Here is a 72,089-nt window from a genome sequence, read left to right as displayed (position 1 = left end):
AGTAGGCTATGTTACATATTGAGAAAATCATGTGCGCTGACAAGCCACCGTTTCAGATTCTCATAACTCACTGCATATTATCTCGTCTCCCATCTTGCACTGCTGGGCAGCAGTGCCATTTGTGGAATCGGAATCATTCACGCGAGGAGTGTCTGGTGGGAGGGATTCATAATTGCCACAATCACAGATCATTCAAGGACCCCACTGTGCCGGGATCAATGGGAAGACCATTCGGTGTGACAATGAACCAGAGAAAGTATGGATTTTACTCAGTGATGCGATGTGCCCACAATGTGCCCACTTCTTCATACGCCACTGTGTTTTCATGTGCCCCCGCAAGGAAAGGACTACAGAAATGAATCTGTCCTTTCCTCAGTTTGTGAAATTTGAGAGGCTCCCCGAGCCTCTCAAAGTTGTCATGAAGTGAGAGCCTGATGCAGATTCAAACTTAAGATGCATTCACACCAAATATGACATTTTGAGTGGCACAATTCAATGGTGTCATTATGTAAAGACATATCTTTGCCACAATTCTGAGGTCCAGCGCAGTACTGAGGTCATGTTGACCAAAACCAACAGACATGGTGGGGTGTAGCCAAGGGGCCAGTGAGGCTCTTCAACGTTGAAGCACTGGGCCCTAGTGGTAAGAGGAGGGACTACAGGCGGACCCGTGGATTCATGACCGGTAAACCCCGTGCAGCTGGGCTTTAACATTGAGCGCTCGGTTGCACTTCCGCATTTGCCAACCAAAATTTGGTTGGCAAATGCGGAAGTAGACGCTTTGAGACGGTCCTTCCGGGTGCTTCAAAACGCCACTGAGCAACTTCCACTGACATGAATAGCAGAGGGGGCGGAGCTTCGCGCCAGATCAGTCTCTATCCTTTTATATACTCTATGGGTGTAGCACAGATCATAGATATATATAAACTCTAGATAGCTCACCCGCGCTGTTGGCCAATGGAGAGCGACGTCGTTACGTGGCGGCCATCTTACCTCGGGCCACATAACATTGTGTCTATGGGGCATGTACTCTTAAATTACCATAACTTGCTCAATTTTCAACCGATTTTCAAACGGTTTGGTTTGTTATAAACGTCAGAGACGTCCGCAATCCGCATACTTATATGCTTTTATACGACGTTCATATAAAAAAAAATTAAGCAGATAAGCGTCCTGAATCATAGCCACGTTGACAACGTTTGTAATAAACCAACCCGTTTGTAAATCCGTCAAGATTTGAGCGAGTTATGACTGTTTCAGTTTGAGCTGCCATTGAACATACTGTACTGTAGCCCCGAAGTAAGATGGCTGCCGGGTGAACGACGTCAGAAACTCCGCCTTGAGCCATCTAGAGTTTATATATATCTATGGCACAGATCACCACACAACACTGTGGAAGATGTAATTACAGCAGTATTAATTGACCTGACTGGCACCTGCGTGTTGCTCGGTGGCATGAGATGGTGGCGCAGCTCTCCAATGTGAGAGAGAGAGAGAGAGAGTTGTGTGTGTGTGTCAGCAGCAGCTGGCTACGGTAGCTTAGAGCTGGTTCCTCTTCCATCAGCCCTTTCTTTCACTTTTCCCTTATTTTTTTCACGTCTACTCTCAATTCCTCTTGCCTCACTCATTTGACTGACACACACACACACACACACACACACACACACACACACACACACACACACACACACACACACACACACACACACACACACACACACACACACACACACACACACACACACACACACACACACACACACACTTCCACTTGAGGGGTTAGCACTCAGACCTGATCCCAGGAGTGCTGTCCTAAAAAGAGCATATACTGTAAGTGCTAGAGTATGGCTACCACAGTATGTTGTTGGACTATGTGAAGTGGAAAAAAGCGCAGCGGCAGCGAACGGAGGCGGTAGGAGTGCATGGAAAAATGGGCACTCCAGTGTGGCCACACCAAAGTGGCTCAGCGAGAGTAGGGTTATACGAGAGAGGAAATACTGTGAAAAGGGCAACAGGTATTATTATACAAGGAGTAAGATTGTTTTAAAAAATGTGTACGGTATTTGTTAAAGGACCTATAACATAAAATTCAACTTTTTCAATTTATTTTGTGTTTTTGGGGCTCCCATATGTGTGTAGCCCAGTGGTTATTTCATGCCCTTAGCCTTATTCTTATATTTTAATACATAGTACAAGTCATTCTAAAACAGTTGACTAAGTTAAAAATGTATGCCTTTAATAAAAAGTTGTCTGTTATAAATACACACAAGAAAAAAACGGTTCTATATAGAACCAAAAGTGGTTTTTTGGCTCGTAATCATAGGGGAACCATTTTTGGTGCTATATAGCACCAAATTTTAAAGGTGCTATATAGCACCTTTGTCAAATGGTGCTATATAGTACTGATTGTTAAAGGTGCTATATAGCACCTTTGTCAAATGGTGCTATATAGTACTGATTGTTAAAGGTGCTATATAGCACCAATATTTAAAGGTGCTATATAGCACCTTTGCCAAAGGGTATAGCACCTTTAATGATAGGGGCTAAATAGCACCCTTTGCAGGGTGCTATTTAACACCTGTTAAAGGTGCTATATAGCACCAATATTTAAAGGTGCTATATAGCACCTTTGCCAAAGGGTATAGCACCTTTAATGATAGGGGCTAAATAGCACCCTTTGCAGGGTGCTATTTAACACCTGTTAAAGGTGCTATATAGCACCAATATTTAAAGGTGCTATATAGCACCTTTGCCAAAGGGTATAGCACCTTTAATGATAGGGGCTAAATAGCACCCTTTGCAGGGTGCTATTTAACACCTGTTAAAGGTGCTATATAGCACCAATATTTAAAGGTGCTATATAGCACCTTTGCCAAAGGGTATATCACCTTTAATGATAGGGGCTAAATAGCACCCTTTGCAGGGTGCTATTTAACACCTGTTAAAGGTGCTATATAGCACCAATATTTAAAGGTGCTATATAGCACCTTTGCCAAAGGGTATAGCACCTTTAATGATAGGGGCTAAATAGCACCATTTGTCTTAAAGGGTGCTATATAGCACCTTTAAGACAAATGGTGCTAAATGGAACAAAAGGTCGCTATATAGCACCAGAGGTGCCAAATAGCACTATATTGTTTACACGTTAGTCATGCCAGATACCATAGATGACTTAATATGCTTCTAAATCACACTTCTACTCAAAACATTCTAAATGGGGCTTAGAATCCTGTACTAAAAGCACATTGAGAAACACAATACATAACTTTAAAAAAAATCTAATGTATTCATTTCAGCAAATAAATTAAGTATAATACAAATGTCCTCTGTATCATTACAATAAATAGATCACAATACAATTCATTGCTGTCAGAAACCTTTTTTTCCCCAAAGGATTCAAATTAAAAAATAGCTGATCTACAAGCTCAAAATGAATTGTGATGCATTGAGCTCAGTTATTTCATCAATTATTGAATTTGAATAATAATGTATTAATAAATAAAACTATAGTACAAATATCCTCTGTATCATTACAATACATATACAGATCACAATACAGTATATACACAGTGAAGAAAGTAGTCCGCACACAGGCTTTGCTCCAGTAGTGTTTTATTTAATTTTAAAACACCATAAGTTTGAGGTTGTCCTGCTTTACAAATATATTGAACCCATAACCTTTTACTATAAAACTGAAAGCAGATCTCCTTAAAAGGGATAGTTCTGATTTTTTTTTAACTTAAGCTGTATGAAATACTTGACATATAATATATAAATAAATATAAAATACAAATAAATAAATAAATAAATAAATAAATAAATAAATAAATAAATAAATAAATAAATAAATAAATAAATAAATAAATAAATAAATAAATAAATAAAATGCACTAATATTTTAGAAATAGGTCAACAATAGAAATGACGTTAGTTTTGTGGATTAATTTACTTTTAATGCATGGCCCCCTGTGCCCCCCACAAAATGACCGGAACTACTTACTATTTCACAAAAACCAGAGCAGAACTCCCACCACGAGACTCATTCGGGCAATCAAATCTGAACTATCCCTTTAAAGTTCTTCTCTGTGAAACAACATATATAATAGTCAACAACACACTTGACTGTTTTTGACAGGATCAGGATTTCTAAAACAAAATGTACACTCCAGAATTAGAATTAGAAGAGGCCCAGTCCAGTGGCAAAGTCCTTGCTTTTTAACTGACTCTCTTCAAGTGGCCATCCAGACATAGAGAGAGAATACTGACTCCTACATACATGCTAGTCATAGATGGAGTTGTACACTCGTTTTACTGTGACAGGAAGTTTGCCTGCATCCTTCAATTTCAGAACAACACACTCCAAAAAGTGTCAGTGTCTTTTTCAGTCCTTTAGGGTACTGGATTCTGAACACAAAATATATGCACAGTAGGAGTCCCAGTGCCATTGAGATGTCCACACTCTCCTCTGTGATTACCTGGTCATCCATCGACAGCATGATGTGGTCATATTTCATGGGGTGACCCTCCCTGCAGCCTTTCAGCATCATCTTTGGTGTCGACATGTCAGTGCTGGTCTGAGCTTGGCCCTGGGGAGAGGGAATACCATTAACCATCAGACAAACACACACCCTCTGGCTAGTCTCCTGCAGAGCCACCGTGTCAAAAACAGAAACAACCATATGATAATATAAAAACTAATGCAATAATAAAATGTGCTTCAATTACATAGTGCTTCTCACACTAGTGAACGGTTCATGGCTCACCTCAACTTCAAACAGCAACTCTGGTTTCTCCTTGAATAGTGCAGGCAAGAGCAGAATTGCTGCTTCCGTTAGGAGGCCTTAATGAATAAAAATACAATAATTTATTATAATAATGTTATTTTCATAATCCTTTAAAATCACAAGAACAAATGTCAGTCAAGTAGTGAGTGAGTGAGTGAGTTAGTGATTCAGGGTGCTACTGCCATCAGTCAGTTATTGTAACTTGAAAATCTAACCAGTTCAAATTACCATAGATTCATTACCTGTTTTCAGTTTGTCTTCTGCACAGTCATCAATCATGCACATTAACTTATTCTTCAGGGGACTTCGTGAAACCCGAATGATTCGAGGTGCCATCACAGCGAGATTATTGAGGATTTGTTGGTCCACATCAACGTTGGCGATATCTCTCAGATCCCAAGCGAGCTTTAGAAGGCAAAGTAAAAGAAACGTGTATAAAATATAGTCATTACTCATGCAATTAAATAAGGAGACAATTGACACATTATTGTACTTACTATTTTGGATAGTCTGAGACATGGGAACTCAGAGAGCGTCTCTTCTGTGCTGTGGTTGGACACAAAGTTTCTGCGGTACAATTTGATTCGTGTCAACCTTTCTTTGAGGAGCTCTAGGTCTGGACGGAACTTCTCTGGAACGGAACTTCTCTGTTTCCTCTTTCATGATAATGAGAGGAAGAAAAGATAACTCAACAGAAAGATGACCAGCATAAATGGTGAACTACAATGTAGAATCACAGTGCTGTGATTTGAGACATTAAGTTTGCATTACCCGTTTGTTTCTGTGCTTTTAAGTTTCTCCAGTTGAAACATAAATATACTCTGCTTCCGAATCTGTGGAATGAGCCTCTCTGACATTCTCTCCGTGATCACACCGAGAGTGGCTCCATCTATTTCATGCTCTGGAAAAGAGAAAGCATTAAAAAAAAATCACTTAGTTCAGAACTTGAGTTGTGGTACCAGTACAGAAGTAATGTAGTGGGAGTGAGTAGCAGGAGAAAAGACAATAACAAAAGAGATAACAAGAGAGAGAACTCTGCCTAACACCGGGGCTCCACCGGGCGCGTCAGCGTCGCGTCTCCGTCAGGGAATGTTCCCTTTTTAATCAGTGAAGCATGCTCCACTGCCCGCGTTGCGTGACTGCATTAAAATTGCCCCGGTTCGTTTTTTGACGCACACGACGGAGACGCAACGCGTCCGGTGGAGCCCCGGCGTAAGAGTGCTGTACTGTATGACCGTCATTCATTCTCTTCTACCAAATAAGTTGTTGGACTATATTCTATAAATGTTACCATATTAACGAGCCACATTCCGGGCGCTTCCTACAGAGGGAACAAGGTAACAGCTACATCCAAGGGAGTGTGAAAAAAAGTGAATATACTTTTGAGTTTGCACATGTAGTCTGACTGTCTGGAACAGAAAATGGCATGCATGTGTTTGTGCAAATTAATGATAAAGTACAATTTACAATTTAGGCATTTAGCAGACGCTCTTAATCCAGAGCGACTTACATTAAACAATAACAAAAGCATGGCATACATCACATATATAAAACGTAGTTATCATGAATCATGCGTAGACTAAGAACGTAACAGTGGAGTATCTATGTAAACTATACATACTATACTATACTATATAATATATTATACATGTGTACTATAAAGTGCTATGACTACATGAAGTGCAATTCTAGAGCTGTCTACGTAACAAGCTATAAGTCTGTTTAAAATACTATCTTAGTCTACATAATGTGCTATCTAAGGGGCTAGGCTAGGGCAAGTGCTACGGGCCATGGTGGAGTCTGAACAGTGACCTACTGATGATAGGTCACTGTTTCCCAAACAGGGGGTTGGTCAAACTTATAGTTTGACACAACAGCATCAAAACACTTCTCAAAGAGGTTGTCTTCAACCAAAGTCTTCAAGTTGGAATGACCGTCAATCCCAATATTATTTTTTTCAAGGCAGAACTTTAGAAGGTCTCTAGACTGTTCATTAAAAAGTTCAATAAGAAGTTTTACTTCATGAGCAAGAGTTTGCTGAACAGTTCTGGGCAGAATATGCTTTTCTTGAAGTTTTAAACAAAACAAAGCAAAATGTCTCTCAATTAGGGATTTGAAATCAGATATTCTTTCAGAAAAAGAGATATTTGGCTCCTCAGAATCAATAGCCTCCTCCAAATCAATATTTGGAGTCCCTGGAACGTCCTGATTGTCCCCTGGAACGTCTTGAAATTCTCCTAGAACGTCTTCATTGTCCCCAGAGTCCTCTGTGTCTCTCAGGGGTTTATGGGTACGAAAAACATGGACACGTAAAGATTTCACTCTTCTGTACCTCTTTTGGCAGCCATTGTGTCCACATACAACAACAAAATCGGGCTCATGTTCATGGAAATACTGCAGGTGCTTGAGGTATTTGTTGTAAGACAATGTTCTTACATGGCAGTTAGGGCACTGATGCATGTCACAACTTGAAGCTCACCGATAAAAGTTTCGCAGAATTCGGGCAGGTCGATGTCTGTCAGCCATTTGCCAACTTGGACCGGAGTCTAGCTCCTTTCGGAACCCTACGTTAAAGTTTCTGACATTTTGATGACTTTATGTAGGGTTCCTTCTCACCGGCCTCAAGCGACATGGGATGCCATCTGATTTCCCCTGACTTAGCCCTGTGCTGCGGTGTGGGTGTCACGCTGACATATTCCAAACGAAGCATATGAACGCTATAGGAGACAACGAACCATCTGACCCCCCCCGCGAACGGCTCAGAAGCCGTTAAGTATTTTTAATGTTTGTACGACCGTTTTGCCAGCTCTGAAATTCTCTCTTCGGTCCCTCCTTGTTGACATCTCGGTTGGCTAGCTGCGCCTACGAGGCGCGTAGGGAGGCGCTGCTAGCCAACCGAGATGCCGAGAGGCGGTACAATGGGATGTCAACAAGAGAGAATTTCAGAGCTGCTAAAACGGTCGTACAAACATTAAAAATACTTAACGGCTTCTGAGCCGTTCGCGGGGGGGGTCAGATGGTTCGTTGTCTCCTATAGCGTTCATATGCTTCGTTTGGAATATGTCAGCGTGACACCCACACCGCAGCACAGGGCTAAGTCAGGGGAAATCAGATGGCATCCCATGTCGCTTGAGGCCGGTGAGACCGGACCCTACGTGGTAGGTCCAAAGGAGCTCAACCCGGGGGGTCCGGAGACGGGCTAACCGGAGTCCAACTTCTGTAGTCCGTCATAACCTAAAAGAGACAAATTGAAAACTAGGATGAATGTTAGCCTATATAACATGTTACTCTATATTCAAATGAAATAATAAAATCATCAGTAGCTAAATTATTACTATTCTGGTAATCTTTATGTAAACACATTTTTATACCAATACATCACTTTCATACCAATACAACAAGTTATACATAACATAAAATAAATAAATACCGGTAGATAAGTAGAGCAACTAACTTGTACGTTTTTAGCCCAAGGTGTGTATTGTGTGCAAACTTAATGCTTGGAATGGATTCAGCATCATGAAAACCCTTAAAGCATGATGAAATTTAGATGTTGTTTCCCTTATAGGTTGTTAATGGTATGGTCACATATTATGCCAATTATGAAAATTGCTCAACATATGCAAGTTAGCACAACTTTGTGTACTCAATATGTATGGGTTCACATTCTGGCAAGTGGACTAATTCTAATATCAAAATAGATTATCTACACAAGCCTAAGGTCACTATGCGACCGTTGTGAGCTTGTCAATATAGGGTATTTTCGCTATTTGAACTTATAATTATGCCCTATATTGAAAATAGCCGACCTACAAGCTCACATGTGTCGCGACGCCAGGGTTGACATGACAGTTGTAAATAAATAATGGGCCAGATATCGTTTGGGCAACTGCACCCGAAGATAGTCAAAGCCTGTGTTTTTCCCAAATGGAAGGCTTATATTAAAAATACTCAATATCCATAAACAGCCATTTCCACCGTCTTCAAAGCAACCATAACAAAACACGGTACAAAATAGCCCCTCCGCCGCGGCCGGTTCCATGTGTTATTATGGGACAATTAAGTAGAATAGGTACAAATTTACAAAACGTATTTATTTAGCAATTAGCAAATTACATAAATAAAGTTTCCCCAGTGACATAAAAAACCGAGTTCTTTGCCATTTAATAAACACTCACCTCAAAAAACGCTGGGTCAAACGCAGGTCAAACTGCTGAAAGCGGGAGTCCGTGTGACGCAGTTTTTATTTCCTCTTCTGGAAAGTTCAAAGCTCGCGCTAAGTACAGTCAGTGTACGCTTGTCAAAAACGAACAGATCTACAAGCTCAGTCCGCGTTGCGACGCGACGAGTTGTTAGCTTGTAGATCTTAACATGACACCGTGGCGGCTTGGAGCCATGGTTGGCGCATGGAGTCAACCAATAACAAACAAAGAAGCAGTTTACGTCTTGAATCACGACAGTTTTCTGAGAAATTCTAGAATGAGAGGGGGAAAAAAGTAAAGAAGAGACGACACACAAACGGTGTGTGCGCGCGCGCGTATCACTCCCATAAATTCCATAGTAACACCAGCGCCTGTGTGTGTGTGTGTGTGTGTGTGTGTATTTATCACTCCCATTGTAACAATAACAAACGCCAGTATATTTTATATATATATATATATATATATATATATATATATATATATATATATATATATATATACACACACACACACACACACACACACATAATATAGGCCTAGTATAGTTGAACTCGCAATTATATTATTATTATTATTATATGATTATCGAAGGTTAACTATAGAATTGTACGTCACCCAAAATCCCCATATATGGGGAAAACCCCATATTGTGCCCAGGTCTCGTGACATCACTATGACATCATCAGGGATGATAGTAAATCAGGGATTATATAGTAAATGCGACCTGCTGTCACAATTCAGCCCATATATGGAGATCCTGATGTCATCAATATTAGTATATGGATATATGTCAGAACCTGTTCTGGCCATATGTTGATCGTTCCCCATCCGTCCTTCCTCTTCGATGTCTCCCTTTTGACTGATACCTGTCCATTTAAACTCTAGACGGGCCTGCCCCAAAGTTATTAGTGCAGCCGCGCCCGGAAGCCGGCGAAAAGTATAGTTCTCAACAGGCCTGAAAATTAAGTCCCGGCCCTACCTGGGCCTACCTGGGCCCTCAAACCCTGTACACTCAAGACACTGCCCCCTCTGCCACCCTTAGATCTCCATATATGGAGCTGACCTGTTCTGACATTCCATATGTTGATCTGACCTTATCAAAACCCTGTACACTCAAGACACGGTCCATATATGGCCAGTGCACACGACCTCGCCCTCAGGCGTCTTACTGGTATAGTTGCGACCAAAGGCCACAGATTACTATGTAAACCTGAGAAACCTGTCAGTCAGTGACTCCGTCGCACCACCATATATGGCCGTCAGTCCGCCACGCATCGTGACACGTCACCCCACCATATATGGTCGTCAGTCCGTCAGTCAGTCCGTCTATATATGGCCGTGTCCATACGACACTGTCAGTGAGGGAGAAGACTGGATCATCACCTAGATCATCACGCTCCATAAATGGAGCTTACCTGTTCTGACATTCCATATGTTGATCTGACCTCATCAAAAGCCAGTACACTCAATACACGCTCCATATATGGCCAGTACAGAATTCATTCCATATGTTGATCTGAACCCCATGCCAAAGCGCCAACGCTCGCCCACGCGTCTGGCGGTCACCCAGGCGGATGCGTGCACGCGGCATCGCCCTTTAGGTCGAGGTCGCTTCTCACCACCATCAGGGCTTCTTACTGGTACATCTTTAAGCTACTCTTTTGCAGATGTCACACGTTCACACATTGTCAGATTTTCCAAGTGGCCTCATGATGTGTAAATCAATTTCCCTGCTATAAGTAAAAAAGGTATAAAAATGTCAGTAATGTATTGGTATATTTCAGTTATTTGTCATATCTGCCCTGGGGCTGCTAGCACTTCAGTAATAGTGTTGAGGTGCTATATAGCACTATCCCTAAGAACCACTGAAGAACCCTGGGTGCTATATAGGACCTCAACTATCCCTAAGAACCACTGAAGAACCCTGGGTGCTATATAGCACCTTAACTATCCCTAAGAACCACTGAAGAACCCTGGGTGCTATATAGCACCTCAACTATCCCTAAGAACCACTGAAGAACCCTGGGTGCTATATAGCACCTTAACTATCCCTAAGAACCACTGAAGAACCCTGGGTGCTATATAGCACCACAACTATCCCTAAGAACCACTGAGGAACCCTGGGTGCTATATAGCACTTCAGTATTTGAGGTGCTATATAGCACTTCAGTATTTGAGGTGCTATATAGCACCACAACTATCCCAAAGAACCACTGAAGAACCCTGGGGTGCTATATAGCACCACAAATATCCCAAAGAACCACTGAAGAACCGCTAAGGCACCAAAGCCACCCAAAGAACCACTGAAGAACCGCTCAGGTGCTATATAGCACCACAACATTCCCAAAGAACCAGTGAAGAACCAGTGAAGAACCGTTTTTTTTTTGTGTGTAGATCTCTAAATAAATAGGTTTTAGTACAAGACTTGTGTAAAACGATGCATGCCGTTCACAGCAGTTAAAGGGTAAAATGCACAGGAGAGACTGTGGAAAAACCCAATAACGAGGTGCAATGTTAAACAGGTGTGTTCCAGGGTTAATGAGTTTACTGAGCCAAGAGTAAATGAGACAGTTAACCAGGTACTGGAGTTCTTCATTCTGATTGGTGTATGATCATGTGATGTGTTCTGATTGGGGGTTTCTCAATTGGGTGAAGTGGGGAGGAGAGAGAATATTGAGTGAGTGGAACTTTACTGGACAGTTTCACCAGCGTGTGTATGACCTGACACAGGTTGACATGAGACAGAAGTGAAGTGGAAGTTTTCTCTGATAGTTTGATGCACAGTGCATGATTCTTGTGTCTGTTTTGTTTGAGTGAGTTATAAAAAGCCTTAAGTGAGTGGTAAAGTAACATGTGCTTGGACTGAGTGAAGAAAGCAAGTTAGTTCTCAACAAGAGGAGACTTTGGCTCATTCTAAGAGACTGTGTTTTGGAGTGTGTTCCTGACGAGGATTCGACGTTCCTGCAGTCTGCTCGGCTTCATCACATCTCACCACCTCACGAACTGTTCTACAGATCTGACAAAGAACTGTGAGTAGGACTTTTGCTCAACATCAACAAGGACTGAGGAGGATTAAATCATCAGCACCCCACCATCACCACGATCAGGCCTGCAACTTTTGGTTTGTGTGTGTGCGCGTGTGTATGAGTGTGGGCCCACTGTGTGTTTAATGTATTAGGGTTTTGATATTTTATTTTAAGCCAAATTAAGAGGGTTTGGTTTTGTGAAGGTAATTAAGGCTAATTAAGGGACTCTACATTAGGTAGAGTTTATTTGTTTGAACTGGTTTAAAGGCTTGTGCCTACTTGGTTATTTTACAAGGCCTTCAAGGCCTAGTGTTGGTTCATTCTAAAAAGGGTTTACCATTCTTGTATTGTATTGTATTGTCTACTGTATTGTATATTTCATGTTTTTATTATTTTCTTTACCACTTTCAAAAGGGTTGGTTTTGTAAAAGCAAATGACCTAATAACCCTATCAGTAAATCTGATTTTCATTTAAAGTGTGGTCTGGTATATTTCTTCGAAATAGGTATACTGAGCTTGTAGATCTGCTAGTTTGCAGTTAAAGTCAAGTTATTCAGCCTTGTGGTTTATTCTATAAATACAGGGTTATACAGAGGTTAAGTTAACGAACTCAAACACCCCGTTATTCCCTTTAAGACGGTACCGGGGTGCTACATAAAATGGAGGCACTGCTGAGATGAAAACAACAACAACAACTAGTAAACAGTTTAACTAGGCAATACATTAGACTACAAGCTCATATCTAAAAAATAAATAAATAAAACCCTTAGCTTATTTTAGTTCTAAAAGTAGCAGTTGTCAAAACCCCAACAACATGGCTACCTTCCTAAACTGGTGCAAGGGAGAAATGATAGACCCTGAACATGCTCTGTTAGTGCATGATGTACCAGAAGACACTGAAGTGGACTTCATCATACAAACACTGGAAACTGTCAAAGCACTGGGTCGGGTGAAAGTAAGGGGACGCACTTACAATCCTGAAACGCAATGTCTGACAGTCTTATGCGAATGCCGTGAAAAGGTGGATCCTAAAGTCTTACCCCCGAATGTGCAGCCTGAGGGCAGAACGATGCCTTGGAGACTTTCAACTGGAGATGAAGAAGGGGCAAAAGTTGACCCCACACTCCACGCCAGTTCCCCAGAGGCCATAATCAGAGCCGTCGGAGACTTGATGGCAAAAACTGCAAAACCTTCCAGTGAAAATGTGTTCAGACGACTGAGAACGTTCTCTGGAGTTGTTCCAACCCCGGTCGGAGAGGAACACTTGGATAACTGGATAGAGCAAGCACGCCTCATGGTGGAGGAAAGCGATCGCCCTGACAGAGAAAAGAAAATGAGAATTGCAGAAAGTTTGAAAGGACCTGCTTTGGAGATCATCAATGCAGTGAGATCTACAAACCCTTATGCCTCTTCCCAAGAATACCTCGAAGCCATAGAAAACACATTCGGGACATCGGAGTCCGGAGAGGAGTTGTATTTCACTTTCAGGATGCTAAGCCAGCACCCTGGAGAAAAGATGTCAGATTTCCTCAGAAGAATGGAAAGAGCCCTGAATAAAGTTGTGCAGAAAGGAGGCATGCCACTTGTCTCAGTGGGCAAAGCTCGCCTGGAACAGCTCATTAAAGGTGCTACAGAGTCTGACATAATGATGCTTAATCTCCGACTAAGAGAACGGAAAGATACTCCACCTACTTTTCTAGAGCTGCTGAGTGAAATTCGAGCGGAAGAAGACTATGAGTCTGCGAGACGCAAGTTGAACGCCACAGTGAAGAATGTTGGCATCAAAAGTGACAAGCCATCACCGCTGCAAGGCCTGAGAGCTGAAATACGAGAATTGAAGTCACAGGTTGCCCAGCTGACAGGTACACAGCCAGTCCAAGCCACAGTTCAAGCTACAAGTGTTTCAGAATCAGCGTCTGTGACTGATGACGTTGAGGACACCGACAGCAAGGATGTGAAAGCACTGAAAAAGGAAATGAGGAAGTTGCAGAAACAGATGAAAGTAATGTCTGTGAGACCCACTCCAGCTTTCAAAGGACAAACACCTAACAAAGAGCCTCACTCTCACTCTACTAAGGGAGTTCGTTCCTCCACATCTACATCATCAGATGGTTATTTCTGCTACAGATGTGGAGAAGATGGGCACATTGCTACCCGATGCACCGCTCCTGAGAACCCTCAGAAGGTGATACAAAAACTGATTCGTGCTCAGCGTGGCGCAAAACGTCAACCGAGAGAACCAGACACCAGTTCTGAGGAGACTGAGCACAATGCTTTTGCGCATAAAAGTGCTGTGAAGATCATGCAAGCCCATTGCATTCCGGAGGGACTGATAGGACCACCCTCCACTACCTCAGTCAAGGTTAATGGAACCGATTGTGATGCCCTTCTGGATAGCGGGTCACAAGTAACTATCATCTTTGACAGCTGGTATTCCGAACACCTGAAGAATGTGCCTCTTCATCCTGTTGGTGGGTTGGCCATTTGGGGTCTCAGCGATTCTGCAGAAAGCTACCCATACAAAGGCTACATAGAAGTTGAGGTGGAGTTCCCTGGAGACCACCAGGTCATAAACCTCCTTGCGCTTGTGTGCCCGGATCCTCGCTGCTCTGACAGAATTCCCATCCTTGTCGGCACTAATGCCAGAAAGGTCAGACAACTGGCTGGAAAAACACCAGTCATACAGGTGTGCACTGTTGAACCAAGAGTGAAGCCGCAATTGAAACCCACAGCAGAGCAGACCTTGGATGGTGTTGTGGCGGAAGTCAAGTGGATGGGTCCTGGAGACCTCATTATTCCTCCCAACAGTAAGCAAATTGCCAGCTGCAAAGTGGAAGAGAAACAGCCACTAGGAAACAATATCCTTCTGACAGAAGAGCCTGCTGACCTAAAGCTCCCCGCAGGCGTATTCATACAGCCTACAGTATTGTTCTCCTCCGCCCTAAACAAGAATAACTTTTCAGTGCTGCTAAGCAATGAGTCATTGAAAGAGATCACTATTACCCCTGGCACTGTGATAGCTAATCTGTATGTCACTGATACTGTTACGGTGACTCAGAAAAATGGTTTGGAATCAACACCAACCATTGACCCACAGTTGTTTGATTTTGGGGACTCCCCAATTCCTAATGGATGGAGGGACAGACTCTCCAAGAAATTGTCGGAACGAGCCAATGTCTTCTCACTTGAGGAATGGGATGTGGGCCTCGCTAAGGGAGTAGAACACCATATTCGACTCACTAATACAAAGCCTTTCCGTGAGAGATCTCGTCGCATCGCACCCGCAGATGTGGACGACCTTCGGCGCCATATCCAGGGATTGTTGGCTGCCGGGATCATAAAAGAGTCTCGTAGTCCATATGCCTCACCCATAGTTATAGCCAGGAAGAAGAATGGGAGTGTGCGCATGTGCATTGATTACCGGACACTGAACACCAGAACCATACCAGATCAGTATGCTGTACCACGCATAGATGACGCCTTGGATTGCCTGACTGGCAGCCGATGGTTCTCTGTCCTCGATTTACGCAGTGGATACTATCAGATCCCCATGGCCGAAGAGGATAAAGAAAAAACAGCCTTTATCTGTCCTCTAGGATTTTTTCAATTCGAACGAATGCCACAAGGAATCACAGGAGCCCCTGCGACATTCCAGCGGCTTATGGAAAAGGCTGTTGGAGACATGCACCTCCTAGAGGTCATAGTGTACCTTGACGATTTAATTGTGTTCGGGAAGACCTTAGAGGAACACGAGGATCGTCTTCTTAAGGTCCTCGACCGACTTGAAGAATGTGGTCTGAAGCTGTCGATCGACAAGTGCCAGTTCTGCAGGCCACAAGTGAAGTATGTGGGACACATCGTCTCAGAACATGGCATTGCCACCGATCCAGCCAAGGTGGAAGCGGTAGCTAACTGGAAGCAACCCACAGATCTAAAGTCCCTGCGTTCCTTCCTAGGATTCTGTGGGTACTACCGGCGTTTTATCGCAGGTTACTCTTCTGTCGTGCGACCTCTGACAGAGCTCACCAAGGGGTATCCCCCAGCTCAGAGAAGTAAAAAGACTAAAAGATCCAAAGAGAAGTCATACTACAAGGAATCAGAGCCCTTCGGAGTACGGTGGGATCAGTCATGCACTGATGCCTTTCAGAAGATTATATACTGTCTCACGAATGCACCAGTGTTGGCCTTCGCAGACCCCACCAAACCGTACATTCTCCATGTTGACGCAAGCCTCAACGGGCTAGGCGCAGTCCTCAACCAGGAGTACCCTGAGGGTCTGAGACCCGTTGCCTTTGCCAGCCGGAAGCTCAGCACTTCAGAACAGCACTACCCAGTTCATCAGTTAGAATTTCTAGCAATGAAATGGGCAGTTGTTGATAAGTTCCACGACTACCTCTACGGAGCTCGGTTTACCGTGAGAACTGACAACAACCCTCTTACATATGTATTGACAACAGCCAAGTTAAACGCGACTGGTCATCGATGGTTAGCAGCCCTTGCTACCTACAACTTTCACATCCAGTATCGGCCGGGTCGGAATAACATCGATGCTGACTTGTTGTCAAGGAAAGATGAAAGAGCAGAGTGGATTGAGATTCCCCCAGATGGCATACATGCACTATGCAAACCCATTAATTGTCAAGAGTTGTCTGATGTTTTCCCCTACTGTGCAGAACAGCTAGGTGTTGATCCAGATGCCATCCCTGAATGCTACGCTTGCCCAACACTCCTGCAGATTGGTTGTCTCGAGCAACTTAGTAAGCGAGATTTAATCAAAGCCCAAGATCGAGACTCGCTCATCTCACCTGTAAAACAAGCTGTCAGAGATGGACAGATGTTGAGTTCCGTCAAGGGTGGTGGCCCAGACGTAACATTGTTACGGAGAGAAGGCCGAAAGCTGCGGATCAGGGGAGACCTACTCCACAGAGTGATAAAGAATCAATCTGGACAAGAACTGCAACAGCTTGTACTACCAAAGGAGTACATACCAGCAGTACTAGCATCCTTGCATGATGAGTCTGGACATCTAGGAGTAGAGAAAACCACAGAGCTGCTTAGACAAAGATTTTACTGGCCTAAGATGGCTAATGAGATTGATCAGTACATCAAGAATTGCGGCCGATGCATAGCACGCAAGACTGTTCCCCAGCGTGCTGCACCCTTGGAGCAAATCACCAGCAAAGGACCACTTGACCTGGTATGCATTGATTTTCTTTCACTTGAGCCAGATTCCCAGGGCATGTCAAGCATATTAGTAGTGACTGATCATTTCACGCGCTATGCGCAAGCATTTCCCTCGAAAGACCAGAAGGCCACAACGGTAGCCAAGATTCTCTGTGAGAAATACTTCATCCATTATGGTCTTCCCGCCAGGATACATTCTGACCAGGGCCGTGATTTTGAAAGCCAACTAATCAAAGAGCTACTGGGAATGTTGGGGATCAGGAAATCACGAATGACTCCTTACCACCCCCAGGGAGACCCTCAGCCAGAGAGGTTCAACCGTACCCTCCTCTCCATGCTGGGGACTATGGATCCCAAACGGAAACAGAAATGGAGTCAGCACATAAGCCAAATGGTGCATGCTTATAACAGCACCAGGAATGAAGCCACAGGATACTCGCCCTATGCTTTAATGTTTGGACGCGAAGCAAGGTTGCCTGTTGACCTCTGTTTTGGCGTTTCTCCTGATGGGGATGCAGAAGTTCAGTACCACCAGTATGTAGCTAAGTTGAGATCTGACCTACGCAACGCATACCAGTTGGCCTCAGAAGCTGCAGGCAGGAACCATCAGAAGAACAAAAGAGCACATGATAAAAGAGTACGAGATCAAGTGTTGGAAGAAGGAGATAGAGTTTTGCTCCGAAACTTTGGATTAACTGGCAAACACAAGTTGCAGGATAAGTGGAGACCTGTGCCTTATGTAGTGGTCAGTAAGATGCCGAATCTACCAGTTTATACAATTAAGCCGGAAAGAGGAACTGGAAAGGTGAAAACGGTCCACCGGAATCACCTGCTGCCAATTGGATACTTGGTTCGACTACCAGTCGACACTGATGAACTGGAGCCTGCTCCAAAGGCTGTGACAAGGTCACAAGACAAACTGACAGTGACCCAGACAGCACAAAGTGATGAAAGATTACCAGATTTGACATCGTCAGACTCGGAGGATGAAGACATGGACATGTCTCAACCAAGAGTTATGGATGGAGACCATGAGACAGGGAATGAGTCTTTTACACTACCCGAACACCCTGTTCAGGAAGTACATCCCATAATTGATGAGTCTCAAGTTTCACTTCCTCTTGATGAGGATATGGAAGATGCGAGGGCTATGGAACCTGCCGTCGCTGAAGTGGAACCTGCAGATGATGCAGTCCCCTTAGACCCTGTGGAGGACAAAGGTCTAGAAAAGGGAGAAGGAATTGATAATCCTCAGTTAACTGTTGACACTGAAGAGTCCCCACAGAGACTCCCACGGAGGGAGCGGAGACCAGTGGATCGGTTCACTTATGATGAGTTGGGACAACCTTCCACTCAATCCTGGTCCATACTGAGTAAAGGAGCGCTAGTACAGTGCAGTACCAACTTGGATCCAGACCGTTTATGTAACACTGTGTGGTGTCATCCCATGGCCAGATGTCCCGATTGTACTACAAGGAGGAAGAAGCTGCAAATAGTCTAATGCCATGTCATTTGATGAGGACATCAAAATCTAAGAAGGGGGAGGGTGTAGCCCAGTGGTTATTTCATGCCCTTAGCCTTATTCTTATATTTTAATACATAGTACAAGTCATTCTAAAACAGTTGACTAAGTTAAAAATGTATGCCTTTAATAAAAAGTTGTCTGTTATAAATAGATCTCTAAATAAATAGGTTTTAGTACAAGACTTGTGTAAAACGATGCATGCCGTTCACAGCAGTTAAAGGGTAACATGCACAGGAGAGACTGTGGAAAAACCCAATAACGAGGTGCAATGTTAAACAGGTGTGTTCCAGGGTTAATGAGTTTACTGAGCCAAGAGTAAATGAGACAGTTAACCAGGTACTGGAGTTCTTCATTCTGATTGGTGTATGATCATGTGATGTGTTCTGATTGGGGGTTTCTCAATTGGGTGAAGTGGGGAGGAGAGAGAATATTGAGTGAGTGGAACTTTACTGGACAGTTTCACCAGCGTGTGTATGACCTGACACAGGTTGACATGAGACAGAAGTGAAGTGGAAGTTTTCTCTGATAGTTTGATGCACAGTGCATGATTCTTGTGTCTGTTTTGTTTGAGTGAGTTATAAAAAGCCTTAAGTGAGTGGTAAAGTAACATGTGCTTGGACTGAGTGAAGAAAGCAAGTTAGTTCTCAACAAGAGGAGACTTTGGCTCATTCTAAGAGACTGTGTTTTGGAGTGTGTTCCTGACGAGGATTCGACGTTCCTGCAGTCTGCTCGGCTTCATCACATCTCACCACCTCACGAACTGTTCTACAGATCTGACAAAGAACTGTGAGTAGGACTTTTGCTCAACATCAACAAGGACTGAGGAGGATTAAATCATCAGCACCCCACCATCACCACGATCAGGCCTGCAACTTTTGGTTTGTGTGTGTGCGCGTGTGTATGAGTGTGGGCCCACTGTGTGTTTAATGTATTAGGGTTTTGATATTTTATTTTAAGCCAAATTAAGAGGGTTTGGTTTTGTGAAGGTAATTAAGGCTAATTAAGGGACTCTACATTAGGTAGAGTTTATTTGTTTGAACTGGTTTAAAGGCTTGTGCCTACTTGGTTATTTTACAAGGCCTTCAAGGCCTAGTGTTGGTTCATTCTAAAAAGGGTTTACCATTCTTGTATTGTATTGTCTACTGTATTGTATATTTCATGTTTTTATTATTTTCTTTACCACTTTAAAAAGGGTTGGTTTTGTAAAAGCAAATGACCTAATAACCCTATCAGTAAATCTGATTTTCATTTAAAGTGTGGTCTGGTATATTTCTTCGAAATAGGTATACTGAGCTTGTAGATCTGCTAGTTTGCAGTTAAAGTCAAGTTATTCAGCCTTGTGGTTTATTCTATAAATACAGGGTTATACAGAGGTTAAGTTAACGAACTCAAACACCCCGTTATTCCCTTTAAGACGGTACCGGGGTGCTACATGTGTTTTATATCCCCACAAATAACCAATTTTTTTGAACAATCAGGCTTTCATATCATATGAGTGCTTTAATGGAAATTGCTCTCAGGAACAGCTCAACTGATTTTGGCCTCATCGTGATGTCATCAATGTCACCCTACTTTGTATAATTCCTCCTCTTCTTTAGTCTTCAGTTCCAAATTTGCATTTCCACTTTGTTTACAATGTCCACCATTGTTGATTTTCCAAGCTGGCATGGAATGGAAACAAGCCTGGTTGTATCTAGCATCAGTATTATAATGACTCAAATATTAAATAATCTGCATATCAGATTTCAAAGTCCAGAAAGAAATTACAAGGACTGGTTCTATCAGAGTGGTGATTGAGGCTCAAACCATTAGAAATAACTTTGAGGGACATAGACAATATGATATTAAATATTAAAAGCAGTTTTAAAATGCATGTTATTTGCGCTTTAAAATGTCGTTTTTTTATGTGGACACACACCCACCAGTTCATTAAGTATGCCTGGTTGTTTGCCTGGTGGGTGGTGATGGATGGTGATCCATCTAAGCTGAAACCGCACCCACAGCTGTTGTTGCATGATGAAGGGGGAGGGGTTAGGGGAGGGGATGATATTGTGATGTCAATAATATATCACAGTTTTTTTCATTGGCACGTGTAGTGTATTGCCATTATTTGTCATATAGGGGTTCTGTAGTATATTGATAACCCATATACACATAATACACTTATATGATATAGTCTATATCCCATAGAACTGTGTTACCCCTTCTCTCCTTCCCTTTGTTGAGACAAATAGGCTTACTCTGATGTGATGCATAGGCAACATGTCTTTATACCATGGCACAAATATACATTCTTACTGCACACAAATGTATTATACCCACAGCATAATGTTAAGTACAAGTATAAGCATAATGTTAAGTACATACACCCAAGGTAATGCTTATGGTGCATGGCATGCTATTGAAGGAAACAGATAGGCTGGACTTTTAATACTGAGGTGCACCCACAGTTCTGCCGGCCTGAGGTCAAATAGGTCATAGGGTTCCCAGGCTATGTCGGAAAGTTTATCAATGGATGTGACTATAATATATTCTATTATCTTGAGATCTTCCTTAGTTACAGCCTTGGTTACGTAATTGGTAATGGACACACACACACACACACACACACACACACACACACACACACACACGCACACACACACACACACACACACACACACACACATGGTCACATGCATTTAGTGCATGTGAATAGACACCCCATATAAAAAGCACCTCGTGTCAGTTGTGCTTTGCTTTTCCAGTAGAACATCTTGCTGGTAAGTCATGATTCGATATATGTCTTGACTGTTTAGTCATGATTTGGAATGATTATTGATGTCCTGTAATAAACTCTAAATTGGAAAGAAAGGACATTGCCTGGACTGCCTCTCTTTTTGTATAACCTGCATGGTACATATCTCCACCTATTATCAACACTCAATTTACTACAAATCTGGCGAGCTTAGCTGCGGACTGTCAAGGTTTTAGCCTCCAGGAAGAAACCCTAAATACACAGGGAAGATATTATTGCACATAACCACATCAAGGGGTCCTATGAACTGTCACCTCATAAACACATGAAAAACATGTGTGTGATATACATGTACAGTATGTAGGGTTGAATGAGTGTCGAGCCCATAGTCAAGTTGTTTGGAACAGTGCCTCTCGAAGTGGGGTCCGGAGAGAGATCCCAGCTAAATTAGCTCATATAGCATCAAACTTAAATCCATATACACTTGAAAATGTGTAAATAAAAGCTATATTTGTACTGTAAACTATTCTTGAAAAGAATCTTGCAAATAAAAGTCACAACATTTTAATATTTTTAATACATTTTTGAGATTAAAAAGGCCAAATAGGCATCCTGAGATTTGTTTTTAAAGAACCAACTAGAGGGTACATTCAGGAAACAAACGCCAGCTACTGTCCTCTCTCTCACACTGTTAACTTGATTTTCTTAATTTATTCTCTATATGGTATTTTGTCTCTCTCAGGGCGATGGGTTTTCTGCAAGACCCTCGGGGGCCTGTCTTCATGTCAGCCGTGGTAATTTCTGTATCACCCCCCCCCTCTGTATTACGCCCCATGCAGCTAAACCAAAACATCTGTCTCCTAGTAAATGATTTTGCCTCCCTGCTGTACAGCTCAAAAGAATCCTCTCCATGCCCGACATAGCAGCTATCTGCATCTGCATCAGACCCCTCTAGGGGCCAGGGGGCAGCGAGCTGGGATAATTGGGTTTGATTTAATGTAGTATAAGTCAGGGAGTGTATACAATGCAGCTGTCATGCTAAGAGAGGCATGTGTGTACAGGCAGCTACTGTACCTCTGGTGTGAATGTTTTAACCGGCAAGCAGTGGAACGCCAAGCTATTTGTTTTTGCTTGATGCTATAATTACAATGTGCATTTTAAGCATTTAGCAGACAGTCTTATATCCACAGTGACTTACAAAGAACGGAATAAGTAAGGAGCATGAACCCTAGTCAACAAACACATAAGTTATACTATGTATTATAAACGTCAAAGTACGATACGATATTATTTTATTATCAGTTTTCACTTCCCATATGGAACCACACATTGCAAAGACAAGAATTCAACACACAAATCATAGTGTAGTCCCTATTGTGGGCATGTTATAGAAGGTAGAGTAGGTGAATGCTGTGGCCAATCTACAAGTGTACAACTTCATGCATTGTGAGCCTCCCCGGTCAACAAAGACCACATCAGGTTTAAAGGTATATTCAGTGATTTCGCTTCATTCAAATATCACTTATTTTTTTATTTGGATAATCCTCCCTACTATAGAGTGTGCTGACCATATAAGGAGTTCCTCCCTGTCCCCAGTGAGCCCCTGAGGTCAAAAAACCCTAGTTTCAGTTTTGGTGGCGGGTGGCAAACCCTTCATCCAATCAGGATGAGAGGGGCCTTCCTCCAATCATGTGTGGGGGCGGGCCTTGGTGCACATGCTGTTGCACTTCCCCCCACTGTAGAGCGTGTGCATGTGCACATTTCGTTACCGGGGCGGAATGGGTGGTTTTCCAAATCACCCAAATCACTGAATGCTCCTTTAAGTGGTTAAGTTCTACTTACAGGTATGCACCTGTCTACACCACATGCTATTGAAATAATATACATCATATTTGTGGTGCAAGCAATATCCATAATATATATAATATATGCGCGGAAAAGAAAAAATAACATTGCATGGATGCACCTGGGACGTATCCTCAGTGATGTATCATGTATCCCAAGGTCATCAGGGTTTCGGGTCTCTCGGACATCATACCCCTCACTCAGGTGACCTAGCCGGGGTGATCCCCGACTTACGTCCCAGTAGCCCTCGATCAGTCCCATTAGGGAAAGACCAGGGCCACACAATCCATTGTTCTGGAACTACTGCCGGGACTGGGAGGTATAAATCAATCTGGCTCCTGTCCGGGCCCCACTTACGTCTCACCAGGTCCACTCCTGCTCTCACCAGGTCCAGGACCTGTGCGTTGCACCAGACTCTCAGCACCAGGCACTTCATTCAGGAGTGGTGGATTCTTGAGCCCATCTCTCCGGTGGTCATGCATAATATTACTACATCCGATAATTCCACAGCTTGGGAGCAGGAGGAATAACACTAACAGTCTGAATGGAGTGTTGGCTATGACTTGTGGCAGCACGTCAGCTAAAATGCAAGTCCTAAGAACTAAGATCCAGCCTGGACGTTTGTTCTGGCCCAAGAGAGTATAGGCTATGATGCGCTGCACCATTATTTCAACTCTCAACACATCTCTACAGTGGCCCACTTGTTACTGACATGTTGGCATAGCAAAACACTCCTCGTGTTCAATTTAAGTATTCAGTGTGCTAAAAAAAAAAAAAAAAGTTTTCATTTGTGAACTGCCAAATAAATCCTTCCTCATCAGTATGCAGGGCACACTTTAGCTAATCATTTAATGAATCATTGAGAAGTACATTACTGTTTCCGCAGCCAAAAACTGGGAATATGCAACATGGTTTTGATTTCAGCAGAAAGGGAGCAGCTTGTCAGCAAGAATAATGTCATCCTCTAGCATCCTCTAGCATCTAAAACCATTAGGAAGAAAAAGCCCATCTGCCTTTGTCCCCGGCGAGCTGCCATACTTAAAAATACAGTACATGTCTCAGAGGCTGTGTCCTGTCATGTTGAGGCAGATAGCAACATCACCGCCCCATGCGAAGTAACACACCAATTTCGTGCGCGTAAACACACACAGATTCACATTCATTTGTGGCGGTGCCTCCACATTATGTTTCTGTCTTGTACATGCAGTCATGCACACATGCACGCTCACATGGGTTAATGCGGAAGACACTTGCACATTAACCCATGTCATGATGCTTGATGTTGTGATTTTTAGATTCTTAGAGATAGAGCGAGAGAGAGCTCCTTTGAATTGAGAGAGAGAGAGAGAGAGAGGGAGAGAGAGAGAGAGATTACCAAACTACTCCCAGTTGGATAGCTTAATCCCGGCTTGCCCTTGTAAATCAATTCTCTGGCGGAAATTCAATCTCATATTTTTTTTTATCGGTCCAGGTGTCCCAGCACACAAAACACATCCGTTCCCTTCTCAAATCACCAAACACACACATTAATCACACAGCAACCTTTAAGCAGGCGGACGAGCAGATTGAGGACACAGGCTTCAGTTGTCCATTGGCGCGACCTCTCTCTAACGCACGCGTGCGACTAGGGCTGCATCGCCAGTGGTGGAAGAAGTGCACAAAGCAAGTGTACAAAGTCAGTGTTGGGCAAGTTAAGCTACGTAGCTGAGCTACATTTTTACTTGTGGTAGCTGAGCTACATTCAGTATTTCAGTTGTGTACCTCAGCCAACAGCTGTCTCTAATTGGCCTCTGATTGGCCTGGCCTGGTTGGTGTCAGAATGCTTCAGCAGCAGCAGAAGGCGGAAACACTGTAAGTAAGATGGACAACACTCAGTGGGTACCGAGGCTTTACCACCGCTTATCTGACACGGCACATGAGCAGTCTCTGAACTTTGAGAGACTGCTCATGTGCCGTGTCAAGTCTGTAAACAAACAATTCTGCCCTGGCATCTAAACCAGTGCAGTCTAATACTGACCTAGGTTTCCTGAAAAACTTCAAATATTTTTATAGCAGCATCAAAATATTTACATTTTTGAATACTGTATACTGCACAGAACCCCAAGAGGGGTTCCCGTCCAGAAGGTTTAGATCAGGGGTTCTCAACGTTTTTGGCCGGGGACCCCCGGAAATGCTTTGGCAATGTCTCGGGACCCCCGCCCCCCAATATAAATTGACTGCTACAATAACCTTAAACCATTTTGGGCGGGAACCCCTTTTGGTGTTTTAAGCATTGTTATAATTTAGCTATTGAAAAATAGCAGATCTACAAGCTCATAGCGCGCCACCGAGTGGCGCGCTACGAGCTTGTAGGTCTGCTATTTTTGAAAAATCGTGAAAATATATATATATATATATTTTTTTGAATATAATTTGGGGACCCCCTAAAATAATTTGGCGACCCCCCGAGGGGTCGCGACCCACGGGTTGAGAACCCCTGGTTTAGATCACCAAAAGGGGTTCCCGCCCAGAATGGTTAATGTCTGCGGCCTGTCATGGTCATATAAATAAAAAATACCAGTAAGACGCCCTGAAGGCGAGAAGCGTGCACACATCCGCCTGGGTGACGGCGGACTGCTGGGTGAGTGCTGGCGCTTTGGCATGGGGTGTCAGATCAACATATGGAATGAATTATGTACTGGCCATAATATGGAGTGTGTGAGTGTACAGGGGTGATGATCCAGTCTTCTCTATGTATGGTTATCCAGGGTTGGTTGAGGTCAGTGTCGTGATTTTCATATGTTGATGGCCATATATGGTGGCGTGACGTGTCACAAGGTGTGATGTCACGAGTCGTGACCATATATGGAGGCGTGATGTCATGAGGCATGACCAGATATAGAGGTGCGATATCACGAGGCGTGACCATATATGGAGGTGTGACGTGACACTCAGAAATGCAGGTGGTTTTCATAGTAAATGTGACCTACCGTCGCAATAATTTATTTTCATTGTTTTAAACAAGATTGTATACTATAGTATTTTGTTCCAAGTGATGGCCTGATGTCAGCTGAGTATTAACCACTTACTTATTTAGTCACCTGTGATAATCTGTTAATTATAATGTTCTCTTCACATTTTGTGAATGAAGACTCATTTTGTTAACTTCATCATTATTAATCATTAATCACAACTAGACCTGCACGTGCCCGTCGCAGTCGGCCACCGGCCTACATGGGAACGATGCAACTTGGGAACCTAATGATATACGTTGTCATAGCACCCGTTATAACTGTCAGTCGGTGTCCCACATGGAGATCTGTTTATGTGCCTGTGTGCCTGTGTCTGAAGACTGCAAATTGACTGTGAAAAGTGGACTGGTTAAGTGGTATGTACTGGACTCTGACTTTGCCATCTGTTCTTTGACTGACAAGGTTAGCATAATGTTTGTACTATGAATAGATCACCAGGAATCTGGTGATACATACATCATTCATTCCATGAATGGAAATGATATGGATATGGATTCATTAACTGATAAATTATTGTGTGACTTAATTATTTCCACACTGTGGTATTGCTAATTACTGTCATGTTTGTATGTGTGTTCTTACTGTATACTGCAGCTGTTCCCAAACCTTTTTGTCCGTTCACCCCCCGTTACCTCCCGACCTAGCTGACACACACACCCCCCACATGGAAATTTAAATTGCATAAGCTGTATAGAGACATATATTTCCTATATATCCACACATATTAACCTGAATATGGCATACATGCAGGATAGGCTATATTCTGCATATACTAATATATTTAAAATAAAACCATAGCACCACCATTAGCCTTTTCATGTCGCGCACCCCCTAGAAGGCACTTGGTAGTTGGGTGGTGTCCGTGGGTGGGTGGTGTTTGTGGGTGGGTGGTGTTGGTGGTTGGGTGGTGTTTGTGGGTGGGAGGTGTTGGTGGTTGGGTGGTGGTTGTGGGTGGGTGGTGTTGGTGCGTGTGTGGTGTTGGTGGGTGGGTGGTGTTGGTGGTTGGGTGGTGTTGGTGGTTGGATGGTGTTGGTGGGTGGGTGGTGTTGGTGCGTGTGGGGTGTTTGTGGGTGGGAGGTGTTGGTGGTTGGGTGGTGGTTGTGGGTGGGTGGTGGTTGTGTGGTGTTGGTGGTTGGGTGGTGTTGGTGGATGGGTGGTGTTGGTGGGTGGGTGGTGGTTGGTGGGTGGGTGGTGTTGGTGCATGTGTGGTGTTGGTGGTTGGGTGGTGTCCGTGGGTGGGTGGTGTTGGTGGTTGGGTGGTGTTGGTGGGTGTGTGGTGTTGGTGGTTGGGTGGTGTTTGTGGGTGGGTGGTGTTTGTGGGTGGGTGGTGTTGGTGCGTGGGTGGTGTTGGTGGTTGGGTGGTGTTTGTGGGTGGGTGGTATTGGTGGTGCGTGTGTGGTGTTGGTGTTTGGGTGGTGGTTGGTGGGTGGGAGGTGTTGGTGGGTGGGTGGTGGTTGGGTGGTGTTTGTGGGTGGGTGGTGGTTGGGTGGTGTTTGTGGGTGGGAGGTGTTGGTGGGTGGGTGGTGGTTGGGTGGTGTTTGTGGGTGGGTGGTGGTTGGGTGGTGTTTGTGGGTGGGAGGTGTTGGTGGGTGGGTGGTGTTGGTGGTTGGTGGGTGGGAGGGGTTGGTGGTGGTTGGGTGGTGGTTGTGGGTGGGTGGCTGGCCGAGGGCCAGCACTTATTGGGTGGATACCTTGCATGTCCAAAACGGATGGTCAGGTCAGTCTTATCTGTGGTCTACGTTAAAGCAATACTGTAATAAATTAAATCAGAGGGTGTTACATTTGGATGAATGAACAGTGGACCCACAGCCTTCCACGGTTCTTCCTGTATTTATGGATGTGGTGGTATCCATAAATACATCAACCATAACCATGTACAGGTACTGTCTTCCAACATCATCACCACATGAGCCCTTACTAATGCTCATTATGTTGTGGTGACATTTCGGTCTACAAGCTCTGAGTCTCGGAGGTGGAATATGTATGGATGGTCTGGATATGTGCCTACAAATGCGGAAATTAATCTGATGGGATCTGCTAACATATAGCGATACGTTTCTCCATACAAATCTAAGGCATCCAGTGCACTAAACTAAACAGGTGTGGTTTTTCCCCTGCCAAAGCCAATTTCCCCAACATTATGGAGTCTATAGATATTTTATTGAAGTGGTATGTACTGTAGTTTATGACAAGCAGCCTTTTTAATCTCATTTTATATCCTGCCATATTTTTTCTCCACGTCTTGCTTTTTTTCTCTCGGTTGGAGTTGCATTATATATAGAGCGTCGCAGTCCCGCCCCCTCGAGAGACCCGGAAAATAAATCCCCGTTCATTTTCAACATAGACTTTTCAGAAAGTATTTATTTAAAGACGTTTACGCCGCGGACAAAGCCAACTCTTGTCGTGACAAATCATGACAATAAACACAATGTTTTGGGCCAAACAAATAATTAGAAAGTAGATTAAAGCAGGTTACAACACTTTGTTGTTTTTCTTCTTTGTAATCATTTGTTTGGTCCAAAATATTGTGTTTGTTGTCATGATTTGTCACGATTTGAGTTGGCTTCGTACGACGCTTAAAAGGTCTTTAAATAAATACTTTTTTAACTGGAATTTGCTGTGCACCTTTGTACGTTTCTTTTAAAAAAATATGTTATTGGTGACCCAGTGCCCTTTCTTTATAGTGGAACTATTACACCACTTGCACACAACATCCAATAACATTTACATTTTTAATTTTAAATCCAATAGCCATGGATCTTGCTGAGATTAAATAGAACCTTTTGCATGGTCCCATGACCTTTCTCATCATCAGCCCAAAATGTCAGCTTTGCAGAGAAGATATCTCATGAAGACATGAACTAATAGGCAGATTGTGGGATGAAGCCTGCACTTTTTGGGCAGCAGATTGGCATGAAGTGTTTGGCGGATGGGTGAAATGTCAATTTGCAGAGGCGATGTGGCATGTATTTTTACTGCCTGCCTGTTTGGTATTTTAGGGGGCTCCCTTGGGCCAGTGTGGGAGGAGAGGTGCCTGTAGGGGGTTGGACCAGGTCTGCAGATTAACAAGTCACCCGCTTGTGCATTGCTGTTTTTGGAACACTGCAGTTGGTGAAGGCATACCCATGCTTATACGTTTTGTTGGGGGGAATTTTTTTATCCCACGATTTTGTAACCCATTTTTCACCCCTGTGTGGGAGGCAGTTTAGAGACCAGGATTACTGCATGTTTTTTGTGAGGGTACCTACCCTAGGGGACACAGGGAGAACATGCAAACTCCACACAGAAAGGCCCTTTCGCTAACCTAGCCTTGGGTATGGGCACTGATGTTTGTGGATTTCCCTATAAGAGGGAAAAACCGCGAGATAGTAGTCACATTAGGGACAGTAGTCAATATGATTGATGAACTGAATTATGCACTGATTATAGGTAGATTATGAAGCATTTATTTATTCTAGGGTTGTATGTTTTTCTTACCCTTTTTTAATGCTGACCCTGGGAGCTGCGCTCCAAGATTTCCTATGCACTGCAAATGGCAAATAACTCTATTCTATTCTGTTCTATTCTTAATCAGTGTTGGGTAGTAACGAGTTACTAGTAATATATTACTGTAATATTACTTTACCCAGTAACGAGTAGTATAACAAGTTGTTGCATGCTCATATTTAGAATGTGCCGCAGCCTGCGCACAGTTATGATAGCATAATGCAACCTATGTGCTGAGCAGTTCCACACAACAGCATACAGAAAGATCAGAGAGTGGTGGAACATGCATGACAGAGAAATGTATCGGCAATATTTTGAATTCTTGTCTGTCAAAGATGCCAAGAATATCCATAATGTCCATTGTAAACTGTCACTTTCCTCAGCGAAAAATAAAACATCAAACTTGTTGAAGCATGTGTTTAGAGACGCACGAGAATGTTAAAGATGGAGTGCCACAATTTTTGTATTTTTCCAGTTTTTCATGCGACTATGAGGTGACAGTACTTCATTAGACACCCTGGAGTCGTTTTTATGTGCAATGGTGTATTAACTTTGTATTTAGGGTTTCTTCCTGGAGGCTAAACCCTTGACAGTCAAACGGGCCAATGAAATAAACAGTAATATAGTGACACCACACTATCAGCCCCTCCCCTAACCCCTCCCCCTTTATCATACAACTACAGCTGTGGGTGCGGCTTCAGTTCAGGTGGATCCCGATTCCCCACCCATCACCACCCACCAGGCAAACCAGGCATACTTAAAAAACAACATTTTAACAAATACTGTACACTTTTTGGAAAAAATTATACCTCCTTATATAACAATAAGAACTGATGATCATGTTTTAGGGTGGAAAAAAATCACGGCACTCCATCTTTAAGCTGACTGAAAACACGGATCGTCCCCCACGCAGACAAAACAACAGGCTGGATTTCAGTAAAGATACCCCCGGCACGTTAAATGGAGACTATCTGAAGAAGCTCGTCGCTGGGGGTAGTGCACTCACTGTAGAATAGATGTTACCCGTATTCACAGTTCATTCGCCAATCGCCCTCATCCATCATACTGATCATAGCCATTTTAGTCGACTAAATCTACAGTTGATTTAGTCGACTAAAATGTATTTTGTCAGGCCTTGATGCCGTCGTAATGACTGATTTTACATATGCTGAAAATAGCCGATCTACAAGCTCACACGAGTCGTATAGCGCAACGCGTTGTGAGCTTGTAGATCGGCTATTTTCAGCATGCAACCAAGTGTAAAATGACTTATACTGGATCTCTTGTCCACTAGTCCCTTCCTAATATTTAGTTCTAGTTTTTATTTGTTGACGAAATAGTCAGTATATTAGTCTTAGTTTTAGTCATCATAGCTTAGTTTTCATGTAGTTTCCATATAGTTTTCGTCAGTGGAAAAAGGTAGTCGACGAACATTTTTCGTCTTAGTTTTAGTCGACAAAAACACTGGTCCAAAGTCAGGCTGCCTCAAAAAGGTCACTATGTATACAACATTTTACTGTCCGTTTTGAGATGCTGCAGCCAGTGTGTGCAGTTCAGATTGTTACAGTATGTAGCAGAAAAAGACTGATGAGAGACTGGTGACTATGTTCAGTATTTTGTTTTATATCCTTGCAATTATTAGGTTTGGCTGATTGGAGACTTTTATTATATCTGACTAAACAGATTGCGTTCTTTTGTGGGTGGAACGGGTGGAAAAGTAATATAATACTGTAATATGTAATAATATTACTCTTGATTCCAAGTAATAAGTAATATAATATTACTTTTTCTAAGGAGTCAAGTAAAAAGTAACACTGTTAATATATATACTCAACTATAAGTGAAAGTTGCTCAGTCAAATTTGTACTTTCTTTTAAAGTATTCAACAGTACATGCATTAAAAAAAAATATATGAATCATAGTGAAAATATCCACACCATCTACATTTTCCCTTCCTTGTGGTGGAATTAAAATACAATATGTGTCTTTATTCTTTAAACTGCTGGAGTGATCAAAAATACAAATACTTAAAGGAGCATTCAGTGATTGCGGTGATTTTGAAAACCCCTCTGTCCGCCCCCGGTAACAAGATGTGCACGTGCACGCACTACAGTGGGGTGGGACGCGACAGGCCAACAGCACACACACCAAGGCCCGCCCCCGCTCGATCATCATTGGCGGAAGGCTCCTCTCTAGTCTGATTGGATGAAGGCTGGGCCACCTAGCCAAAAACGAAACCTAGGGTTTTTTGACCCCCAGGGGTTAACTGGGGACAGGGAGGAACTCCTTATATGGTCAGCACACTCTATAGTAGGGAGGACTATCACAACAAAACAAAAAAATAAGTGATATTTGAATTAAGTGAAATCACTGAATATACCTTTAAGTACAGTAACATACAGATACTCAAAACCTTACGGTACTCAAGTAAATGTCCACCACTGGAGGCCACACATTGTCCCACCTTGCAAAGTCTTGCCATTCGCTGAATGTGGGCAGTGCAGGAGGTGATGCACACAGAAATCAATTTGCTTGTTCGTTTGTAAGCCACGGGCAGCAAATATCATTGCCCATTCGCTTGCGTAGAATGGAACAGGTGGATACAAATTCCCTCATGTATGACTCACTGTGCCCTTGCTCTGCAGCATGTCTTTGCGAAGCAATCTGCTGCCGTCCCGCTGTCACCCAAATTCAGTCACATACTCACGCTGAGCTACTTCACACCAAAAGGTGTAATCACCTAATCAGGAACAATCCGAGTTTTAAAAGTCAGAGTTGTAAAGTTTAACTTGTCACAGCCAACAATGGAGCGGCAAAATGAGATATCTGCCATGTGAATAGTTTAGCATGAAAGAGCATTTGAAATTACATGGTAACTCAAGTCCATGGCCTGACAGTATTCACCTTTGAGAGCACATTCACACACCTTCACAGACAAGTCAATGAAGATATTCCAAGATGGAATTCATAGTACCAGAATAGATTGTCTCAAACTCTGTCTGCAGCATTCAAACGTGCTCCACACTTTTAAGACGTCAAATCCTATTTTCCCTCCCACTGTTTAACCGTAATTGCCGTCAGTTTAATTTTGATTGATGCACTTCAAATTAAACAATCGCTCACTATCTGTCGGCCCCACAATCACCTCAGAAATCAAGCGCCCGAGACAAAGCATCACAATCAGACGTGACAGCGTGATGCAAGTGGAGTGCTCCATATTCTCAGCATAGGCAGTGGAAATAGCTAATTCGGCCCCCGTTGATTATGTAAATACCGCCACATTTTGTCCTCAAAAAACACCATTAATCATGCCGGCATGACTCAGCTGTGTCATTTCAATTTCCGTTGGCGAGGAGACGCTCGACTGAGGGGCGAAGCTAATCAATTGTGTCTCATTATGTGACACAGTGCGCTTGCCGCGGGTATCGACAAATGCCTGATACTTTTTTTCTTTTTACGATCCACCGGGTGAAAGGAGGGCGCAGGTGGTTTCCCATTTGTCATTATGCATCGCAGACATTCAAATAATGCATTGCCGAAGAACCAAACCAAGGGGCCATGCACTCGCAAAGATTGAGCATGTACGGTGCGTGCATGCTTGCGTGCGTGCACATTATGTGGATGTGCGTGTTGAGGGAGTATGTGTCTGTCTGCATGATTTGTGCATGCGTGCATACATACATAGGGGGAGGTTGTTTTTCCGTCACTCCCAAGGACAGTTGGACAGGGCAATAAAATGGATACATGATGAGTTCAATCCAGTGATATCTCTCATGTACCTACATATCTGCCAGCTGCAGTTTGAACATTCACTGTTCCAGTTTCACATCCTGCTATTAGCAGACGCCATGTCGGTTTAACCACGTTTAATGCATGAATCCAAAAAAGTCACACTATCCTGGCAGAATGAAAATATGTTATTAGCACCAGAAGGGACGTGGACACAGATGTACCAGCCGCTGCCCTTTTACCTTTCTGTAAAACAACTGAGAGACGGCCCTCTCCAGAACATGATTGCAGCATTTACTATGGTGAAAGAAATGCAAAATGCCACTCCTTTCCATGCCATACCGGAAGGCAGCATTCAGGAGAAATGCTTTTTTCCGAAGTCTCCTGAACTTGGAACACAGCATTTTGTGTTTAGCACATTTGTTTCAAAATTCATGTCGTACACCCACCCACCACATCTCCAGTAGATAAAGAGTGCTGGGTTGCGCCACCGAAAATAGCTGATCTACAAGCTCTCAACGCGTCCACCTATTTTGGTCCAAACGTGCCCGTGATATATTTTTTTTGCGGCTTACGCCTTTTATTGGTTTTTGAAGGGACAGACAGTAGGCTGACAGGAAACGGGAGAGAGATGGGGGAAGACATGCAGTAAAGGCTGTGTCGGGCTCGGGAGTCGAACCCGCGGCACACTGCGACTGGATTACCAGTCAGGTGCCCAGACGGTTACGCCACCGCCTGGGCCAGCCCCTTCCTCTCTAACACTCTCTGCACGTCCCTGGCGAGCAGCAGGATTCTCGCCACTTCAATATTTGCATCTGAATGACCTCAACCTTTTCCAAAGCGTTTCAGTTGTAATTAGACATAACACATTTTTTGGTTAATAATGATGATTGCACCTTGACGTTCCAACCTTGGAAACCATGTGTATACGTACCTTGCATTAATCAACAATGGCGTTGGTTTCAGAACAACCACTCTGAATTAGCCGGGGAAGCATGTGGCGTACGACATCCATGCTAATGAGAGTTTCACGTCTCCGTTCCGCCGGTGTTTTAACCCATTCAGGCCTGACGTCGAAATAAAAAAAACGTTCGCTCTGAAAGAATATATATTCAAAGATTTGTGCCGCATTTTTACAATTTTTCAAAAATAGCAGACCTACAAGTTCATAGCGCGCCACTCGGTGGCGCGCTATGAGCTTGTAGATCTGCTATTTTTCAATAGCTAAAGTATAACATAATGCTTAGTTAAAACACCAAAAGGGGTTCCCGCCCAAAATGGGTTTAAAGCTATAATATGACACACATGCGTCCTCAGGTCTAAATGGGTTAATTATGAATTGTTGTGCTGCATGCTTTTTAATGACTTTGTTTTAATGGAAAGCACAAATTAATTGTGTACATTTTGACAGCACGCCACAATGGAACAGTCTCGGTGGAATTGGAATAAATGGAGAATCAATGGAGCAACATATTGGATGTAGATGCTCATCAATACGGGTCGTAACCGAGGAAACATGCCTCACTGCTGCCTGCGTTTGAACACACATCGAGGGAGGGGGCTAAGTTGTTGTACTGTCCTTTATACCTGTGTGTGTATGTGGTATATGAAGAATAGGAAATATTCAATATAGCCCAAGAAAACCCCCTAGTTTGACATGCCACATGCTACATAAAACATAATGACATTTTGTAAATCTTGCCGTATATACGTAGGTTGTTAAACAAAAGATGCCTGTTGGCTGCCGGACTATATGGAGTAAAGAGACGCTAGACATATTGGCCTATGTGACACCCTTGAATGTAGGGACGTGCATTGCTTAAAAACGAAAGGCGACCAGTCTTTTGCAACCAGTGCAATGCCAATGCCCTACCAGAGGAGATTAGGCTTGCATTAGTATGTGCATTGTTTTAAATCTCTTCTGAAAACCTTTACAAAGCTACATTTAACCCCCAGCTTGAATTTATTTATTCTTGTTCCGTTATTGTTATGTAGCTACTGTCTTTGTGTTGTGGATTCATCTGTTAAGCACTTTGACATTGGGCCTCATTCACTAAGCATTAAGACCCACATACAAGTTTTTACAAAGATCCCGACATTCAGCAATGTTTTCTTAGCTGTTCTTAGGTAAGAATTCTACACTGAATAGCACTCTTTGGCACATTCTACAATTGAATAATATGCGACTGAACTCGCGGCGAATGTGGAGTGGACTGCAGGCGGTTACGGGCTATAAACCCAAGTCAGGCACAATCACTGACACCTCTGCGTCTTTACCGGACGAGCTGAATAACTTGTTTGCCCGCTTCGAGGCTCATAACTTGCACCCAGCTACAACGGCGCAGAGCTCACCTGGACCTACAGGTGACTCAGATGACTGTGTAAAGTGTTCAAAAAAGTGAATGCTCATAAAGCTGCAGGACCAGATGGGATAGCCTCTCGTGTCCTTAAGACATGCTACAACCAGCTGGCATGGATCTATACTGATATCTTTAACCTGTCCCTGTCATTGTGTGTGGTGCCATTATGTTTTTAAAAAAAACCAATAACTGTGCCCATTGCCAAGAAAAAACCTGTCACCTGTCTTAACGATTATCGACCTGTTGCTTTGACTTCGGTTCTCATGAAATGTCTGGAGAAATTGGTTATTTCTTATATCAAGAGCATCATTCCTGCTAGCATTGATCCGTTACAGTGTTGCTTACTGTTCAAATAGATCTGTGGATGATGCGATCTCTCTTGCTTTACACATTGCCTTGGTACACCTTGAAAAGAAAAGCTCTTATGTCAGACTACTGTTCATGGGCACCAGAAGGGAAACGAAAGAAAGGAAGACCAAAGACAACCTGGAGGCGCACTGTAAGAAAGACAAGAGGCAGGATGGAGGTCATGGTCTGAAGTGAGGATGGCAGCAGCTGACCGTGAAGGGTGGAAGCGCTCTGTGAAGGCCTTATGTGCCACAAGGCAGGAAGTGGATAGGTAACAGGTAACAACTGTTCATTGACTATAGTTCCGCATTCAACACTATTGCTCCATCTAAATTAGTGTTGAAACTCAGTGGCCTTGGTGTGGGCAGCTCCATCTTTAACTGGCTATTTGATTTTCTGACAGGCAGGCCCCAGTCTGTACGCATAGGAGAGAGATGCTCATCCACAATTCTCACCAGAACCGGCACGTCCCAAGGCTGCTGCCTCAGTCAGAATTTTATTGAGAGGATGGCCCCTTGAGATGCAGCTTCTCGTTTTAGAGGGGGTCCTATACATACAACATTACAGCAGTGCAAGTACACATAGGTGCAACATAACATAACATAACATAACATAACATACAGTTCGCTTGCTCCCTTTCTCCCACCCCCACCCCATCCCTGACCCCCGACTTGTTTATATATGGGAATAATGGGGAAAACAGTACTATAACCTGTCCTCTGTTGTACAGTTTGTTTACGTTTGATTGTGTCGCCAGATGTGAGAATAACAGCATAATTGAATTTGCGGATGATACCACAGTGATCAGATTAATAACCGACGGTGACGAGAGGGCCTATAGGAGGGAGATAGAAGATCTAACTCTACGGTGCGACAACAACAACCTCTCACTTAACATCAATAAGACCAAAGAAATCATTGTAGACTTTAGGAAGTCCAAAGGTATCCACATTCCACAATCCACACCCCCATTTCCATCAAGGGGTCATCTGTCAACATAGTTGAGAACTTTAAATTCCTGGGCATCACAGACACATTCACATGTTCACTCAACACCGAGTACATCCTCAAGAAGGCGCAGCAGCGACTGTACTTTCTGAGGCCAAGGGACTTGTGAACTTTTATGTAAGCTTAACAGTGGAATATCTATATAATGGAACTATGCATATATACTATATAGAGCTATGTCTTCATAAAATGCTATCTAATAATAATAATAATAACTTTATTTGTATAGCACTTTTTAACATTCATATGTATGCTTCACATACAATACATAAACAGGCAATTCAAATCAACAATGGAAATTAATAAAATACAAAATACAAAAATAAAGAAAGACAAGATAAAAAGAGAAAGCTAAGTTAGATAAGTTGAGCCTATATGCATACGCCTGTAAGGTCATCAGGGCTAGGGCTAAGATGGAGTCTGAAGAGGTGGGTTTTCAGACTACGCCGGAAGATTGGGAGTGAGTCTGCAGTTCTGACTCCAATGGGAAGTGCATGCCATCATTTTGGAGCCAGAAAGGAGAAGAGTTTGGGGAGAGTGTGGTGCGTTGTCCCGACGTTTTTAGTGAAGGTACTTGAGTCAAGTGTATCACTTGAAGTGTCTGCGTTGCATTATCACTTCCCAGGTGGCTTTGTGAGTGACATCTCACACATGTGCCTGGATTGCTTGTTTTCTTTCTAACCTTGACATTGAGTTGTACTGACATTTTGCCCCATTTTTTTCCATTAACGCCTGCATCTCAGGTTACCGCGTACATACGAAGATGGCGTGAGATGCAACAGGAGAGGGCCTCAACACTTATCTCAAATAATGCACAGATCGAGGTGAGGTATGCAAAAGAAGAAAGATCATTTCTGGCAGGGAGGGGCAGGGTACAGGCAGCGGGGTGGTAAGCAGAGGAGATGGAAGTTGGGGGTGGGGGGCCTTAAAAATACAGCCTGACAGGAAGACGCACCTTTGTACTGTCCATCTTCCGATGTGTTGTAAAGAAGGAGAAAAAGAAAAGTCATCGGCTCCTCACGCTTATGCAGTAGGGCAGTAGGCTATACTCCCACCTGACTGTGGCAGATCACATAAGCCGGTGACCTCTCATTTCACACCACAGACCCTATGCCATGAGTGGATTTTAGGATCGGGAAAAAGTGGTCAGAGCCAGAGACTTCACCCCCAATATCAGCTTCCAGTTTTGAGCTCCACAGATACATGATCGGACAGGCTTGAAAGGGTGTGTTGCAACACGTGTTGCAACACGTGTTGCAACATGTGTTGCACGTGTGTACGCACCTTGTGGACATACAAGTCTACCGCCCCTTCAAAATCTCTTCCAAATCCATCAACAAGGCCTGCCATATACTGAAAAATATGTGTGTATTTCTTTTTTTAAAACAATGTTTGATCATATAGGAAAACTATTGGTGGAGAGGTTTGTCGAACCGCTGTAATTGGACCATAGCAGTTTGGGGAGGGGCTTAGCTAAGGTCAATTGTCTCATGATTGTCCTTCCTATGGGTGGTTTTTAAGAGGCTGCCTTCTCTCATTTCAATTGGGGAGAGGGCATAACGCAGCCTTGAGACAAGGCAGTCTCTTCAAAACTATGTGCCTTCCACTGGAAATGAATGGGCTCTATGCACACATACTTACTCTAATTCCTACTTCCGGTCCGCTTCCCTACTTCCTTCACAGGTGTTACCAATAATACTAATTAACACTTTGATTGCTACAAGATCTCGACAGGCCTATTTGGATGTTGCTACCGTTTAACATTGCACAAAGGCCTTGTTCGGGGGCCCACAGCAAAATGTTCTCTTATAGTGAGAATCACACGCATACATCAAAAGAAAGCTGAACTTGTCCACTTCAATTTAAAAAATACATTTTGATTTTACCATGTTCCATTCTGGAGATATTGACCTTTTTGCAACACCTGCATTTGCCTGGAAGTGGTTATCTTGAACAGCGAGCAGAGTTATGGATGGTTTAAAGTCAGAGACATTGACAGGCAGATATAAAATTGAACCCAATAAATATCCTATACATCCTATACACCGAATGAAAGCCCTGAATGTGTACTTTTACGAGGAAAAGAGTAAACATTGATCCCATGTACAGTTAGACAGTAATTGGTTATTGAATGCAGCTTGTGCCCACCAGATAACTTCAGAGAAGACATGGACGTGAACTCCTCAATATTCACAAAATAAGGCCTATAGCGACATATAAATACTATATACCGTATGAAACAGAAGACTCTCTGCTTTCATAAGAAAAAAACTTCTACTGTAGTAATAATAAAAATCACACCCCTGTGAAGTGAGCGTTGCAACTGTAGAGAACAGTTGCACCGCTCACTTCACAGGGGTGTGATTTTTATTATTACAGTAGAAGTTTACAGACCAAACTGTAAATAAAAGGTTTACATGACTTTCTGCCTCAGTCCGTATATAGCGAGCTGTAGTGAATAAGTACAGAACAGTTGCAACGCTCACTTCACAGGGGTGTGATTTTTATTATTACAGTAGAAGTTTACAGACCAAACTGTAAATAAAAGGTTTACATGACTTTCTGCCTCAGTCCGTATATAGCGACCTGTATTGAATAAGCAGAGAACAGAATATGGGACAGAGTTGCACCACTCACTTCACATGGGTGTGATTTTTATTATTATTATTATTATTATTACTACAGTAGAAGTTTTTTTCTTATGAAAGCAGAGAGTCTTCTGTTTCATACGGTATATAGTATTTATATGTCGCTATAGGCCTTATTTTGTGAATATTGAGTTCGGGTCCATGTCTTCTCTGCAGTTATATCTGGTGGGCGCAATGTGCATCCACCCAGTAACCAATTTATGACAGACTGTACATGGGATCAATGTTTACTCTTTTCCTCGTAAAAGTACACATTCAGGGCTTTCATTCGGTGTATAGGATGTATAGCATATTTATTGTGTTTATTGTTATACCTGCCTGTCAATGTCTGACTATAAACCTTCATAACTCTGCATCCTTTAGATGATGATGATGATTCACTGCTTTCATTGTTTTGATCGCAGTAACATTGGGGGGGGGGGGGGGGGGGGGGGGTCATGGGCACATTGGGCAGCATAAGTCTTGATCGTACGGCTATAAAAAGTCCCATTCCACCGTTCGGTTCAGAACTATAGTATAACGGTGAGACGCGTTGTCATCATCAGCTGAAGGAACATGCCTGGGCATGCAGGTTGGGGGCGATGGAGAAAAAAAAGCTTCGGATCACAACACCACGGTTTAGGACGCGGAAAAGTTCGTTATACATTACACCCGGGTCGATTACGTCCCCGACGCGTTCATTGCGGTCTTATCACTACAATTATAATGAATAAAAAAGCGTTACAATCACACGTCTGAGCGATCTCCGATTATGACGGCTCTGCATGGCGATACGTGATCCACCAACGGTAGACTGTCTGTTGTCATGGCGGCCCCTCTCGATACTGTAGTTCGTTTGTTAGTTCGTAGTATTGTAGGCTCGGGGATCGTTTGGTCGCTACAGTATGAAGAAGTAAACATGCATCTGTCCATGTGTGTTGCCGATCTGGTGCAGAATCTGCAGATCATGTGTTAGGCAGCGTAACAGCGTTCCGTATGTTTTTTTCCGAGACATGAGCCCCCATCTCGCAAGGCCCTCCTCCTGCAGGAGAAACAGGAGGGGAGGGGGGAATCGAGTATAAAAGCCAATAGGTGGAGGAAAGCCTGGTGAGGCGAGGTTAGGTGAAATTTGATTCTTTTCACACACGGGCTACATCGGCATGGGCGCATCCATTCTACACTGGTTTATACACGTAAAGCGGCCCGCCCTCCTGTTTTCAGGAGGGGAGGGGGTTTTTTTTTTTTGGTTTTTTTTTCTGATCACGCGAGCGGGACTAAGCAGCAATGATAGGGCGATGGTTCTTCATTGTCCGGGTGGGTAAAAAGATGAATGAAAGTATGCTATAAAAAAGTGATTGAAACGTATTGATACGTGATCCGCACCCGACGTTTGATTAATTGATAACGTATTGATACGCGATTCGCGTCGGCTGTGTTAAGGCTCTGTTCCATTTAGTGTGAAGTGGTTCTCAAACTTTTTAATTTCAAGGAACCCCCTTGAGACCCACTGGTGTAGCAGTCTTTCCAGTGAGCCAACATGCACAATAGCAGCACCCTGACCAGAAAGGAACAGAGCCTTCATTAGTATCATCGGTAAGGAAGTAGGGAAGTGGCCCAAGTTCTTTCCAAAATGGCGAGTGTGCATATAGCCTATATTGAAGCTGTCTCGTCACCCCCTTTCCTCCCAGGACAATCATGAGACAATTGTCTTCCATGTCTGACTCAGGCTTAGGGCACATACGGCTGTAGCCAGGGGAATGCGCATAGAGACATGTGGAACGTTCTGCTCACGACAGTGCACGAGTGACCACAACATATGTAAATGCCTATTTAACCACGTGAACCCCAGCATCCTTATTCTGAGCATGTCAAAATAGGCAAATTCGATGAAATATACGGTAGTATTTGTTGAAAATAGTCACGTTGTGAGGCGTGTTGAGCTTGTACCTTGTGAAGTATAGGGTTTAAGGCATGACGTGAAGTAAGGCTACCACACAAGCTGAATTCAGGTCTAAAATACCTTTTTTTCCTGTTATGTTATTGGCTACTGTCTCCAGACGCTTTGACCCTAGACTAGTGTTTTAAGGGATTTCTCGACTACAAAGTGTTTACCCCAATGGCTATATGCTGCAGAATCACTCACGTCACACTCAACTCCTCAATTCTCAATACTCTGCCACAATGGAGTCTAGCTGTCAAGGTGGCGTCTGGCCTGTCGGAAGCAGCAGCAGAGGGCGGCGGTTTGAAGGCGGTTTGACAGGAGATACTAACAAACTTGTTTTACTACTAAAGTAAGTAAAAACAAATAAACAGCACACGGAAATCAAAGTTATGCCACCGAAAAAGACACGCTCTAATCCGACGATGGATGACAATGAGGAAATCCGCAAGTCGCTTGACTTTATGTCAGTGGAGCTGTCAAATGTCACGAAGCAGCTCAAGCAACTACCGGAGCTTGTCAGCGAAATAAAACAACTGAAAAACGTGATCAAGGAAAAGGACAAAACCATCGAGGGTCTGGAAAGAAGAGTGCAGGACCTGTAGCAATACACTCGCATGGAAGATGTAATCATTTCGGGACTGGAAGTTAAACCCCGTTCCTATGCGAGAGCTGCAGCTGATGGAGGACAAGTCAGCGAAGATGCCGGGATCGAAGACCAGCAAACGCTGGAGATGCAGGTTCTGCAATTCCTAGAGAGTGTCGACATCCACGTCGACCCGAACGGCATCTCAGCGTGCCACACCCTTCCTCGGAAGGCAGTAGTGGACCGTGACGGGAATGTCCTGAAGCCCAAACCTGCAATCATAATTCGTTTTGCGAACCGTAAACACAAAACCAAACTAATGATGCAGTGGAAGAAGTTGTTAGACACCCAGGTTTACCTGAATGAACATCTAACAAAGAAGAATGCCGACATAGCACGCGAGGCCCGCTCTCTGAAGAAAAGCGGAAAAATACAAGCAACCTGGACGAGGAACTGCAATGTTCTGATACGGCTGAATGGAACGACCCCAGAGGAGGCTAAAGCTGTCATGGTAAGAGAACTCAAAGACCTTGATCCATACAGATAATGCTGCTGCTCCCTCTATCCTCTATCTCCTTGACCATGGCAATGATGGCATATAAAGTTTTTCGTTTTCTAAATAATACATTCGCAATGACTCATAACAGCCAAGGCTACTTATATGACAGACTATGGCTTTTGCGTGGAGATCCGTTGCATGATGATGATATATATTTTTTGCTTTCATGGCATGCATTTTTGCTTCTTCTATACAGCATTGAGAAATGCATGGAACGATTACATTTCATTAGCTTTTTGCCTGGACTTCACTTTTGCGCAGGATTACTGGCATTAAATATAAGCAAAGGATTATTTTCCCTTTTTGGAACCGGGTTTTTATATGGGAAAATCGGACTGCTGGTTTTACTCCCGGCGCTATGGAACGCTTTTTATATGGTTCTTCATCACCCCATTTGAGGACTTGAAGTTGACACTTGAGTATGGCTGTGGGCGGCCTCCTCTTTTTTTCTTTTTTCGGGAAAGACTGCTCGAACCAATACCGTGTTGCGCTCTCCCTCCCTCCCTCCCCCCCCTCTCCCCCTCTCCCCCTCCCCCCCCTCTCCCCCTCTCCCCCTCTCCCTCTCTCTCTCTCTCTCTGGGTCTCTTGCCCTAACGTTCCCTCTCTCTCTCTCTCTCTCTGGGTCTCTTGCCCTAACGTTTCAACATGCATGATATGAACCGAGACATTGATCCTGAGAGTAACTTCTTTATGAATGTAAACGACAACTGCCGTTACTTTTCAGAGGTTCAGTTTAATAACAATATAAAGTGTGATCATGGTATATCAGTCATACACTTCAACAGCATGGAGTCTTTATGCTAACTTTAATAATATTAAAGAATACCTGAGACAGTTTAGCACACCATTCAATATAATTGCTATTTCTGAAACTTGGCTCAGCCTGGAGAGGGGGGTGGACTTTGAGATGGAGGGTTACGACCTCAATTTTATAAACCGATCAAATAAAGTTGGAGGGGGGACTGCTCTATATGTAGACAATAGATTAAAATATAATATTGTAAATAGCATGACTGCTGCTGTTGATGTATGTGAATGTGTCACTGTAGAGATCTCCATGGAAAAAAAGAGAAACATCATTGTCAGCTGTGTTTACAGAGCTCCAGATAATAGCATCGAGGCCTTCAAGTGCTTTATGGAGGGGACGTTTGCAAAGATCGAGCATAAGGTCGCCTATATCTGTGGGGATTTTAACCTTGACCTTTTGAACCCTAAACATAATGCATTAATTGATGAATTCATGGCTGCAATGTATAGTATGAGTTTATATCCCATTATAACAAAACCGACTAGAATAACTACACACTCAGCTACTATATTAGACAATATATTTACTAATAATATGGAGAACAATATAGTGAGCGGCATACTAATGAACGACATTAGTGACCATCTGCCGGTCTTTGCGATCTATAACTGTGACCACAACATGAAGAAGAAAGAACACATAACAACGTCATATAAAAGAGTGAGAACAGAGGAAGCTCTAAATACATTCCAGAGAGACTTAGCATCCCAAGACTGGAAACATGTATATGAAGCTGAGGATGTCGATGTAGCTTATGATATTTTTTTAGAAGAATTCCTATTATTATATGATAGAAACTGTCCAATACTCGAATATAGAAAAAATAATAAAACTGTCGACAAGCCGTGGATGACTAGGGGTTTGGTTAATGCTTGTAAAAAAAATAATAAACTATATAGAGACTTCATGAAACATAGAACCATAGATAATGAAACTAAATATAAAATATATAAAAATAAATTAATGGATATTATTAGAAGAGGTAAGAAAGAGTACTATAATAAACTATTTGAAAAGAATAAAAATAACATTAAGGGTACATGGAATATATTAAATTAAATTATTAAAAATAGATCAAACCCCAACTACACAGATCACTTTATTGATAACGATAGAATAATCAACAACATGAATGAGGTGGTGGAGGAGTTTAATAACTTCTTTGTGAGTGTGGGTCCAAATCTGGCTGCCGAAATAAAACCACCCCTAGGAGGTGGTGTTGCTCAACTGCATGATGAAAGAAATCCTGCCTCAATCTTCCTACACAACACAGACAAACAGGAAATACTAGATATTGTCCACAAGTTAAACAACAAAACATCTACAGATGGAGATGGTATTAACATGGAAGTTTTGAAGAAGGTTATTTGTGCTGTGGCAGACCCCTTAGCACATATCTGCAATCTATCTCTCAAAACAGGTTTTTTCCCCACCCAAATGAAAACGGCCAAGGTTATCCCAGTTTACAAAGCTGGTGATAAACATTGCTTCACCAACTATAGGCCCATATCCCTGCTGTCTCAATTTTCAAAAATTCTGGAAAAAATATTCCCTGCAAGGTTGGACAGTTTTATAGATAAACACAATATTCTCATGGAGAGTCAACTACAATGGCACTGATTGAGCTAATTGAAGAATTAACTACATCAATCGACAGTAATAAATATGCCCTTGGTATCTTTATTGACTTAAAAAAGGCATTTGATACAATAGACCATGACATATTACTGCAAAAAATAGAAAAATATGGGATTAGAGGGGTAGGGCTTAATTGGGTTAAGAGTTACATCAAAAACAGACAACAATACGTACAGATAGGGGAGCATAAGTCTAGTTGCTCACCCATTAACTGTGGGGTACCGCAAGGTTCAATTATAGGTCCTAAATTATTTATACTATACATAAACGACATATGTAAAGTTTCAAGTATCTTGAAGTATGTTGTCTTTGCCGATGACACTAACATCTTCTGTGCTGGGGAGAACCTTCAGCAATTGTTGAAGGAGGTCTCATTTGAACTGGGTAAACTAAAATTATGGTTTGATACAAATAAACTATCACTCAACTTGGAAAAAACAAAATTCATGATCTTTGGAAATAAATCAATACAATCAAATTCACCAGTTGAGTTAAAGATCGACAATGTAAACATAGAAAGAGTTAATGAGAACATATTTTTGGGAGTGATTATAGATGACAAATTCAGTTGGAAACCCCATATAAAATATATCCGTTCTAAATTAGCTAGAAGTGTTGGTGTACTAGGCAAAACCAGACATACTAAATTATAAGTCACTGATTACATTATATAACACACTAATATTACCATATCTGACATATTGTGTGGAGGTGTGGGGAAACACCTATAGAAGCAACCTACAGCCTTTAATTATAATGCAAAAAAGAGCATTAAGAATAGTACATAAGGTAGGTTATTATAATCCTACAAATGAACTGTTCTTAACGTCTTCCACACTGAAATTCTTAGATTTAGTTGAATTTAAATCGGCACAAATTATGTACAAAGTAAGGAATAAACAACTTCCTGTGAATATCCTAAAACTGTTCAAGGATAGGGAGGGACGCTATCAGTTAAGATGGGACCTAAACTTTCAACAACCCTGTTTCTGTCTGTGGGGTAAAAATATGGAATGGCTTGACCGAGGATGTGAAACACAGCAGACACATCTCTCGATTCAAGATACTATTCAAGCATATCCTTTTGGCTAAATACAGTATATCATAAGATAATTTGTATATAACATATTTAACCTATGAGGATGATGATGATGATGATTATGGTAATTAATTTATAGTGATCCTGGTGGATCTCTATGGTGACACGGGGGTGGGTGGGGTATGTGAGGATACGTGAGGATTTTTTTATTTTGATGTTCGTAGGATAGGCATTTATAAGCTTTCAGCTTCAGTCTATTCCTTTTGATCACCTCCAGTTCCTTTTGGTTATGTAACCGTGTGTTAACAAATAAGCTGTTTTGTTACTGTGAAGATGATCAAATAAACTAAAACTAAACTAAACCTATACCCTCTTGCTGTGACAAGCTAGTCACGTCATCACGTGTTGCACTGGCAATGGCATCCCGCCCGTTGGGGAACAGAGACAGACCCCCCAACACCACTAATCATTCCCAAGAACCACTTTAGCACAGGTGACATGCAGTCTTTTGCTTTGAACATCCCCCACTGCTGACAAAATGCCAGATGTTGCCCACATGTGTTTTAGAATCTAGAAAATAGCTTTGCGAAATGGCTTCATCGGAACTGTGTTGGTCTTTAGACGTGGATGTGACATAATATGACATGATTAGAAACATGCTGATCGCCATCCTTGTCATCATCGTCAATTTAGCGACCGAGAGCATGGAGGCTCCTTCCCTCACCCTTTTGGCCTAATCGCACACGTACTATTACAGCCTCGTTTACACTGCAGCGGTTAACGCGTCGAACATCAAAGCCACAGAATCAGACATTATGAAGCCAAAAAAGTCAGCATGCTTTATTATGTTGACAGCAGCCAACCAACAGTTAACCCATTTTTGGCGGGAACCCCTTTTGGTGTTTTAAACATCATGTTATAATTTAGCCATTGAAAAATAGCAGATCTACAAGCTCATAGCGCGCCACCGAGTGGCGCGCTACGAGCTTGTAGGTCTGCTATTTTTGAAAAATTGTGAATATTTTTTTTTTGAAAAATTGTGAATATTTTTTTTTTGAAAAATTGTGAATATATATTTTTTTTTCAGAAAACTGGAGGATTTAGAAGATTCTTTTTTAATGTTGAGGTCAGGCCTAAATGGGTTAAGCAGCAGTCCTTGCAGTACCAGCTGCCAGTCTGTGGTTGGCGCGTGCCCGCATGGTGTAATCCTGTTTCATGCTCTCTTGGTGTGTGGAGGTGCACCATCATACCCCAGCATGACAAGTTCAGCCTACACCACACTACAGATATGCACCACCGGCCTCCGCAGCTCCACTGTGACGGATGGGCTTACGCGCTCCGTTATCACATTTCCCATTTTCTGCATCCTTGATGTCGAATATGTACTGTATGTATGTATTATTGAGTATATATATTGTGCGCGTGTGCATATGTATGCATATAATGTGCATTTGCTCTGAATGATCCATTGCAAACGGCAACAAAAAAAAATAGGCAGGTCTCCAGCCTTACCCTCAGCCACAGTGGTTGTATTTTTCTTCATAAAGTCTCTCTCTCTCTCTCTCCCTCTCTCTCCCCGTCTCTCTCTCTCTCTCTCTCTCTCACCATGAGGAGAGGAAATAGCTGTAATCCACTTTGAGGGATATCCGAGCTGCTCCTAGCATGGCAGGCTTCAGTGCTCAGGAGCAGTGGGAGCAGGGAGATGGAGAGTGTGAATTCAATAACACACTATATGGACTTCACCCGTCCCGGAGAAGTGGGGGAGATAAATGGCGGTCTCTTTCCAGGCGTAAGGGATGAGGAGCTGGGCCTTGAGCCACTCAATAGCCCCGGAAATGTACAACTCAGAGGTCAGCTCTCTCAAAAAAAAAAAAAAAGTAGACGAAACGATTTGGGAGATAGCGATGACGAAGCTGCTCTGCCATTCCTCAACTCATATGCTTTCTCCACCAAGCACAAAGACAGAGAGAGATGGCGGGGGGGGTTTAGGGAACAGAAAAAGAGAGGAGGAATGGCAAAAAAAAATCGGCGGGAGACAGGCGAATAGAGGGTGATCGGGGCAGGGAGCGGGCTGAATCTCTGCTGTTGACTCCGTTGCACATTTCAGCCTGGCTAGCTCTGACAAAAATTGATGATTTTTATTAAGAGCCCTGGCTCTCTATCTCCCGACTCATATATCTCTGCTACCAGAAGAAGGCCATCTTTGAGACACTGTTGAGAGTTAGAGAGAGAGAGATAGACTTAAGTTGACACTGTTTTGAAGGAGGCCAGCAGCATTTTTCTTTCTCAATTTTAGTTTTACTTTTTTTTCCTTCTTTTTTTCCCCTTCAGTTTCAGAACAGCGGCTGACGGCGGCAAGGATGTGGGGTTGGGCGGTGGGGGTGGGCAGAGTATGTGGGCGTTCTTTGTTCATGTTGCTGACAGTCCATACAAGCTATTTTGGGGAGTTTGAAGTACGAGGTGTGATGGAGGCAGAAAGTTAGTTAGCGTTTCGCTGGAGATGCCCGGCCGCAGTCTGGCGGTCGGGCAGGCTTTGGCCATGTCTCGCGGAAAGGCTTTGGCCATGTCTCGCGACCCCCGCCACGCCAAAATATATCATAAATTAATACTGAAACCAGATATAATCACTAAGGAAAGTTTATGCATGCACCACGTACTATGTAAACTCTTAATTTCCATTTTCCAGGCATTCAGTTGCAACCAGAATAATTTGACAACCCGAGGGGTCGCGACCCACGGGTTGAGAACCCCTGTGCTAACGGATTGGCCTCTCAGCCTCGATGCCACATAAACTAAGTACTGCTCCGTGTGTGTGTGTGTGTGTGCGTGCGCGTGTGCGTGTGCGCGTGCGTGCGTGCGTGCGTGCGTGCGTGCGTGCGTGTTCATTCTGCTCCCATCATCCACCTCTCTCACATGCTTATCCACCATCCCCCATATCAGGCCATTGCCACCTTCATCTCCTCCCTCCATTCCTGGGGGAGGGATCCAACACGGCTGCTTCTCAATGCACCTCCAATACATGATTTATGCTTCGCCTATACAGAACACAGACGATCCACAAGCCCACATTTTGTGTAGAGTGGATATGTTTGGCGAGCGACAAAGCATAATCCAGGCTTAACTCCCCCCTGTTTTAGACTCATCCTCACTCACCCCCACCTATGACAGGCCCCATAAACCAGCACCAAACAAGAAAGGCCATCCCTTTCATCACGTCTGGCTTGCTCCCTCTCAAAGGCCTGCGGGATAGCCGTGGGAGGACCGGCGAGCTGCAAACGAGTTGGGCTGGGGGTGTTGGTGGAAGAGTTGGGGGGGGATTCATGCTGATCGATAGCACGACCGCACAATTTGTCACCTCCGCTTCGGAGAAAACAAGGAGGAGAAATAGCCGAGCCTGGATATGTTGCTCCCAATGACAGATAATGGCCGATAACATCGCCTTGGCAACTGTTTCGCTGCTGTTAGGCAGGGCGCGCCGTGAGGATCTGCTCCGAACGCTGAGAGATTCCAGCCTCACCGTTGCAACCGGTGCCCTTATTGGCAGAACTGTCACTGAAAACGTCCGCATGCAGCTCGTGCTAACAACAGAGGAGACTAAATGTTTCTTTTTTTGCTCTCCCTGCACACTCTTACAGCGGGAGTAAAGCCTACTAAGTAAAGTAAAAAATGTAAAAAATGGAAGACCACTTTGGCCATGATGTAACTCCAAATCAAAAACAATTGCTCCAGTGATTATACATTGATAATTCAAAATATGCTCCAGATTGACTTACGTAAACAAAGTTGATTCAGACAATATAGAACATCACCAAAACTGTTAACCTCCTGTTGATTTTACAATTTGAATAGGCCTATCTAGATCCGGATCCACGGATCCAGTCCGGGTTTTTCACGAGTTTTGGTGAAGTTCTATATTGTCTGAATCAACTTTGTGTTTGTTTACGTACTGAAAGAGTGACTTTGAGAGCTGTTTCAGCGTACAATGTAAGTCAATGAGGAGCATATTTTGAATTATCAATTTCTAATCACTGAAGCAATTATTTTTGATTTCTTGTCGACATTTGGAGTTACATCATGGCAAAGTAACTACGCAACGCAAACCTCTACCAAAATGGTCTTTCCCTTTAACCTATAATAATACTTCATCTATCAGTCAATGCATATTTTATATTAATAAAATCCAAAGAACTTTACAATGTGCTTTACATTCATCCTTTCACACATGCATTTACCAAGTGTCTTGCCCAAGGACTTTTTGACACTAACCTAAGGGGAACTGGGGATCAAACCAGCAATGTTCCGATTCCCAGTGGTGGAAAAAGTACCATTTAAAAAAAAGTAAATCATAAGTAAAAGTCAATCAAAATGTAATAAGTACTCATTATGCAGAATGTTCCGTTTCACAAGGTATCATTATGTATAAAATGTATTAAAATCTTTTGAAAATAGCATTACTAAATATCCAGGGCTCGAAAGCGATCACCGATTGAAATAACCTCTGAAATGTAGACCTAATACCCACATTATACTGTATCAAATTGTATTCTATTTACTTGCATAATGGACAGTGTTGTCATTTATGCATTTACCTTGCAAACGACATCTCTGTAATGGAATTAGTTCATCGTGAATCCATCAGCCACTGTTATGCAACTCGGTTGCATCACACGAGTTGCAACAGTGACAATGGTTGACAATGGTCATTCCTATCGTTTCAAGGTGTGACACTCGGCGTCAATCGGCAGGTTTTGTTAACGATGTTAGCGAGGTGCGAAAACTGAATGGCTGTGTGCGTAAGAGTGCACGATTATGAAATTAAGACTGATATCCGATTCGGACCGATTCTGATATTATACGGATTATGTTGCCTTCAAACATTAGAAATCCACAAAACAAAAGTGACAGAACCATTGATGGTCACATTATTATTGCATCATCAATATCTGTGAAAATAATCTGGATTATTTTGAGACCAATCCGATACCAATTTCGATATGCTACCGATTATGTCGTGCAGTGCGGGCTTGCTTGCATCTTCAAACTATGAGGTCGGCGCCATGGACAGCCCTACCGTCAGCTCACCCCTGTACATAATATAACAGAATAGTGCTGTGAGAGGGTTCATGTGGTTAACGTTAACCGATTAGTTCTGTCCAAAATCTCTATAGTGCACAGCTGCCATGTCTCTGCGGTCTGAAGTCGAACATTTCGTGCACCTTGTGTAAAAAGCTGTCTTGATAGCCTGTCTGGTCCAGATAAAACTAAAGCACTCATCCAGAAGCAATTGTTTATTCATATCGCCGACATGTACTCCACCGCACTTTATTTCGTCCCGCCACACACACACACGCCTTGCTTGTCAGCAAAGAGGGAACACCCCTCCTCTAACGGTGCCAACACAAAGACAAGTCTAACATGTCAAACTGGGGCAGCAGTACGCTTGGAGCAAATCAAAACGGACGAGCCAAAGCGGAACATTTAGCCTCCTGTGGCTCCCTCTCACTCCTCACAACACCCACCCCCTTATACCCCAAAACAGCCCCCCCAAACCCCCTCGCCTTGGGGAAACCATGCAGCCATGGCGGTCTCAGGTAATAGCTGAGGGACCGCCCGTTGTCGGCCTCAGATTGAGCACTCCTGGCTTTCCATTTTCTGACTTCACTGTTCTTGCAGGGGAGCTTTTAGTTGCCACTGTATACGTGGAAAGAGATATCTGGGACATGTCAACCTCCACTTCAAGAACAAGTTGTCAATACAGGCCATTGTCTATTCACAGCTTCTCCAAAGGCATGCACTGAAACGTGAACAAACATATCTGAATGGTTGAGGCAATGATGGCTGACCACCACTGCAGTATATCATGGTCCATGGATTTGTGTCTTGTTCATAGAGCTTTTCTCCAGGGACGATGCTGGGTCGATTGTGGACATCTGCACAAACTATGCATAGATACTTTTTTGGGGTGCACTGTACATACATTCATTCAGGGTTGGAAAGTAACGGATTACATGTAACACTTATGTAATCAGAGTAAAAAAATACAGTAACTGTAACGTCTTACAGTACTTTTTAAAATGTGTAATCTGGATTACAGGGGTATAGTAACTTGATTACATTCTCTCCTTCCCCTCATCAATATTAGGCCTATAATAAGTTAAAACAACAAACAATAAGAGAATCAAGTCGAAATAAATAGCATGACACATGATCAGGGGCTGTGCTGTGTGTGTCGCTGCCGCTGCCCATAGCAATGCACAGTGGGCACACGAGCAGTGTCGGTCACAGCACCACCAATGGTTTCCCCCACCGTCAGAATTGAACTCTCCAGTCCCCATATTATATTTATTACCGGTATATTATATTACATTATATAGCGTGATCTATAGCCAGCGGTCAGTGATCTGTAGGCTATAGGGGAAAAGAGGAGGCGGGGTGTGTGTGGACTAGCGCTTTGTATAGCCACGGGGACACAGGTGGAAAATAATACATTCCGTTCAAATGGCACTTACCAGTAGTATGCTCGCTATATGATGCAGACATAACCATAACTCTACTGTCTCTATGGATCATATAATTAACATGCAGCGGGTGAAATCAGCTCTCAACGGCTTTCGTGTTGACCAGTGTGGTGGAGGTATCAAGATCATTTCAAACGACATACAACCAAGAGGTGATTTCTAAATGCAAACTGAATCAGTCCGTGGACCGTGATTAATTACAGCTGTGGGTCGCGCATTGCAAAGTTAAATTTACAATCTCACGCTCTGCCATTGCTCTGTGACATCACAAGCTCATGGATTGACAAAGTAAACATACAGAGATGTCCATATAAGGGATAAAAGCAACACAGGCGGACAAACTGTATATCCAAAGTTATCCATATAATATATCCATATAGTTCTTTCAAAATTGGTGTGGAAAAAATCTAAATTGGTGTGGAAAAACTCTAAATTGGTGTGGAAAAAATCTAAATTGGTGTGGAAAAATCTAAATTGGTGTGGAAAAAATCTAAATTGGTGTGGAAAAAACACATCAGGAAACCACAAGGGGAAGAAAATGAAATTCCCATTGAAAGGAGGTGTCATTCACAGCTGCAGTTGTTCCCTTTTCTCCTTTTGACATATTGTTATCTGCCATGTTGATGAATTGGACCGCAATAGGCATTATTGTGGTATCATTTTAGCCTTAAAGTCTGAATGTACCATGTTTACTAATTATTTAATAAATACTAATAAAAGTATTCAATCAATCATACTGTATGGGAATAAAAGGGACATACAGTTGGAGGCCATCGATATTGTCCTTTTCTTTTTGCTGAGGTTTGCGTGATCTGCGCAAAAGGACAGTTAACCCATTTTGGGCGGGAACCCCTTTTGGTGTTTTAAACATTATGTTATAATTTAGCTATTGAAAAATAGCAGATCTACAAGCTCATAGCGCGCCACTGAGTGGCGCGCTATGAGCTTGTAGGTCTGCTATTTTTGAAAAATCGTGAAAATATTTATTTCAGAAAACTGGAGGATTTAGAAGGATTTTTTTAAATGTTGAGGTCAGGCCTAAATGGGTCAAATGATAAGGGACAATATCGGTGGCACCCAACTGTAGACAAACTGGGCACACAGGTTATTGCATAACCAGGTGGGTCATGCTGCATGCATTCAGCACTTACATCGTTGCAGACTTGCGTGGTCTACAGAATATACACAGAAGACGCCAGAGTGTCTGAATGTCCTTCCCTTACTCTGAACTGCTGTCTCTCCTCAATACATCTAAAGAAAAAAATGAAAGAAAAAAATAATACACATGTAAATACAATTAAAGTTCCAGTGTAAAATAAATTGTACAGTGTAGCCCAATATACTACTCATTTCACGCTGCAGCATATTCACCATTCCCATATTAGCACTACATCAGTGTTGTTTTCGTCGACTAAAACTAAACAAAAAATGTTCGTCGACTACCTTTTTTCACTGACAAAAAATAAATAGAAACTAAATAAAAACTAAGCTATGATGACTAAAACTAAGACTAAATATACTGACAATTTCGTCAACAAATAAAAACTAGACTAAAATGTTAGGAAGGGACTAGTGGACAATAGCCGCAATTTGCAACTCTAGATTTTTTTATAATGGGATGAATCTAGAGTTGCAATACCCTCCATTGACTCCCCACTCATCATTTTGCGTTTGCGATCTGCTCGTCTTAAACGACGTTAAACTCACCAACATTGCAGCTGTAGTCCAAGCTTGAATTATTCTCTTTCAATCTGCAAAGCTTGTTTTTCATAAAAATCCCCCGTAGACATGTTATGAGCTACTTTCTGTCAAGAAGAAGAAATGTTGGAGTTTGGAAGCGCTCGTTTTTATTAAGGGGTCGCGCTGCTGCCTCCTGCATTATGTGCAAATGCGAAACAGATGCATGCAGGGACGTTCAGTGACTTACGACGAGCGCTTCCAAACTCCAGCACTTAGAAAAATAATCACTTGCACAGAATTTCTTGACAGAAAGTAGCTCATAACATGTCTACGGGGGATTTTTATGAAAAACAAGCTTTGCAGATTGAAAGAGAATAATTCAAGCTTGGACTACAGCTGCAATGTTGGTGAGTTTAACGTCGTTTAAGACGAGCAGATCGCAAACGCAAAATGATGAGTGGGGAGTCAATGGAGGGTATTGCAACTCTAGATTCATCCCATTATAAAAAAATCTAGAGTTGCAAATTGCGGCTAAGTGGACAAGAGATCCAGTATAAGTCATTTTACACTTGGTTGCATGCTGAAAATAGCCGATCTACAAGCTCACAACGCGTCGCTTGTAGTGTGACTGTAGCTTGTAGTGTGACTGAGCTTGTAGTGTGACTGTAAAAACAGTCATTACGACGGGATCAAGCCCGGCCAAAATACATTTTAGTCGACTAAATCAACCGTAGATTTAGTCGACTAAAATTTCATGACATTTAGTCGACTAAAACTAGACTAACACTAAAACATTCCAGGTGACTAAAATGTGATTAAAACTAAGTGAAAACTATTCAAAAGACTATGACTAAAACTAAAATCAAATTGTGCTGCCAAAAACAATTCACCATAATTGCACTACATTCACCATAACCAGATCTCCATTACTTTATGTCACAGCCCCTACATGGTCAGCAGCACCAAACACTGTTTGCTATATGTTGGTAATCAGAGTTGGTATTTGCATCTTGACCCATGCAGTTCAATATATATATATTTTTTAAACATTAATTTCATATTAATTTAATTTGACAAACAACAGATACAAGTTGTTGGTTGAAACATGACACGTACGTTCATTAATCTCCACAGTTTAAAGCTCATCATTATCACTACCAAACAAACACACATGGGCCTATAGGCTATTTGCCATATCCTCTTCCTGGTCTGAGGATCTGAAAAGAGTACCACATGACCACAGTGCTCCTTATAATAGGGTATATGTAATTGGGACATACCACTTGCCAGGCAGCTATAGGGCTGTCGGTGTGTATGCTTCTGTGTAATATTATGGATGAAAATAGTTGTGTTGCTAAAAACAATATGATTAATACCTTGTAGATTATAATGATTTCTGCAAGGTTTGGGAATTGTTTTCTTTGTTGATTTTCACTAGCAATGTTGGTGAATGCATTGGGTGAACCTGTCCTTAAGACAGTTGGTTTGTGCCTGTTTAGACTAGACTGTTTGCTTGATAGTAAGTTTATTTTATTTTATTTTATTTTATTTATTTATTTTAATTTAGAACACCTTTTGAGAATAAATCTGGATTACTGAAACTTTTGGTTTGTCCATTCTGGCCACCTAGCCCTCATCAGAATACATTATTTTAGTTGAAGTTTTTTTAATTTATTTTTTGGTAGTTGAGAGATGTGTTTAAGCTCCCTTCATTCATTCTCACAGGCAGTTAGTATATTATGTAGTTTTATTCTGAACATCTGAATCTCCTTAAATTAACCTGAGCCTGAAGACATTATTTCTCTGAAGATGTGCTGACCATGTATGGTGACTATATGGTCCAAGAAGGCATGTTTTCAACTTTTCTACTCCAGAAATCAAACTGTAAGATAATGTCTTAAACTTTGCAAGAGGATAAGTACAAAGCTCTGCAGTGTGTGTATGTGTCAGACATCTTGAATTATTATTGAAAATGCCACACACACACACACACACACACACACACACACACACACACACACACACACACACACACACACACACACACACACACACACACACACACACACACACACACACACACACACACACACACAGCTTCCAACAGCTGTCCCACATTTGTATAGTTTTTTCTTAAAGACAATGCCTTCCTTTGACAATTCCATTATGCTAATCAGGACCTCTTCAAATTAATTAGCTGAGACTAAAAGGAATGAAGGGGGGAAGCGAGAGACGGAACTCCCGTTGCTTTCAATAAAAGACACATACAGAATTCACTACAATAATGGGAAAGAATTAAGGGAAGAAACATCACTCGTCTTTTTTCCCTTAAATTCACTTTTTTGCATGCTGCCATTCATCTCCCTATAAAAGTCTGGCCCAGGCCCTCATCTTTCCCTTCTGCTTTTAGGTGACAGTTTAGGCGGGCCTGTAAAAGTATTTGGTAACGAGCTCTAAATGGCCAATCAGGCCAAGCGTGAGAGAGGAGCAGCTGACTGGGGCACGTCTTCTCCCTGCGAGAGCCCGTTTTCATGCCCTCTAATTGGGCTGCGGCGGATCCATCCACTTTGTGCCGGTTCCCTTTGAATTAAATCTCGGATCGTGCCGGCACGTTCATCTCAGCCTAACAACAGTGCCTGAATAGCAGAATTACCTTCTTCTTTCCCCTGTCCGGACCCCCCACCTCGCCCCTCATGAGCAGACTTTCAAGGGATGGCGAGGAATGAGATGAAGTGGTGCGCACGCCTTGCACAAGAACCAATGTGGGAAGCTGGCACAGCACGCACACTCCCACCCAAAGAATAGAGCTGGCAATACCATGCCAGAAAAAATAATTAAGTCTGTGTGTTTGACTAGGGTTTGACTGGATAGCTGAATTCCTACAATGACCATAATGCTTTGTTGCACTGCCCCTCCTTGTAGAGAGGGGGGAGGCTGCGTGGAGGTGTGACTTGTAGTCCAGGACGGAAGTGAGACCACATTTTCATTACATATTTCGGTCATGAAGATGGCGTCATGAATACAATATCTAAAAACACATATTACACACATAAAACCCCCAGGAAAGTGTCTCTTGTGTCATCATTACAATAAGTTATTTGCAAAAAGGGTAAAGTGGCCCTGCGGATCATACATGGCACATTATGTGACAAATGACTTGATTATGTTCTTTAATTAAACGAATAATTGAGAAGCGTAGTTTTTTTTTTAGAATCTATCGATGGATTCATGAGCCATTTACACATTATTTTTATACTGTGTCACACAACGGTGCCATGCAAAATTGTGAAAATCAGTCTTATTGATTTAACTTTTCGCTTTACTTTTCGCTTATGACCGAAATATAAATGGATTATTCATTGATTATAGCAATTATCGATTATTTTGTTTAATTGGTTAAATCGACTGGTTGCATTAAAGTAAAAAACGTGGTTTCAAGTGTCTTGTGACTGCATGTATCAGTTGCATGCTGCACACCGAGAAATGTGCAGAATGCAAGAAACCGCAACCAAAGAATGCATCACGAGTACTGTGGGAACACATTTTTCGACCAATCAGAATGTTTGGCTGAAACTATTATCTTCCGCATAATTGCAAAACGTCTCCATGCAAACCACTCCCGGCTCCACATGACCCAAATCCCAAGGGTGGCAGAGAGCGAGAGAACAGAGAAGCTGCCTTGCACAAACCAAAAGGGCTATATAAGAGAGGGGGGGGGGGAAGAAAAGAAAAACGAGGAAGGTAATGGAGGTTGAGAAGACAGATTATGCAAGAGGATTCCATGGCGTCCATTATCAAGCAGCCGGTGTGTGTGGTGTAGTGCCACCAGCCAAATGCCCTATTTATTCCAGGCATAATTATATGGCTATGAGGGCCCCACTGATGCCCAGTGCGAGGTTAAGTCGATAGGTGACCCAGATTTAAGGCATGCCTTGTCTCGTAATAGTATTCACAGTCAAACAGCCTTGCCAGGCTTCCAATAACCCATCTCATCTGTCATAATAAAAATTTAACTTTCAATTTGCGCTGCCCATGCACTCTCTCTCTCTCTCTCTCTCTCTCTCTCTCTCTCTCTCTCTCTCTCTGTCTGTCCTCACTTCACACGTCTCTGTTTGTCCCATTCTCGTGTATGCATGAATAAAAGCATATCCATTGACAAATACATTATGTACCCAAATACACACCTATGCAGTATATGCATGTATATAGTGTACGCACACACATGCCTGCCCTCCCCCCCACCACACACACACACACACACACACACACACACACACACACACACACACACACACACACACACACACACACACACACACACACACACACACAGACAATGGCCTCCGTGGTAATGCTTTATGTGTTTGGGCTCATATCGATTCCAGAACTGTATCCTCGATTTAATTACCCATGCTGCATATAAAATGGGCCTCCAACCAATCATTATGCTCTGAGAAACCAGGAGGCCTGAGCTCTCAGATAGCACCCTGGAAGGTATAAAACTTTTAGTGCTCTGGACCGTCCTCCAATGCTGTTGATTTCTTCACCCCTTTGTGTTTTGTTTCCTTCATCTGCTGCTATCGCTCCCTTCCATGTATTCCCTTCTCTCTAATTTACACTCGCCTCTTATATTCAGCATGACCTCGGACAGTGCATCTCTATTTTTCCTCCAATTTGATTCCGCTTAAGCTTTCAGCTCTTCTCCAAATGTGACCGTAACTCTCAAGTTAAAGCCATAAACGGAGAAGTGGTGCCCCCCACCCCCCTTTCCCCCAGACTGGATTTTGCCTCGGGGCTGGGTGGTGGAGTAAAGCATAAAACGAGCTGTGAATCAAACAGAGCTGAAAGTGCTTGCTGCGCACTCGAGAGCAGTGCACATATACCTTGCCGTTGCTTGTAACAACCGCGCCTCGAGGGCTAAGCTGTCACAAACAGTAAGCCTGCCATGGAGCCAAGGACACACAGATTCTGGTGGAGTCTTGATGGCAGTAGAACACATTTAACCAAATAGACACAATTTCCCTATAGCTTGAAGGGTAGAACACAGCTTTGATACCTCCTGTGGTAAAAGTCTATATTTTATTTGAGCTTGAAGGTTGAGCTTGCCCATAGCACCGCCAGTGAAATAAGTATTCATTACAACTAGTCTAATCATCTGCACTAGTTGGGCTAAAATAGGTGGGGCGAGAGATTGTGTTTTTACAATTTACAATTTAGGCATTTAGCAGCTGCTCTTTAATCCAGACTGACTCACTACAGTAAGCAAGAACAACACATGGTAATGGTAATACATCAATTACATAGAAATAGGCATCAAGTAAGTAAGTACATTTTATTTTTAGAGCACCTTTCAAGTTTCACAGACATCAGAGTCAACAATAAAAGCAAAACATAACAATAAAGCAAGGAGACAGAAAACAGAACAATCGGCAATGGTGAAAATCAAGAAATCAATACAGGACTAAGTTACAAAGGCCTGTCTGAGGTGGGTCTTTAGGAGTTTTTTGAAAAGGCCCACAGAGGCCACTCATTTCAGGTGGTCGTTCCATAGCCTGGGGGCGAAACTAGTAAAGGCTTGATCACCTTTAGTTTTTAGTTTTGTGGGAGTAACAGGGCTTGGGATGAGGATCTGAGAGACCTTCTGGGAACGTGAGGTTGGAGCAGGCCACAAAGATATGGGGGTGCCTGGCCATGGAGGGTTCTGTGTGCGATGACGATCATTTTTAAATTAATTCTATAATTTACTGGGAGCCAGTGCAAGGAGAACAAGATGGGTGTGATGTGACAGGATCTCCTTGACCTGGTCAGCAACCTGGCAGCAGTCTTCTGGACCAGTTGCAGGCGGTCTAATGATGATTTAGAGAGACATGTGAAGAGGGAATTGCAGTAATCCAGACGTGATAATACAAATGCATGGACCATTTCTAAGCGAAGGTGATAAAGACAGGCACTGGACACAGCGTTAACATGCTTATATCCAGAAGCATGATCTAAAATAATAAGTTCGAGCAACACCAGGATGGAGCAATCACCGACATCATGATGTAAATTGTTACTCTAAGAAGGGGCTGTTTCTGTGGAATGTATTTGACAGAAACCTGATTGGAATTTGTCACAGATATTGTATTGATTTAATACGCACGCACGCACGCACGCACGCACGCACGCACGCACGCACGCACGAGTGCACGAGGTCCAAAACTTTGCTCCGATGCGGATGCGGCCAAATATCAAACCTGCTTGATATTCAGCAATGCTCTGGAAGGTGTCGGCGAGCACTTTTATCTGCGCTATATCTTCTCGCAGAGCCTTTCACACACAGCGAGCAAAACCTTGGCGATCAAAGCCCGATCTTGCGTCAGATCGGGAGTTTTGTCGGCGAGCGCCAAAAATGGTCCCGACAGCATAATCGGAGCAAATATCGTGCAGTGTGTACGAGCCATTAAGGTAGTCTGGTTGGGCTTGAAGAGGTGAGTGTTCTGTAGGGATGTCCCGATCACATTTTCTTTCAGATTCCGATCATTTGATTTTGAGTATCTGCCGATACCGATTTTTTCCCAATCCGATATTTATATTTTTATAGAACACTTATGCTATATGACAATATGCTATATCACAATAGTACAATATCCCAATCCAATGTCCAGTCTAATATCATGATATCCCTATGCTAGGGATGTCCTGATCACGTTTTTAGGCTCCCGATCCGATTCCGATCATTTAAAAATGACGTGATCAGCCCCGATTTCCGATCACCCGTTCCGATCGGGACAACCCTAGTTTTCAGACCACAGACAAAAACTCAGACACATTCATATAGTGACCTGTTAACTAGAGACATCGTGCACGTGGCCCGCAACATACTGTAAATAGACAGAGACAGAGAGACCAAGCATTGAATCAAGTAAGACCATGGTTCATTTATTTTATAAGCTTGTTTTAAAAGCAACGTCAACCGACTGCACCTTTCTTAGTTTTGTAAATAAAGGGCTCAAGTTAATTAATTAGAGGTAAGTAACATCAATCGTATTAGCTTTATTCTCATGCCAAAGAATTTGGCAGAGCGGATGATTTTCAACTTGGCATTCCCATCCCAATGAGGCAAGAAAGTTGTCAGATAGGTCTAGAATTAAATTCAATTAACCCTGTTCACTTGCATTAGACTCATTTTCCCAGAAGCCTTGCAAGCCAGTGGATAGGTCGATTTCCGGTTACGTCATACCGCGTCGGCCTCGTCACGTTGTCATTACAAAATGGCTAATTAAACATATAAAACAAATAGCGGGTATAGCGTGTTACGCAGGGAAAGACAATGGAATAAAATGCGTGTAGCGGTTATTCAGGGAAGCTGTTAAGCTGGGGTAAATCTAATGCTAGTTTCCTTGTGGGAAAAGAGCAGTCTAGTTACAGTCTAGTATATCGATAATTTTGTACAAGTAGGGCCCCACAGGGAAAGATGCAAGCTGCAGTTTCAAAATCATCTATCTTTTTCAGGAAAACTAAATAATGATTACAATAAAATAAAACACAAACAGGCAAAACATTCAAAATGTGTGAAGGAGTGTGGTCATTAAAACGACAGAAGCGCCGGGATTCGTGGGCAATTAACATTTAACCTGAGGATGAACAACTGGGAGGCTTGAGTGTGAGGAGGGAAGAATTAAAGTGGATTAGACTCATAGTGCTCTGGGAGCCAGGATGCAGGCTGGCTTTTCTGAAACAAGCTCGTCCAGTGTTGGAAAGTAACTAATAACTAAGTGCCAATTTACTCAAGTGCTGTGGTACAATTTCAAGGTACTTTTACTTTACTTGAGAATTTGCGTTACTTGAAACTTTGTATTTCAACTCCACTATACATCTGAGAATTAAATTTGTGCTTTTTATTCCATTAGATTTACAGCTTTAGTTACTTGTTACTTTGCAAATTTAGATGAGTATTTGAGGTCCACTTTACTCAACTTCCGCTCGCTCGAGCCATTGAGTTATAATGGTACTTCCGGCAGTCTTCCGGGTGCTTCAAAACGCCACTGAGCAACTTCCATTGAGATGGATTCCAGCAGAGGTGCTAGAGGTGTTGTTTGTTAGTTAGTTACTAACTAACAAACAATAGGGAGTTAAGAACAAGAAGAGAAAACTGCACATAAGGTGTACACATTGCAGGACTATAAGTGCTTGCAAAACGAGTGAGTTCTAGGAACGACCATAGAATATACTGTAGGCACATCATTCTGCTGTGCACAGCTGCAATATAGACCAGACTAGTTTAACAGCAAACTAATTTCAGCAACATCAAACAGAACAAATGGTTCTAACTCTCTCTTTCTCTCTCTCTCTCTGCAGTGAGTTGACTTTGTCAGTAGGCTATATCCTTGCTGTGCCAGAGATAAGTCAGTGTTTGTGCCCATTATAAAAGTTCAAGTCCTCCCAGGGAAACACGTCTGCCACGACTATGACAGGAAATCTTTACTAAAAGCATATAATGGAAAACTTTCTCCCCTCCCTCGCAAAACACCAAGCTTATATGCCACATGCATAAGTAATGGCCTTGGGTGACAGCCCGCCCGCCACACTCTACTTTGATTTCAGAAAAAAATTAAAAAACAAAAAATGTTGCCAAAAACAAGGGCAAGCTAATTGTGGAATATAAATGCGATTGGAAAGTTTAAAGCAACATGTGCGGTACTTGTGGTCTGGCAAATGTATCCATTGGATATGGCTCACGGACGGTATGTGCTTTACATTGCTGCCAACCACTTTCCAAACAAAGCCAATGGTTTCAGCATGGCATGAAACTCTACATGCAGACACTTGGCATTTTTTTTGTGATTTAATGCATTTAAAGCATGGTTTGACTAAAATTATATCCACAACCAGTCCCTGGAGAAAAGATTGATTGACAAACTCAATTCACATGTCCATGACTCATTAACCGGGCACTTACGTTCGTTTTTGGCTAACGTAATGTGTTGTTGCGGGCAAAGGATTTCTAGACAAAGGGCCACTCTCTCTCCTTACACCCCCCCCCCCACCCCCTCCAACCCCCCACAGTGGGGAGATGCAATAAATCAAATTCGCCCATCAGCTCCTACTGCAGGGGGAAGAGGTGTTGGGGGGCACAGGCCCTGGAGAACAACGTCCACTTCCGTACATTAATCTTTTAATGGACTCACTCATCTCTCTCTCTCTCTCTCTCTCTCTCTCTCTCTCTCTCTCTCTCTCTCTCTCTCTCCTCTTACTCTGGTCTCTTTGGCAGCCGCTGCTAGACACTCCCCCCCCCAACACACACACACACACCTGCCCATCCGCACCGCTCTGACATGTCTGCATGTCTGCAACGATCGCCAGGGTCATTACATGACCGATAGGCTGAGAGATAACATCGGTAACACTGTGGGAGTGAGGTGCGGTGCGCTACTCTCCGAGCTGAAGATGGAAAAAGGTTGAGACATACTCACTACTTCCGCACGCCAATCCTTCCTTCTTAAGACTCTTGTAGGGGTGCAACAGTTAACTAAAGAAAACGTGAATAAACGAGTGACAAAAGTAAGGCCATCCAAAACCCCTAAACATCGAAGGCTATAGCCCATAACCCATGTTGACATAATATCTAACACACTTAGCAAATCTAAAAAACACTGGTGTGGTTGGTGGCTGGCTATGAGGAAAACGTCTGAAGACTACCAGCTTCATAGTCCACAGCCATGGTCCCAGGAGCCCTCGATAACGAGAATATCCCGATATTCGATATATTTCAGAGATTTCATCAACGATATATCACCATATCTGTAACTGAAAATGAAAAAAATAACCACAAAAGTCAAAAATCTGGAATTATGTATTTATTCCAAACTCTTACAAGATTGTTTGTGTCACAAACTGGCCAATAAGTACATGAATCTTGCCTCCTCCAAACAGTAAAACACTGACTGCAACATGTCTGTCCACAACATTGGGTTCTACTAGTACTAACTAATCAATCCATCACTAAAATATGTAGTGTAAATGTAATTGACAAGAAACAAATAAAATAAGATGGACACATTAAAGTGCTGAGCATATCATGCAATGAACCTGGACCGATTTCAGGTTCACCAACTTGATTTATGTATTGTAAAGTATATCACGATATCTGTAAGAGTGTATATCGATTATTATCACGGGAGGAAGTATTGCGATATAGAGCGTCGCTGTCCCGCCCCCTCGAGAGACCCGGAAAATAAATCCCCGTTCATTTTCCTCATAGACTTTTCAGAAAGTATTTATTTAAAGACGTTTACGCCGCGGACAAAGCCAACTCTTGTCGTGACAAATCATGATAATAAACACAATGTTTTGGGCCAAACAAAGAATTAGAAGGTAGAAAAGAATGGCAGGTTGTTTTTGTTGTTTTTCTTCTTTGTAATTATTTGTTTGGTCCAACATATTGTGTTTGTTGTCATGATTTGTCACGACTCGAGTTGGCTTCGTAAGATGCTTAAAAAGGTCTTTAAATACTTTTTGAAATGTCTATGGGAAAAATGCATTGGGATTCATTTCCTGGGCCTGGCGTCGTCATGAAAGGGGGCGGGACTGCGACGCTCTATATCGCAATATCGATATATTGGCACACCCCTAAAAAATACACATATAGGTCCCAGGGTCATAACAAACTTCATTCTACTGTGGAGCATGTTGACTGCATCGAGTCCCCCAGGTCCCCTCCTTTGTACCTATACCGGATGTCTTCGCCGAAATTAGCTGATATATGAGATCACAATGTGTGCTATTTTGTTGGCTATTTTCGCCGAATGTTTGTCCCATAGGTTCATGTGATTAAGGGCTTTTCACACGAAAGCAACACCGCCTGCTTACTTGGATCTATAAGGGCTGCACTCCTCATGTGAATAGAGGCTTTTCTACGCATTGCATGGAGAAAAGTAAAACTCATTTCAACTCTGGCATCAGGCAGGTGTGTGTGTGTGTGTGTGTGTGTGTGTGTGTGTGTGTGTGTGTGTGTGTGTGTGTGTGTGTGTGTGTGTGTGTGTGTGTGTGTGTGTGTGTGTGCGTGTGTGCGTGTGTGTGTGCGCGCGAGCGAGAGAGAGACGATTACTCACAATTTGAATTCATGGATATTCATGGGTATTCTTTTGTTTTTGTCGCATTCCTAAGCCAATAATTTGATGACCAGCAGTGGTTCCCTATAGAGACACAAAGGAGACTCGCCAGCTTGTCGATATGCATGTGAGATTGCGTGCATTTCCCTATCTGCCAGCTCGCCTCTCATTGAAAATGAATTACTAGATGCGTCAGTTGTTTCCCATGTGAAAAGTCCTTTCAAGCCCATCTGTGGAATGTGTTTAATAATATCATGAGTTATATCCCTTTGATGCAATCTCTCCTTTGTTGGAAAGTTGCTTTGCCACTCAAATGTGGGAGGAGGATGCACATATTGAGTTGTCATGGTCAGTGGATGCAGTGCATTCACTCGAAGGCAGAATTATACGCTGAATACTTCATTTTATTGTTTGCTGAAACGCTTTACAATACAATCGTATAGATTGAAACACGCAGTAGCCTGTGTTTTTCAATCCATCATATTTAACCCATTCAGGCCTGACGTCGAAATTTAAAAAAAAAAGTTTTCTAAATCATGACAATTTTCGGAAAGATTTGAGGCACATTTTAACGATTTTTCAAAAATAGCAGACCTACAAGTTCATAGCGCGCCACTCGGTGGCGCGCTATGAGCTTGTAGATCTGCTATTTTTCAATAGCTAAATTATAACATAATGTTTAAAACGCTAACGCTAACGTGACATGGATGCGTTCCAGGTCTCAATGGATTAAGTGACCCTGATGAAGCCCAGGAGTGGAACAAATAATTGATACTTAAGTATTGATCGCTACTCCAAAGAAATATTACAGAATCTGAAAATACTGAAGAGATCTGGATGTCTTTGAGTATGTGGTTGAATAACTTCCATTTGCTACGGTCCTCACAAATGGACTTTGCATGATGAATTATAGGCCAAAAGGTGAAGGTTTGAAATATCACCTCTCATCCTCTGGGCTACAGCTTAAATATTGATGAAATGAAAGCCTAGAATTAAACATGTCAGACAATATCAATATGCTACAGTAGAACCGAGTCACCCGCAAGAATAAAAATGAACCGCATTAAATAGATCAAATGATCTTTGTTCTTAGGTAAATAAATGGATGGAAATAAATGGACGCCTTAACCATTTTAAACCTGGCATCCTGATTTTGATCATGCCATTGGTGAACAACATTTCAAAAAATAATTCCACCATTTTCCAAAATGTAAAATATCAGATCTACAAGTTCACAGCACATTGCAATATGACATATTGTGAGCTTGTAGATCAGCTATTAGGGCTGAAGTGCTTTATTCACTGGCACACACACACACACACACACACACACACACACACACACACACACACACACACACACACACACACACACACACACACACACACACACACACACACACACACACACACAGTCCTCAATTACACCATTAGAAATTACACATTGCCATTTCATAAATGAATACAGTGACCTAACATGAATGTGAAATTCATTCACTGTTGTTTGCTGCCAGATGTGTGCTCACAAACATGCACACATAGTTCCCATTTCAGCAGTGATTGATGGAAATAGGAGTTACTGATCTCCAATCTAGAGATAAAATAGACACATCATGAAAGTGATTTGACAGGTGAGCAAATGGTTTATTTCAATGTCTAGGCAAGTGATGTCTTTACCAGTGAGATAAAAACAAATCACAGTGCGTGTAGTGATTGATACATGTCCACACAAAATGCACTGCGAGGAGTTGATCTATTTTAAATTTGAATCACATATTTATGGGCGTCGAAACAACTAAGTATCAAACGTTTTCGCTTAGAAGGAGTGCCGCAGGCAATTGATTTGCAGAAACATGTTGTTGTTTTCCCCACAACATATGTAAATTTGTCTTAATGTATGTGTAAATCAAAGATATTTTAAAACGTATTTTTATGAACGGAAATGGAGAAGACGACGAGACAGCTAGCTTTCTCTGCTTCAGAGGTTTAGACGGGAGGCTTCCCACCCTCGTCCTGGCCAGGAAAGCACAAAAGCACGACTGGCACATGCTGCATAACACCACAACAACTCAAGCGCCAATCGCATGCCGCAACTTCAGTAGACCACTGACCATATTTATCACCAGCTGCCCCTTATACAGACCACCCTCCGAAGCCAGCCTCTTCGACCAGCTGGGACCAGAGATGCGGGGTGTGGCTCCACGACACCGAGTTGGACCTCTGACGTTACACAAAATAATTAGAGGTTTAGTACCAGACTCTAGCATTCAGACATTGTGGAATATTTGTATGCGGCTACGTGAGACTAGCCCATAGGCAGGGGGTTCCACAAATGCAAAAAGTTGCACTTACAAATGCAAAAAGTTGCACTTACGGCTGTCACCATGACTTACACAACCCTGGCTAGGCAAGCCTGTCAGAGATAAGTGCTCCATGAAGCACCCCTTTGTTAATTAAACCTTTTAGCTATCCTTGTATTTGTTACAAGCTGTAACATTTTAACAGAAACAAGTTATGTCCTTCTGTTTGTGAACCCTTTGTACACTGCTGATAAAAACTGCAAAACTGAAATAGTGAAGAACTTGTGGCCACGCAGTGCTGGCACACATACATGCAGACAGTTCAAGCATTCATTCTAAATTGCTAATCTAAATAGCAGCTGCTAAAGGTTGTTTATTTTGGATTGCCTTTCTATCTACAGCAGTACTAAAAGTACGTTTGTCTTTCCCTCCAGACCCTGTGAGCCCTTAGCCGCCCTCGCCTTGTGTGTTCATGCAAGGCGACGTTTTATGAAGACGAGCGCATAATCAGAGGGGAACGCACAAACCGCCTGCTTTTGCAAAGTAATTATATTTCGGTCCCTAATGACATTAGGCAACGGCTTGTGTAACAGCATTCCAAGAAAGGCATATACTGTGGCCTATAGAAACACACAAACACATGCATGCAAACATAATTGTAGCCTACACATGTGCACACAAACACTTTGAAACATGCTAGTCAAATTGGCAAAGCGCTGTGAGTTGTTTAGCCCTCTTAGACTGGAAGACCCTCGCTCATATTAGGCCTATTATTTAAGGAGACACAAAAAAAACACTTGGGCTGATTAGTTCGGGGAATAAATGATCTGTAATTAGGCTAAGTGCTTCAGAGGGAATATTTTAACAGAGAAGAACAGAGATCCTCTCTAGAGCTAAAGTAACGAACATACAAAACAAGGAGCCAAAACATCCAAAAATGCTATATTTCCCCTGATTCTGAGCCAGAAGTGGGGGAGGAAGATAGTGATGGTTGGAGGATGGGCGGAGGATCACGTACAGTAGAACTATAGTTATTTCCTCTCTCTCGCTCATATTGTGCTTTTTCTTTTCAACCTGAACTGGAAAACAAACCACAGAAGTCAGGCTTCCATCACTATAGGTTGTTGATCGGGGTCTGACCAGGGATCGAACTTTGTCCCTTCATTTTTCCCCCATTGCACTAAATATCTATTCAGCGAAAATAAACCATGAGTACTGTACAAGCATACAGTGTGTTGTGCATTGTGAGCTTGTAGATCTCGTTCTCACCGAATGTTTGACTATTTTGCCTTGACATGCCGAGAATACTCTTTTAGATCTTATCATCTTATCCGTGGTCATAATGTAAACAAATAGTCCAGAAATAGTCCTACTCCTAATTAAATCACCCCTAAAGTCAATCCCTAAAAGTTATATCCTGTCAAACAAATGTAGAGGATGTATTTGAGGTGAGAAATAGGCAATGCAGTAACATGAATTTAAATGGAGTTGGAACAAGAGATGTTCAGGAGGCGGAGAAACGCACATTGGCCCTGCCTTCATGCCACTCTCCGCCCTCCACGTCAATCTACCTGTCCCCATTTATACCTGCCCAGTACCACCCAGAATCCTCCATGTTTCCGCCCGCCTCGCTGCGTCGCACACTAGCCGCCTTCCCACAGGCTTCTCGCAATTTCAATTAATACCATTTCTTTACTTACCGTCGTCCACGGAACCAGCATTCTACCTCCTTCGTTCGTCATAACTCCCGCCGCCATATAGCCACGGCGTCCCCGTCCTCCACCTTCCAGCAACAACAACATCCTCCATCCACGGCTTCCAACTTCGCCCCCCGTTCGCCAGCGCTCCCGTTCCCGGTTCTGTACTTCCAACGCCACCCAGGCTCACCAACACGTTTGCTGCGGACACACAGACAGACGCCTCCCGCCCCAACTTCGAAACCGGCACACCGCCACGACACGGGACCCTCGCCGATCAGATGACGTCTCCCACATGTCCAGAGTCACGCTGTTCGAGCCAAGCAGAATGATCCATCCGCCACACCACCGCAACAATTCACAAAGCTAAGTTTTTCATTCAACTGTCCTTCATTAAGCCACAGCGTAGCCCAGGGTTCCATTCATGCCCGAAGTTTCACAACCTGACGCAGCCTGTGACGTCTTCACTCCGTGACAGCTGCAACTAGGAGCAGTTCTTGCTGAAACCACACGGGGTCGCTGAAAGCCAGCTAACGGATTGCACTTCATAGTGCATTTCCCTGCGGCCATGCTTACACGCAGCATTTCATTAATGTTAACGGTTTGCACTTTCACAGTGCTTTCCCTGTAGCCAGGCTTCATTGCAGTCTTTCATTCAGGCCTCAGCCTTTCATTCAGCCTTTTGTCCGTCAGATAGCCATGCTCCCCCCGTCCCCCCTCCTTCTCTCAGCTCATACTCAGCTCGTACTCAGCATGTACTCAGCTCGTACTCAGCTCGTACTCAGCATGTACTCAGCTCGTACTCAGCTCGTACTCAGCATGTACTCAGCTCGTACTCAGTTCGTACTCAGCTCGTACTCAGCATGTACCCAGCTCGTACTCAGCACGTACTCCCCTGCGTTGGCCCCGCCCACCTCTCCTCCGTTCTCCCCCGTCCCCCTCACCACGTACTCAGCATGTACTCAGCATGTACTCAGCATGTACTCGGCTTGAGTACACGCACGTACACGCACGTACTCCGCATGTACTGCCCATGCGTTGGCCCCGCCCACCTCCCCCATCCCTACATCCCACTCAAACTTCCTCCGGCGCTCCTCAGGCTCCGCCTTCTCTTCCCTTCCCTTCCTCCTCGGGCCAGCCACCCTGCCAAACCCCGCCGCCACACCCAGTGGACCACACCCGCCGGTCGGGCTTGCCAAGCCAAGGGCTTACGACAGAAGAAGAGAAGGAGACACCCAGCGCCAGCGGACCACACCCACCGGACGGGCTCGCCGCGAACGGAGCTGAAGGTCGAGGCCAAGGGCTTACGACAGAAGAAGAAGACAACCGGCGACGGCATCGTGTGGCTCCGCCCAACCCCCCCCCCCCTCTGTTCTCTCCTGTCCTCCTCCCCACGTAGCATGTGCTCAGCATGTACTCAGCATGTACTCAGCTTGAGTACATGCATGTACATGCTCGTACTCAGCATGTACCCCCCATGCTTTTGCCCCGCCCGCCCCCCGTCCGTTCTCTCCCGTCCCCCTCCCCACGTAGCATGTACTCAGCATGTACTCAGCTTGGGTGCATGCACGTACATGCTACGTGCCCCAGGCTCTGCCCGCCTTTCCCCAAGGCTCTGCCCGCCTTCCACCAGGCTCTGCCCGCCTTCCACCAGGCTCTGCCCGCCTTCCCCCAGGCAATTGGCCCCGCCCACCCCCCCTCCGTTCCCTCCCGTCCCCCTCCCCACGTAGCATGTACTCAGCATGTACTCAGCTTGGGTGCATGCATGTACATGCTACGTGCCCCAGGCTCTGCCCGCCTTTCCCCAAGGCTCTGCCCGCCTTCCACCAGGCTCTGCCCGCCTTCCACCAGGCTCTGCCCGCCTTCTCCCAGGCCCTTGGCCCCGCCCACCTCTCCCTACATCCCACTCAAATTTCCTCCGTCCCTCCAACCTTTAGCGCAATCGTGGACAACCTGACCACCGGCGCTCCTCAGGCTCCGCCTTCTCTTCCTTTTCCCTTCCTCCTCGGGCCAGCCACCCTGCCAAACCCCGCTGCCACACCCAGTGGACCACACCCGCCGGACGGGTTGCCAAGCCAAGGGCTTACGACAGAATAAGAGAAGGAGACACCCAGCGCCAGCGGATCACACCCGCCGGACGGGCTCGCCGCGAACGGAGCTGAACGTCGAAGCCAAGGGCTTACGACAGAAGAAGAAGACACCCAGCGGCGGCATCGCGTGGCTCCGCCCAACCCCCCCTCTGTTCTCTCCTGTCCTCCTCTTACGTCCCTCCATCCCCCCCAGGCTCTGCCCGCCTTCCCCCAGGCTCTGCCCGCCTTCCCCCAGGCTCTGCCCGCCTTCCCCCAGGCTCTGCCCGCCTT

The sequence above is a fragment of the Electrona antarctica genome (assembly GCF_951216825.1).
Source record: "Electrona antarctica genome assembly, chromosome: 23".
Lineage (NCBI taxonomy): Eukaryota > Metazoa > Chordata > Actinopteri > Myctophiformes > Myctophidae > Electrona > Electrona antarctica.
The sequence above is the reverse complement of the archived record's forward strand: the minus strand, read 5'-3'. Positions refer to the sequence as shown.